This window comes from Abramis brama (assembly GCF_963993115.1).
Source record: "Abramis brama genome assembly, chromosome: 25".
Lineage (NCBI taxonomy): Eukaryota > Metazoa > Chordata > Actinopteri > Cypriniformes > Leuciscidae > Abramis > Abramis brama.
Window position 1 is genome coordinate 10,445,128 of NC_139987.1, and position 72,089 is coordinate 10,517,216.

The 72,089-nt window shown below is 36.5% G+C and overlaps 4 protein-coding genes across 4 annotated transcripts; 2 read left to right on the forward strand and 2 right to left on the reverse strand.

The window, feature by feature from the left end:
• Nucleotides 1–2,513: 2,513 nt before the first annotated feature.
• LOC311076487 (STE20-like serine/threonine-protein kinase) lies at nucleotides 2,514–18,340 on the forward strand. The gene is made up of 17 exons (XM_084104755.1): nucleotides 2,514–2,865; nucleotides 4,270–4,434; nucleotides 5,301–5,349; nucleotides 5,443–5,592; nucleotides 5,675–5,747; nucleotides 6,708–6,902; nucleotides 6,977–7,151; nucleotides 8,493–10,502; nucleotides 10,595–10,725; nucleotides 10,805–10,928; nucleotides 11,904–12,083; nucleotides 12,160–12,289; nucleotides 13,712–13,836; nucleotides 13,944–14,129; nucleotides 15,331–15,456; nucleotides 15,548–15,661; nucleotides 15,750–18,340. Exons 1-17 carry the CDS (start codon nucleotides 2,716–2,718, stop codon nucleotides 15,873–15,875), a joined length of 4,209 nt encoding a protein of 1,402 aa, XP_083960881.1. The 5' UTR covers nucleotides 2,514–2,715; the 3' UTR covers nucleotides 15,876–18,340.
• Nucleotides 18,341–18,475: 135 nt separating this feature from the next.
• Nucleotides 18,476–20,444, forward strand: prnpb (prion protein b; the record flags this gene model as incomplete). The annotated part of the gene is made up of 1 exon (XM_084105385.1): nucleotides 18,476–20,444. Exon 1 carries the CDS (start codon nucleotides 18,564–18,566, stop codon nucleotides 20,442–20,444), a length of 1,881 nt encoding a protein of 626 aa, XP_083961511.1. The 5' UTR covers nucleotides 18,476–18,563.
• A 6,070-nt stretch (nucleotides 20,445–26,514) lies between these two features.
• rassf2b (Ras association domain family member 2b) lies at nucleotides 26,515–32,843 on the reverse strand. The gene is made up of 10 exons (XM_084104756.1): nucleotides 32,643–32,843; nucleotides 31,768–31,853; nucleotides 31,610–31,685; nucleotides 31,384–31,535; nucleotides 29,389–29,480; nucleotides 29,136–29,284; nucleotides 28,902–29,055; nucleotides 28,703–28,824; nucleotides 27,192–27,289; nucleotides 26,515–27,075 (listed from the first exon to the last, which is right to left on the reverse strand). Exons 2-10 carry the CDS (start codon nucleotides 31,821–31,823, stop codon nucleotides 27,012–27,014), a joined length of 963 nt encoding a protein of 320 aa, XP_083960882.1. The 5' UTR covers nucleotides 31,824–31,853; nucleotides 32,643–32,843; the 3' UTR covers nucleotides 26,515–27,011.
• A 3,475-nt stretch (nucleotides 32,844–36,318) lies between these two features.
• kcnip3b (Kv channel interacting protein 3b, calsenilin) lies at nucleotides 36,319–59,210 on the reverse strand. Its single transcript, XM_084105146.1, has 9 exons — nucleotides 59,072–59,210; nucleotides 53,041–53,221; nucleotides 40,237–40,361; nucleotides 39,722–39,791; nucleotides 39,012–39,082; nucleotides 38,513–38,620; nucleotides 38,325–38,429; nucleotides 38,171–38,233; nucleotides 36,319–36,719 (listed from the first exon to the last, which is right to left on the reverse strand). Exons 1-9 carry the CDS (start codon nucleotides 59,075–59,077, stop codon nucleotides 36,672–36,674), a joined length of 777 nt encoding a protein of 258 aa, XP_083961272.1. The 5' UTR covers nucleotides 59,078–59,210; the 3' UTR covers nucleotides 36,319–36,671.
• Between the last annotated feature and the right edge of the window lie 12,879 nt (nucleotides 59,211–72,089).

Below are 72,089 nucleotides of genomic sequence, written 5' to 3' on the forward strand. Positions count from 1 at the left end.
CATTTTTAAAAAGTTGATATCAGTAATGCAGCAGGATTAAGCATGGTAGAAACAAGATGTTTACTAGCCAAAGTGTCTGTATTTAGGCCTATTTGTACTGCAATAAGTTACATTTATGCCATTTAAAATTATTTTTGAAGTCACTGCATAGAATGTGATTGCTTACTGTGGCTGGTTGCATAAAGTGCTTAGACCAAGCAAGTTTAACAAGTTAGTCATCAATTTTGTTTATTTATTTGACATAAGTTACATAAAAACGGATTACCACTTGGCCTATACTGCTAGTTGGTCAGATTTGATCATAAGAGTTTTAATAGTGGCTGTGTTTATGCAACTGGCCCTGCTTTAACCCTTAACCCGTAATATTTGATACCTAAATTCTAAAGCCTATAAATTATTAACACAATTAAAACTTTGCTGTAAATGCTGTTGCAACCTGTTTGCTGATTGATAGCTTATAGCCACTTTGTTTAACAAGTGAAGGGGCTTGTAGGCTTTTACTCTAAAAATGTAGGAGAGACCGGGGACAGTTGCAACAGGGGATGGTTGCAACATGTCATTTTTCTCCAATCAGAAACAAGCTAGAATGATTCACTCATACTGCACATGCACAGTTAGACCCTCCCCCCACCAAAAATACAGTAGACATATTCAACATCTTCTGCTGCATTTATTGAACAAAACTTGTTTTGGAGGTATGAAAGTAATTTTTTTCATGAGATATATTTTTGTCATACTGTCCTGACATTTTGTATGAATTAATCAAAACTTACTTTGTTTGAATTATTGTTTTGTTGACTTCTAAGTGACATGGCTAGCATGTGTCAAAGTCAGTGTGTCTAGCAGGCACATGATGTTCTTTCATGGCTGATAGGTTCGAGGACATTTGCAACAAGTTATAAATTGCATGTTTAATAAAAGTTTGTTGCATTGCAAATTGTTCAATTCTTCATGTCTGACACTGAAATATGGAGAGATTGCATAGCATCTGTAACACCTGCACGCTGAATCTATGTAGGCCTATGTTCTACACATAAACAAACAAAACTCAATAACTGTTATTTGATAATCACTAAATAAATAAATAAAAGGCTACAATAATATTATTGTATAAATAAATAATACTATAATATTATAGTAGGCCTAAAACAGTTAATATTTTCAGAATTCTTTGCTCATTGAGACAAAAAGCTAAAGTTAATTAGTGAGATTTAAGGTTAAGTGTTGCAACCGTCCCTGGGTTGTGTTGCAACTTTCCCCTGGGTTGAGGTCAGTTGCAACATCTGGCTTCTTCCATTCAAATTAATACTGTGAACGATATGTCTTCGTCACCTTCCTAAAATAATTGCCTAAGTCATTTTTTCAGGTTTCTCAGAAAACACAAAAACAGAACCAATAATTGAATATCGTCACCTTCCTAAAATAATTGCTTAAGTCATTTTTCAGGTTTCTCAGAAAACACACACACACACACAAAAAAAAAAAAACTTCAGAGGTTCGTTCTTCTTGATGCAGCTCCCATCTTGAAAAGCTTGTAAAATTGCCTTTTAAAATTTTAAAATTGCTTGTAAAATCTTTTGACTTAGGCCAAATAAAATGGCCTAAGTCACACTCTTGACATAGGCCATTACACTACAGGGGTAGAACTGCATGATCTGTTCAACTGAGGATGCGGGGATTTTACCAGAGGTGGCCAGCATCATGAGGAGATGACTTATGCAAAAAAATCATTTTTGTCAAAAAATGACTTAGGCAATTATTTTAGGAATGTAATCATCTTTAAATGGTATGGGTAATTAGCAGACAGATGCAAGTTTAATATATACAAATTTTGGTCTCTGAGTAACTGAGAGAAATGCAAAAAGTGCAGCAACCGTCCCCGGTCTCCCCTACACCTTCAGGTCAAATCTTTACAGATTTTTATAAAGTAAACTTTTATTGTTGGTAATATTGTACAAGATGAACACTTACCGGACTGGGTTTCAGTTTTTACAGGGTTAATTATGTGGAGGTGGGACCATCTAGTGGTTAAAGTGTAGGACTACATCTCTCAGATCATCCTACATATGTCAGTAAACGGAGCGAACAGTGGAAAATGATCTTACTGGTGACGTTTCTAGTCTCATCTTGGATTTTTTTTATATAAAATAATTTACTTTTTTTTTCTATTATAAAAAAAAAAGTGATTTTAAGCTAGCACGTGTATATACAATTTGGGGACCCACTTTTACCACTGTTACAGGTTTTAGGCTATTAGGTTTTGAAACCATTATTATGAATGAAACCATGTGCGTTTACAGCGTACAGCACAGAGCAATCTGCCTTTCTTCAAAACTGAGCACAATATACTCACTCTGAACCCAGTCATTCATATCTGTATCTAAATCATTATGTTTTCTAACAATGGCTGCTGAAAAACACACTACAATAGACAGCACAGACATCTCTAAAGATGAGGTGCACATCCTACACAACATTGAGGCCTATATTTTTGAAGGATGTGGTTGCTACTTGCAGTTTCCTGTCGTGTTCTGAGGTGCGCATGAGGGAAGACAGCCAAAACATCTTTGACATAGAGAGACTCGGACGGTTTTCTTGACTTGTTTTTAGTTTGGGCCGGGGTTTTTATCTCTGAATGAGACATTGAGGACCACCGATAGACCGAAGGAACTGGGATTTCTTAAGGAGTTGGGGTGAATTTAAAGGGAGGGAGCCATGGCCTCCCTCCTGATGCGTATCTTTCGGATGGGTGTGGAGAAAAAGCGAGTTAGGCACTATGAAAACCTGAAGAGGGATGTTGATCCTCACCAGATGTGGGAGACTCTGGGAGAACTGGGGGATGGAGCTTTTGGGAAGGTGTATAAGGTAAGGGATTCAAATGATGATGATAATGAGATTCAATTCTCTGTTAAATACAAAATAACAGAACACACTTGCAATATCTTTCTCTCAGGTAATTTACTGCAAACTATATTGGATTTAATGTTAGCAAGAAAAGCACTAAATGTTTTAAAAAATAATAATAATTATAAAACTTGGCCTTTACTGACATGGTCTGATCTAATCTGTCACTTCAAGGAAATCCCTCCCACTTTAGATTGGCATGCCAGCTAAACTGACAAATACTTTTGCTAGTGGTTGTTTCTTGTTTAAAAAGTCAATTAAAAAGTTAAAATGATGACATTAAAAAGTCAAAATTGTGACGTACGGTAAAAGTCATAATTATGGCATGTTAAGTCATTTATGAGATGGAAAAATCAAAAGTATGTCATGCTTAATTGAAATTTTGACTTACAAAGTATATTATGACATTAAAAAAGTTGAAATTACTTACTAAGTAACAATTATGACATACTAACACGTAATTAGATAAAAGTCGAAATGTTGACTTTCTATGTCATAATAATGACTAATTACTTTGACTTTTCATAATAATTATGACTTGGTATGTCATAATTTTGATTTTCTATCTTATAATTATGACTTAGTATGTAATAATTAAGATTTACTAAAGCATGATTGTTTTTTCTTATGTGGGGGTTCCAAAGAAAGTCAAAGCAGAATTGCTTTTGACCAGAGTAGTGATGTTTTAAATTTTGTTCCTATACGAATCAGTTTGTTCGAATCGGTTGAGTGAATGATTCAATGATTCACTCATTAGTGCACTCACCTGTCGCCACCTACAGGTGTAATGATGTAACCTGCAAAAAGAGCCACTAAAATACACTTAAACAAGTCGTACTGTTTTATGCAGTATTCAAGTAAATTCATTTTGTTTTAATAATGTTTATATATTTTATTTTATAAAAAAGAACAAGACAAAATAGCCTGAAAATCTGAATTTCAGATCAATATTTACTGTATAGACTTAGAAAACACTTTATTTAATCTGAATTCATTAGATTTCATTTTAGTTTATTTCAAATGTATTTGTAACCATGTAGTCACCAGAAAGAATTGCTTTGAGATGAAAAACTTCTAGGTTTCCAAGGTAACAGAGAATGAGGGGTTAGGGCTAGACTGCGGTTTTGCAACTTCCTGTTAAACCATAATGTGAAAGATCAAAGATGGCTTCCTGTTAGTGATTTCAACCCCATATAAATCAACCTCTTTTCTGCATCTTTCTCGGCAATGAATCGCACTTTGCAGTACCGCTTTCAGCAGTTTTCAATTTCTATAAATGCATGTGTTGCACCATGGCCTGCAAGAGTATTTCCCTGCTTTAGAAGTGACAAAGACGAGTGTTACAGTATGTAATGTTGATCTCAGGCTCAGAATCAGACTACAGGGGTCCTGGGAGCTGTTAAAGTGATTGAAGTGCGCAGTGAAGAGCAGCTGGACGACTACATGACTGAGATAGACATCCTAGCAGCCTGTCGCCATGCAAACATCCTCACCTTGCTGGACGCCATCTTCTTTGAGGGCTGGCTGTGGGTAAGCCACATCTGTTTATGGCTGTTTTTTTTTCAGCTGGATGCTTTTTTTGTTACAGAATAGCATCTTTTGTTATATGGATTAACTATGCTATAACTATAAATGCTGTATAAAACTCTTCCTTTATGTATAGATTGAATTGTGTTACCCTTGACCAAGACCCAGACCTTTAATGTTAAAATATGAAAATACATCATAACAATATTGGAGAAAATGGTAATAGAATGAAATAAGCTTCAAAGTATTGTGTGAAATCATAATATAATATTTTTGTATTATATTTGAGTCCCTCAGTTGTGGAATCATCATGCAGTTCCATCATAACCAACAATTTTTCAAAAGATATATGTATAGCAGTTAGCCAATATGTGCCGTTTCCATCATTGTCGTTTTCACCACAGAATGCTGCTAATCACAATTGATCTTTTTTGAGTGTATCATCATGCTTTTTTATTATGTCCACAATTTTTTAAAAGTTAGTTTACTTATACCAAGGAGAAAACGGTGTCAGTGAAGAGCTATATTAAAATATTAAGCAGCGCAACTGATTCTATTTATTTGAGATATTTGAGTAATGATGCTGAAAATTCAGCTTTGCCATCACAGGAATAAATTACATTTTAAAGTATATTATAATAGAAAACCATTATTTCAAATTGTAATAATATTTCACCATTTTACTGTTTTTTCTGTATTTTTGATCAAATAAATGCAGGCATGATGAGCATAAAAATAGTAAAAATAGGCCGGTACTGTATTATATATATATATATAGGTTTTAAAAGAGTTTCCATAGTCTCCATAGTTGAAGGCTTGATGTCCTTAGTTGAACTATAAGTGTTTATTTGAATGCTTTCTCTTTTTAGATCCTGATTGAGTATTGCCCTGGAGGAGCTCTGGATGATATCATGTTGGGTGAGTCTGGAACATACTTGACACTATTATCATTTATAATCATGTATGGTTGTATCTGTGTTGCATTATCATACTTTATACTGTGTGTTTCAGAGCTGGAGCGTGGCCTTACGGAGCAGCAGATCAGTGAGGTGTGCTGTCAGACTCTACAGGCTCTGTCTTATCTTCATCAGCATCACATTATACACAGAGACCTGAAGGCAGGCAACATTCTGCTCACAACGGATGGGCAGGTCAAACTAGGTACAGTTCCCCTCTCACATTTTTAGGCCTAAGGATTCAATACAGTCAGTGCTGTATTTATTTATGTTCTCTTTTCATGCAGCTGACTTTGGTGTGTCTGCAAAAAATGACAATACCCTTCAAAAACGATCAACTTTCATTGGAACTCCATACTGGTGAGACTCCTAAATGCTATTTCTGTCATCATTTACTCACCCTTGTATTATTTCATTTAAGACAAAAAGACATACAGATCAACATTAGGGTGAGTAAAAGGGAATTATACATTTTGGGTACACTATCCCTTTAAAGTGCCCCTATTATGCTTTTTCGGATATTATCTTTCATGTATAGCTGTTTGTGAATATAAAAGGAATGTAAAAGGTCTTTTAAAGATCAAAGTGCACAATGAATGGAGTTATTGTCTCCCAAATGAAAGAAACTTGACTGAAACGAGTCGTCAGTAATTCCAGTCTTACTTCCTGCACAAACCTACATAGGTTTGAAAAAATGTACATAATGCCAGCCTATGGTCTTCATTGGCTGCCTGCGAACGTTTACCTTGACCTGCCCACGAACACTGTAGTTGTAGCTGAGACCTGGGGGTTGGTTCACATTCTCGACATGTTCGAGAAGATGCTGTTTTCTGCCCTGTGAAAGCAGAACCACTCCTCATGCACTTCCAAAGGTTGAGGACTCGTGCTCGAATTGATACGGTAAAACCGACTCCATCATTGCTGTTCGTATCTCTGTGTATCAAGCGCTGAGGAAGCCTCCAGAGCTGAAATTCAGATATTGTAATGGGCGTTTTGTTTCTGTAAGTGGTTTTGGAGAGAATTAATCTGACTCTGAGTGTGAGACCGAATCCTTTATCAAACCGTTTCAGACACTGTGGAAAAAGAGGTGATGCTGCAATGTATAATATGAGAAAAGTTTTATTTTGACCTTGGATGCATGTAAACCTATTGTAGGAGACCCTGAAAACAAAATGAGGAACCTTTAAAATAGCATAATAGGGGCACTTTAAATGATTTAACTTCATAAAAAGTAACACGATAAATTATTCCTCTACTGAAAACAAAACTGCCACTAAAAACAAATTTAAAAATATAAAAAAATATATTTTGTCTTTTAAGGATGGCACCTGAGGTGATTATGTGTGAAACGTCGAAGGACAATCCCTACTCATCTAAAGCCGACATCTGGTCATTGGGCATCACTTTAATTGAGGCTGCTGAGATGGAGCCCCCTCATCACTCTCTCAACCCCATGAGGGTCCTGCTGAAGATCACCAAGTCTCCACCACCCACACTCTCCAATCCTCGCCACTGGTGGGTCTTCACTTCGTCGTCCCCGCTCTAGATCTGCTAAGAGTTTTAGGCTTATCCTGATTTTTTGTCGACAGGTCATCACATTTCCAAGATTTTCTACGGAGGACCTTGCAGAAGAACCCTGAGGCTCGTTGGGGTGCCCAACAGCTCATGGCCCACCCTTTCTCTTATGCGGGACGAGACGGACGAGCCCTTAAAGAACTCGTCGCTGAGGCCAAAGCAGAGGTCACTGAGGTCATAGAAGCTGAGGTAAACACATGATGAAATGTTCATTAAAAAATGTATTATTAATAAATTATGAATTAAATAATATATAATATGAATATATATATATATATATAATATTAATATATATATATATATAATATATATAATATTAATATATATACAGTGCACATCAGTATATATGCAGTACATCATCACATAGCCTTCACCATACCTAGAGATTGGCAAGGAGTACTTTCCATAAGATCAATGCAAATCAAAGCAGCTATTAGGCTAACTGAAATAAAACCATGCCAATCTCTAGGTATGGTGAAGGCTATGTGATGATGTGGGGCTATTTTAATTCCAAAAGCCAAGGGAACTTTATCAGGATGCATAGTATCCTGGATCCATGAAGTAACTGGCCTTTAAAAATAAAAATCTGCCTGCCTCTATGGGAATTTAACATAGGGGTGTCCAAACTTATGCACCCTGTATTTTAAGGAAGAACATTTATTTATTTACGATACATTATTCACTCACAAAGAAAACTTGGTGTCCTTAAAGGTTGGATTTTTCCTATTTTTTAAAATAAAGGCATTAAGTTCAATTTCCAAAAGATGATTTTTTATTCCTCTTTTTAGTCAACTTTAGTATGGGTGTCTAAACTTATGCATAGCACTGTATATATAATATAGGAGGAGGAGGGTTGCCGGAAGAAATTGTCAATGGGTTGACGTGGTGTCTGCTGCTTATTTAGTACAATGATTATTGACAGTTTAGGCTCCTCCCAAACCTACGTTTTGAACTTAATTTATAATGATACAATGATTTCTATTTCAAGGAAATGCTTGTATTTCATACATATGTTAAGCAGGACTGTTTTCAACATTGATAATAATAATAAATGTTTCAGCATATTAGAATGATTTCTGAAGGATCATGTGGCACTAAAGACTGGAGTAATGATGCTGAATAAATAACATTTTAAAAAAATTAAAAAAGAATAATATTTGTAATAATAATATTTCAGAATATTCCTGTTTTTAATATATTTCTGATCAAATAAATACAGCCTTGGTGAGCATAAGAGACTTCTTTCAAAAACAAATAAATAAAAAATATGAAATGCTCACATGGTTTCATGGTGTAATGAAAATATTGTATTACTTTTTTTATGGTTACACCATATGACATTTTTCTGAGTCATTAAATTGAAACTTTCCTTGAAAAAATGTATGTATGTTTTTCTAACTTTTCTGACTTATTTGTTGACTTATTTGATGTGTTTGACTCATCTGTTGTTGGACCTGTGAAACAAACATAATCCAAGGGTGTAGCAGTACATATCTTAATACAGCATTTTCTGCATTTTTTCAACTGCAGTCTTTGTTGGATTTCCAATGTTCTGTGAAAGAGACGATCGCCACCGAGTCAGAGCAAACAGCGGCACAACCAGGACAAGCCATTGAAGAACAAGGACCACAAGAACCTGAGACCCCTCAGAAGACCTCTGTTCCAGATGCTGTTCCTCAGTCTCCCTCCAACTCAGAGCCAAAACCTGAGTTTAAAGTAACACGCAGGGCTTCCCACGCCACAGATAAAGCTCAGAAGAGGGCAAGACGCCTCTCCGTTCCAGGAAATCTGCTCTCGTTTCTGACAGGGAGCTCCCGTCGTTGCAAATCTGGATTCTGGGGTGACAATCCACCCGTTCAAGCAGCTAAAGACTCAGAAGATTCAAGCACAGCAAAAACTGTGGGAACTTGCCCTTCAGATGGCAATGAAAGTGAAAACACTGAGAAACCGATTGAGCAAATTTCTGACGTAGTTGATGCTCCAAGTAATGAGGTCACTGACACCAAAGACAAGGAAGCTATAGTAGAAACTGACAAGGAGGAAGCCCAAAACTTAAACCACTCAAACGAACCAGAACAAACACCGTTACCGACAGATTCCTCTGAAAAGGAAACACTAGAACTTGCCAAGGAGGACACTGACGCTGATGAAGAAACAACCGACAATGTGAAGTCTGTTGATTCTGGAAACAATGACCAAACATTTTGGAAATCCCTCAGAAAACCTGCTGTTATCGACAAAGACACAACACATCCACAGAGCACGCTGGTTTCAGCTTTGTGTTTGGAAACACCACCAGCCAAAAAAACTGAAAGGAATGAGGGACATTATAAATACAAGTACCTTGATTTGGCCTGTCCTTTGGAAACTTTCAATTCTCCTCTCACAGTAGATGTAAACAAAAGCTCAACTGTTGAGATTCCTTCTAATAATGTTCCTGAAGAAGTTCCTGACCTTAAGGAAGCACAACAGACAACTGAACCATCAGAAAATGAGGCTGTAGAAGAAAAAACTGAGGCAGAAATAGAAAAACCAGCAGAACTGGAGACAGATGGAGGAACAGGGGATGAAACGAAAGAGGAAAGCTGTGAAAACGACAAGGATGTTAGTGCAGGGACAGAAGAACATATAACCACTAGCACCAGAGAAGATCACATTACCATGAAGGCAGAGTTTGAGGATATCAAAGAAGCTGTCAGCGAAGAACATATTACCACTGAGGAAGATGTCAACTCAAGAAATGAAAAATCAGAGGAAGAGGAAAGCTGTGAAAAAGACAAGGATCCCCTTCCAGAAACAGAGGAAGAGGAAAGCTGTGAAAAAGACAAGGATCCCCTTCCAGAAACAGAGGAAGAGGAAAGCTGTGAAAAAGACAAGGATCCCCTTCCAGAAACAGAGGAAGAGGAAAGCTGTGAAAAAGACAAGGATCCCCTTCCAGAAACAGAGGAAGAGGAACGTTCAACCAGCAAGGAAGAAGTTGCCATGGAGGTTGACCATGAGGATGCAGACAAAAACAATGAGAACACGAGAGAACCTGAGGAGATGGAAACACCAACCCAAAATGAGACGACAAAGATCATTGATTTACAGACGCCAGAGTTGTCATGTCATAATGAAGAAGTGATCAATTCCGATGGAGAAAAGAACATCATTGGTAATGAAGGAGATGCTGTTGGAGATCAAGAGAGAGCAAGTCTAACAGAAATCTGTTCTAAACAAAAAGAAGATAGGACGGATTCAGAGGAACCTCAGCAAGAGCTTCAAATGAATGCAAATAGTACAAAGAATGTTACAGGAGAGCAATCAAAACGTCTTTCTGAAGATACAACAGATGTTCCTGGACCAAAGTTGAAAAAGCAAGTGATGTTTACTTTTCAAGAGGACCAAAACGAGCAAGAAATGCAACATGCAAATGGCTTGAAAGATTCAGACTTACCACCACCACATGAATCTAATGGATCCGCACCTAAGGAATCAAATGAAGACGCATTTCCACCTCTTTCTCCCACCGAGTCTCTGCTGTCTCCTGGGTTTGAAGGGGTGAGTGTGAAACAAACAACTAGCTAAAAACATTAACAACCAGACAAATTCAACATATACGAAATATCGTTCTCTGTTTCATGTTCATTCAGGAAACGCACCCAAGCAGGCGAACCGTTAAAAGGACACGTAAATTTATGGTGGATGGTCATGAGGTCAGTGTCACCACTTCCAAAGTGCTTGGTGAAGGAGACAGCAAGGAACAACAAATGCGCCACAACAGGTAACAATTATTTGTGCTTTAGAGTGGACATAGGAAAACGGAAGCATCACATTCTGAATGTATGTGTGTGGGTTTGCAGACGACAGGAGCTGCACGCGTTGAAGCTCTTGCAGAGAGAAGAGCAGAGAGAACATGCGCAGCTGGAGCAGAAACTACAGCAGCAGCGAGAGCAGATGTTCCGCCACATAGAACAAGAGATGACTGTGAGTCACATGCACCAAACCCCGCTGGTCTCAGTTAGCAACTTAAGACATGCTATTAAATAGAAATGTTTCCAGTCGGTTTTTTGTCTAAAGTACACAACTGGCAGATCATTAGATGTAGTTAAAGATAAGAAAAATAATGGCATTGGCAGCCATTTGTTTGTTCTACTATTTTTTAGTTTGTTGAGACCAGTCAATGTTGGAAATTATTTTTTCTGCCTATTTTAAGATTTAGATCATCATCTATCAATAAATTAAAAGTGTAGCCATAGATTTGGGCAAATATTTAACCATTACTTTTACTAAACCATATCACTTTCCTTAAGTGCATGTTGGCACAATCTGTGTTTGTGCATAATAGTTGCATTAATTTCTTTATATTAAAAAAGTACTTATGCAAGGACAATATAAATGCCTAAATTCACCTGTAACATACAAACTATTTATTGTTTTTGTTAAATGTTTTATTATTATAATTTTATTTTTTTATGTTTAAATTTTGTCAGTATAATACAAATGGAAAAATGTCAAATGAAAAAAAAAAACTTATTTTTTTTCCCTTTTATTGTTCAATGGGCAATTTTTTTTACATTATTAACTAAAACTATTAAAAACTGTTTTCTCTAATTGAAATAAAGCTGAAATAAAATATAAATATTAGATGAAAACTTAAAACACATAAAGGAAAATTACAAATGTTACCTTGTTTTATTTGAAGTAAAAAGATTACTAAACCTGAAATAACTAAAATGAAAAATAAAAATAAGCTAATTCAAAATGTTAAAAAAAGACTATAATAGTATATACTGTGTATAATAACACTGAATTGTATGATCACTTAAAAAAGTATTAGCACAGTCTCCTCAATAAGCATGATGTGAGGTAATTATACATAACAATCATTATGAGCACTAGAAATTAAGATGCCTGCCCATTAATAACCTCCGTCTCAGCCGTATGTTTATCCTGTTGCAGAGCAAGAAGCAGTACTATGACGGTGAGCTTGAGAGACTAGAGAAACAGTACCAGCAGCAAAGCGGTCAGATGGAGGCTGAGCACACCTCCCGGCTCAGGGAGGACGCACGGAGACTCAAGGCCCAGCAGGAGAAAGAGCTGAGCCGCAAGAGCAGCGCACTGAAAGCAGACCCTAAAGAGGTACAGACTGGTGCATTTACCCACACTGACACAGAACTAGGCCCAAACGCATGAAAACAGTGTATTTCTGCTTTAGGAGCAGCGGTTCCTGCAGAAGCAGCAGCAGGAGCTGAATGATGCTCTGCAGAAAGGCGTTCAGGAACATAAGAGGAAGGTGGCGTCCATGGAGTGGGAGATCACAGCCAAATCTCAGCAGCTCAAGCGTGGTAAGTATGTCACTGCTCAAACACTTATTTGTTATGTAATTTGCACAAGAATCACTATTTATGACTGTACTTGGTCTTTCTTAGTAAAATATTAAATATTGCTCACAGGAGATGTTTACAGGACCAACCATAATTAGGGGATGACTCAGTGAATCTATTTAAAAATGGAATAGATAATTAAGCGATAAAATTAAATAAAATAAAGTGACAAAATGAAGGAATTAATAATCACATTTTTTATTGCAAAATAAAAATGTCAGTAAGTAACTTTTCAAATGAACAAATCATTTATTTAAAACCATATATGTATGCATGTCTGAAAATGTAGTTGAACATATATTTTTTAATTATTACACTTTTAAGGCACTTTCACACCCAACCAATTGCTATAAATATAACTATGGGGCCGTCTACACAACACCTGTGACAAGTGCATAAACACTTTTTATGCAGTTTGGCTTTTCATTTACACAACGTTTTGGGGGCCTGAAAACGCAAACTTTTGAAAATGGGTTTCAAAGTGCAAGTTTTTGAAAACGATAGCGTTCTCATCTCTGTGTTAACTATAAAAACACAAATTTGTGAAAACGGTGACATCATGCACGTGTATTACGTGTTCAGTCTATAGGTGCGTAGTGTTTCTTTACAAAGTGACATCGCCATCTACTGGTCTGGTATGAATAATACAGCTTTTTTTCACGTTTTTGTGAATCCGTGTGAACGGGATCATTTTGACACGTTGTCGTCTGTACATGGAAAACGCAAAGGGAAAACTTTTCCATTTTTAGTACATCGTTGTTGTGTAAACGTACCCTATAATGATAACTATATGTTGTCCTCTGTTTATTATAAGCACGCGCTGCAGTTACGTCATCTGCCGCTTTAAATGCCCATGCTTTTTAAGCAGGATGAACTCTGATTGGCTGTCAATGTTTTTAATCTTTCATCAGCTGAAAAAATTATAATTCTGAAAGTGATTCCAACAATATTGTTCCTCTGTGTCGCTATCGTTATAGTGGTGTGGACTTTCCCTATTCTCATAAAATTAGAATGATTATTAAAACTTTATATTCATAGATATCGCTATAGTTATCATCCTTAGTGTGAACATTATTTTCATTCAACTACATTATTAAACATTAACTAAAAAGTTTTTGAATTTAGTTTGCTGTCATGACTTGAAAATTGAATTGTTTAATTTTTTTTTTACCATTAAAAAGATGTCTATTGATTTATTTACATTTTTAAATGAAAAAAGTCATAATTGATTAATTATTTTATGGTTAATGTGGTCCTCCAAGTCTTCCGTAAGTATGCTGCTCGTCATTCAGGTGTGCAGGAAGTTTGCATGTACTGTGCACATTAATATTAAGTAGTGTGTATTGTTTACAGTACATACACACTGTTTCCTTCTTTCTTAAGCTCGTGAGGCAGTAATTTGGGAGTTAGAACAGCGCCATCTACAGGAGAAGTACCACCTATTCAAACAGCAGGTGAAGGAGCAGTACTCCCTACAGAGACAGCAGCTGACCAAGAGACACAACAAGGTAAATTATGTGGTAACCTCCAAAAGCATTCTGCAGCCTGTTCTGTATTTATCTTCTGTTTTTCCTGTGCTTTATCCTGACCAGTCTTTTTTTGGCTCTTATGGCAGGATAAGGAGAGAGCGTCTCGGTTCCAACAGTCTTTAATAGAAGAGCAGAAGTCATTGCAGGCCCAGGAGAGAGCGTCCTTACATAAGGCCCAAAAAGCTGAAGCAAAGTCCCGTTTGAATCCGTTCAAAATGGAGCTCAGGAAGCAAGGTCTGAGCGGCCCTGAGCAGCGGCAACGTCTCACACAGGTTTGAATTCATAAGCCTTTGAATGTAGTAAAATATACGTACACTTTGAATAAGGCCGTTTTCAAACCTGGCTTGGTTGGAGCGTTTGTTTTGGAACTTGGCGCATTTTCTCCTTTAGTTTGGTTTGCTTAGGCATATATGAACATGGCAAAGCATTTGGAATCATAACAAAACAATCAGTCTGAGATCAACTGAAAAATGCTCTGCCCACTTGAAAACTCAAGAGTGGTTCGCTTGTAAAAGCAAAGCAATCCGACCCAAAGGACCGACAAACCAGACTGTATCACAGAGTATGATGGGGTAATTATTCACGTTGTGTGAAAAGCAGCAGTGTTTGTTTTGCTAATGCCTCTCAAAATGAATCGTGTCTCAGCCTAGTTTTAGAGCAAAGACAAAGTTTGAAGTTCCCGGTTCGAATCCCGCTCGGAGTGGGTCGAGTAGGATCGGTTACATTTGGTGCCATGACCCGGATGGGATTAGGTTTACGGGGGTGAGTGTAAACCTCACTCCCCTGGTCTCAAGAGGCGCTAGAGGCTGTTGTCTTTAGCGTCCTTGTTAGCGTGCCCGCCTCCCACGCCGGATACCTCGGTTCGAATCCCGCTCGGAGTGGGTCGAGTAGGATCGGTTACATTTGGTGCCGTGACCCGGATGGGATTAGGTTTAGGGGGGTGAGTGTAAACCTCACTCCCCTGGTCTCAAGAGGCGCTAGAGGCTGTTGTCTTTTGCGTCTTTGTTAGCTCGCCCGCCTCCCACACCGGATACCCCGGTTTGAATCCCGCTTGGAGTGGGTCGAGTAGGATGGGTTACACATGGTAAGAATGTTGTTCCGACAAAGCCTTGATTCCTGCTCAAAATGAAAAAGTAATATAACAACAGCTTCAAAGAAAGCCACAGTAAGCCGAGGAGCTGTTGACTCTCCATCCTGATGGATGACCGCTTTGAGCAGAATCCTGAAACATAAACAGGTGCACTCTGACCAGTGAGAGGACAGTTTACTTGCACATGACTTGTAATACCAAATTTTGGGTTGTTTAGAAATGTTGCCTTGTGAAAGGGAACCGAACCAAGAAGAAATGGCCACATCATGACCATTTTAATCCATGTTTCTGAACTAAGCAAACTATCTACAGGTCTGAAAAACGCTCTAAAACAGAACAGTTGCAGTTGATACAGTTTGTCCTCTCTGCTTTTGCCTCCTCAGTTTTTGTCAGAGGAGGAAGCCAGACAGAAGCAAGAGAGACAGAGTCTTCAAGAAAGTCATGAGAACCAGTTAAAAGCGGTGCAGGAACAATGTGATGCCAGTACAGCTGAATTACAGCAGCTTCAGGTACATCAACAACAGTTTGTCTATTTAAAGCCTTACAGTGTTTTCATATTGAGGGAAGGTGATTCTCAGTGTCTGTGTGTTTGGATTTTAGAATGAGAAGCTTCAAGTTCTTGTGGACATGGAGAAGAAAAAGATCAAAGCTCTAGAGGACGAGCACACTCTGGAGCTCAACGAATGGAGAGATAAGCTTGCATGCAGAAAAGAGGTATCGGATAGAAGAGTAAAATTTGAGGGGTTTTTTTATGCATCTTGATTGGGCAGAAACGTAACGACTGTTGTATGCGTATGTTCAGGTGTTAGAGGAGGATCTGGCTCGCAGACGTAGAGAAAAAGAAGGAACCAGGAGACGAGGCAGTGAGCCAGAAAACCGACATGCAGCTCGTCGTCCAAAGTTCTTCCATAACCTAAGCTTCTCCTGACAAAGTGAAGGAATGCACTAAACCATAATGTCTTTATATACAATATAAAGCATGTACACTAACGTTCAAAAGTTTGGAATCAGTAAGATTTTTTTTCTTAAAAGAAATTAATGCTTTAGCAAGGATGCATTAATTTGATCAAAAGTGACAGTAAAGACATGTATAATATTACAAAAGAGTTCTATTTCAAATAAATGCTGTTCTATTCATCAAAGAACGCTGAAAAAAAGTCACATTTTCCACCAAAATATTAAGTAGCACAACTATTTTTAACATTGATAATAATAATAAATGTTTCTTGAGCAGCAAATCATCATATTAGAATGATTTCTGAAGGATCATGTGTCACTGAAGACTGGAGTAATGATGCTGAAAATTCAGCTTTGACATCACCGGAATAAATTACATATTAAAATGTATTAAAATTTGATGTACATCAGAGTAATGGATTATCGAAAAAGAAAAACAATGCAGTCTGGCATACATCACCAATGAGAAATCTATTGTTTCACTTGAAGATTGATTTATGACATTTTGATTAAGAATTACAAGGTCATTTATTTATTTTTTTTTATAAAATTAAACACATGCAGTGAATTGTTCACAATAAAATAAATAACATGCATTTAGAAAATAGATTTCAATTTCATGCTGACTTTAAATTGTAATAATATTTTAACTGTATTTTTATCAAATAAATGCAGCCTTGGTGAGCATAAGAGACTTTTTTTTTTCTGAAGTATTAAAACATTTTACTGACCCCAAACTTTTGAACTGTAGTGTAAGTATTTGTGTTTGTCTGGGGCGTTTTCAAAGTTGTCCCTTTGCCCCATTTAGTGTGACAACACGATCCACTGTCACAGTTTGTTAAATGAATTATTTTTAATAAATAGGGATTTTTGTCAAACAAAAATTTTGACAGAAACTTACCCTAAGGAAAAAAACAAACAAAACAAACAGAAAACACTGTATAAACAATATATACAGTATAGATGGACATTTGGGTTTCGGTGCAGACTATTTTTGTCTGGGGTTTATGTATTTTTGTAAATATGTTTAAAATCTGCTTAGGCATAATTCCTCTATAAGTGTATGTTATAGCCTGAAGATGAACATTCATATGTAAATAAACTTTAAAACTATTTTAGATAAAGAGTCTATTCAGATGCTATCTCTTCTGGTGGATGTGTTTGAAGCTTAAGAATAGTCATCTGCATGCACACAAAAACAGCTCACAAGCCTGGGTATTCGAGAACATTATTACATTAAGTTACACCCCACAACAATATCTGTCTAGAGTAGACTGTCAACATAACTTTTATTGAGCAGAGACAGGGCTGCTGGATAGACGATTTCAACCTCTTTATGGTAAGAGAAATGCTTTTATATTACTAAATGTCTGGACATATGAAAACTTGTAATGTGACATTTGAATTTAATGCAACAAATGGGCACATAGTATAAAAGGTAATTTATACATTTTATTTTAATGTATAAAAATGTAGTATTCTAGTAAACCTTGATTTATAAATATGTAAGACATATTGCCTTATCCTAAATACTAACAAAAATGACTAAATACAATTGAACAATAAAGTACTTTGTTAAAATTTTAATGATTTGTCATGTGTTGCCAGTGACTTGAAGCACAGCGCTCATACAGTATAACTATTATGAATACAGTTTTATGGCCTTTAAAAAAGGCTACTTGAAATAGACAAAAATTGTTTGTCATACTGCAGGAACATTTAGCCTGTTAAATGTTACTCATCCATCTAAATCTTTACCTAAAGTCTTGATGTTAAAAAAAATGCTTTAAGAAAACATTGTTTGAAAAAGGTTTAAGATGTATGTTAGGAACAGAAGGAGGTAAAACCAGAGTTTTGCAAACATTAAATGCTAATTAATTTAACAATATTGCTTAGTTATTGTTGCCCATTAAAACAGATTATAGCTGTGTGCCCTATGAGGAATCTTGAGTTCAGCACAAACATTTTGTTCTCAAACTAGAATCTCAAACTGAATCAGTCATTTGTATGGCAAGTTAATAAGAAACTTTTCAATTAGCTTTTCGGTTGTGGCATAAATTAACACTTGCTTTATTTTCAAGATGTTTTATCTAACTATTGTTGATTTTGTTCTCAGTGGAGTGCTCAATTGGAAGTAAAAAAAGCATTGATAATATCTTAAGGAGAATGCTTGTTTAGGCAATTTTACATTTCAATATCATTTTTTGTATGTTACAATCTCCCTAAAGTGCATTATGGACGTCAGTTGAAACTGCTGTATAACAATATTGCTCTAGTATGCTTTCCTGTCCATTAATCTCTGATGTTTCATATCTGTGCAATTCCTGTACACTAAAAGAGTCCTCCATTAGAACTGTGGTAAACACTGACTGCATTTTAATGACTGTTTCTTTTCCAAACAATACGATGGATCCCTAATAAATCCAGCTAAACTTGTCTAAAGTGCATCTCTTTTTTTAGCAAACACTTCCATGAGTATTTCTAACATTATAAAATACCATTCTTTCTCTCTTGTATATAACTTCCATTAGGCTCTTGTCTTGTAATATGTAAAATTGCTGCATTCCAGTAAGCTTATTTCTTTTGTCTTAAACTCTGAATTGCCTGCTGTTTACCAAGTTTATGCTAACTCAATGTGTCTCGATTTGTTAGGGCCAAAATGGGGCAGTTATGTAAGCTTGTACTGTTCATTTTGGTTCTGATGGCAGTGCTACACAATTCATCAGGAGGAACTAAAGGATTTCAGAAAGGAAAGAACACCCCTTCCAATAAGCCATCCAATAAGCCGTCACAAGGGACCAAGACCCAACCTAACTATCCCAGACAACCCTCCTATCCTGGTGCAGGAGGTCACCCAGGCTACCCTAACCAGCAGTGCCCTGGTAGAGGCGGCTCCAAACCAGGAGGATATCCCAACCAGAATCCTGGAGCAGGTAGCTATCCAGCTGGAGGAAGCTATCCTTCGGCTGGTGGCAGCCCCAATCAGTATCCGGGAAGAGGCAGCTCCAATCCAGGAGGCTATCCCAACCAGAATCCTGGAGCAGGTACCTATCCAGCTGGGGGCAACCCCAATCAGTATCCGGGAAGAGGCAGCTCCAATCCAGGAGGCTATCCCAACCAGAATCCTGGAGCAGGTACCTATCCAGCTGGGGGCAACCCCAATCAGTATCCGGGAAGAGGCAGCTCCAAACCAGGAGGATATCCCAACCAGAATCCTGGAGCAGGTAGCTATCCAGCTGGAGGAAGCTATCCTTCGGCTGGTGGCAGCCCCAATCAGTATCCGGGAAGAGGCAGCTCCAATCCAGGAGGCTATCCCAACCAGAATCCTGGAGCAGGTACCTATCCAGCTGGTGGCAGCCCCAATCAGTATCCGGGAAGAGGCAGCTCCAATCCAGGAGGCTATCCCAACCAGAATCCTGGAGCAGGTACCTATCCAGCTGGGGGCAACCCCAATCAATATCCTGGAAGAGGAGGTGTTAATCCTGGAGGGTATCCCAACCAGAATCCTGGAACAGGGGGTTTCTCTAATCAGTATCCAGGTAGAAGTGGGTACAGCCCTGCTGGGTATCCAGCAGCTGGATCTTATCCAGTGAGAACTGCAGGGCAAACTGGAGGATACCCAGGAGGACACCCTTCCGTTGGAGGGGTATATCCCAACTGGAACCCCAACAATAAGATTCTCAGTCCACGTTATGGAGGTTCATTTGGAGGTGGTGGATTTGGCATGGGTGGTTCTCCTTTCTCCCAAACTGTGAAAGGAATGGGCTATGGTCCTTCTGTACAATCCAAAGGCTTCGCAAAAAAGGCAATGCTAGCTGCAGGTGTTGGTGCAATGGCAGGAATGGCTGTAGGCTATGGAATCGGAAACTTTCCACGCCCTGACTTCCAATTTCGTAGCCCCCAGGAGGAACGCCACTACAACAACTATATGTACAAACGTCAGGGCACTCATTCTAAAGGCGGAAACAACAAAGGAGGACCCAGCTACACATCAAAGCTGCCACCCCAGGCTCAGTCATATGACCAATTCATGAACACATGCATGAAGAGAAGTGATCTTTTAAAAGAGCAAAACATGGAAGATTCAGCAGTTCGCAGCAACATTCAAAGAGATGAGCCACTGATTGATTATCTAGGTATGAATGAAGACTACTTAGAGAAAGTTGAGCCAAAGAATAATACCAAATCCCCTACAACTGATTATCCAAAGGATGCAGGGATTCATAAGGATGAGGACGATGACACAGTGAGTATCGTACAGATTGGCTATCCAGCACTTATTGAGCAGATGAAAGCTCGAAAGTGTGTCGAGCTGTACTTGGTTTACTCTGAGAGCTTCCAGGAGAAGCAGAAAGAAAGTTGGAAGGAAAAAAAGCAAGAAAAAAAAGCTCTCCAAAGTTCCATTAACCATAATGGTAACAGTAACCGTGTCTCTGGAGTCTGTTTCTCACGACTTCCTTTATGCTTCTTAGAGGCACTCTCTACATTGATTCTGTATAATGGAATGCAGTTGCCCTTCTTTTCTACCCTGCAAATCTAGGAACCCCCCCCCCCCGGCTATTTAAATGTATAGTACCAGACAAATATAATGTATATTGGCCATATTGCTTTTAAATGTCAACGGATGCATTTATTCATAGGAATTGAATGTTAAAGATCTATTTATTTATAGTAACTATTTATATTATTTCCAAAAGAATCATCAATAATAATAATAGTAATAGTAAAAACACATTTCCTCTATTTTTTTTTAATAAAATGTAAACTGATTCATTTGTCTTGATTATTTAATAGTAGTAGTGTTTATTAGGATATGCTCTGATATGAAAATTTTGTCCGATACCAATAATTCTTTATATTTGAATGCCGATAACCGATATATTGTCCGATAAATCTAAATCCAACTTTTTATATAATTTTTAAGAGCCTGATTATTACAAAAAACAACAAAAGTCTCACCATTAAAAGCCATGTCCCAAACACACAATTATAATGTCATTATAATTTTATGTAGCCTATATGACAGACTTGCGCTGCACGTGTTGCACTGAATTTTCTATATTTGAAGTGATTTTAATCATATTTCAAACAATTTAGAACCATCATGGTGAACAGTACGCATCTGAAGTGTCTCAGCTGAAGGAAATAATCCATTATCTATCGTTTTTTATATATATCGGTCAAATTTTCTTAACGGGCCGATACGATAACATTAAAAATGAACATATATCAGCAGCTACCGATATGGTGGCCGATATATCATGCATCCCTGGTATTTAGAGTTCACATCTTTTAATAATTCACTCTAAATGTTATTTCCCCCAAGAACGTGCAGTGTAAACCAAAATTTACAGTAACTTTTTTCAGTGTTTTATAGATCAAACAATGGCTGATCTGTTTAAAAGCCCCCTAGCAAAATGAAGACCGTTAATTATTACATTTGGAATAACAGGTGTATTCAGTATAAAAACAGATCTTTGTACAACAAAAACTGGGTTAGTAATGGTGTTGTTTTGGTTTCACAACTTATGAATTCTGATGGTCAATTGTTATTGTTTGAAGAATTTATTTCTAAATTTGATATTGCAGTTACACCAAAAGAATATGGCATTGTTTTTGTTGCTATCCCAAGGAATGTTTTGCAGCTTATGATTGGATCCAGAACAGAGCTATTTGTGACAGCTCCTATTAACAATATTTTTCTGGGAAGTGTAGATGTTACAAAAAACAAATGTTCAAGTAATTACATTAGAAATCTTTTGGTAAATGTTACGGTTCCTCCTGCTAAAATTTTTTGGACATCTCTTTATAAGGATATTGATTGGAAAAAAATGTGGTTGATGAGTAATAAATTCTGTCTTAACAATAAAATAAAAGAAGTATCTTTCAAAATTATACACAGAATATATCCGGCAAAAAAGACGTTAGAAAAATTTAAGATTGATATTGAGTATTCATGTAATTTCTGTGGCTTAAATGAAGAAACTATTGAACATTTGTTTTATCACTGTGTGTTTACTAAAATGTTCTGGATGAATGTACAAAACTTTACTGAAAGGAAAACAGGACAGTCATTATGTTTGCAGGAGAAGGACGTTCTTCTTTACTTTGAGGACATTAATTTGGAAAAGGACTTGATTTTCTTTGTACAACTTGTTTTATTTTTAGGAAAATTTCACATTCATAAAAGAAAGTGGACTGACAGCAAGCCATTATTTAACCTATTTCTACAAGAGCTATCTCATTACAGCACCACTATCAATGATCTTAAACAGTCAAAGGCTTTAAAAACAAATTCTATTCTGAAAAAATTCCTATGCAACTAATGTGTTTTTTGTATTTGTAATCTTATTTCTTTTAATGTTTGTACCTCTGGCAAACAGTTTTGTTCTGTACATTTTTGTTAATAAAATTCATTAAAAAAAAAAAAAAAAAAAAAAAAAATGAAGACCGTTGCCATGGTAACATCACAGAGCAGACTGTGGCCATCAACATGATACATGCTGCACGTTGCTATGAGACCAGGCTATTTGGAGAACCAACATCATGATTAGGTGAAAGCAAACAAAGTGGGAATAAGTAGAGTTTATTATTTATTAATTTAACATCAGAAAACAGTACAAGGACCAAAGAGTGACATGGTTTAAAAGACCTGCCAAAATACAAACCCTGAAACTGACAGAAGAGTAACTGACATCACTGGAATGAAAGGAACAGCAAAGCTTGTTATTTTTTCTTATGTCCACAAAGTTTGCATTAAACGATTTCAGACGTATGAGAGAATGCACTTAAATATTAGCCCTTAAATTAAAGCGATTTCATGCTTGAAACAAAGCACTCGTGTCGCTTCATAAAACTGAGGTTAAACCACTAGAGTCACATGGATTGCTTTATGATGTCTTTACTACCTTTCTGGGGCTTGAAAGGGGTAGTTGCGTAACTTTCAATGGAGGGACAGTCACAGAAATCTTAATTTGTCTTCCGAAGATGAAGACAATCTTACGCGTTTGGAGCAACATGAATTTTTATTTTTGGGTGAACTAACCCTTTAACAACGATGTTAGCACCAAAATAAATAAAATCATTAGTTAAAATCCCTATTTGATTGCAGTACTTTCAGGCAATAGCAGCACAACATCAATTAAATATAATTTAATATTCATCACACCAACCAACGGCCAAAACATTTGGATATATGTTTAACAGTAAAAATTTTAATTAACTCAACCTTCTTGCCTTGACATACACACACACACACACACACACACACACACACACACACACACACACACATATATATATATATATATATATATATATATATATATATATATATATATCAATCATATCATATGTCATCACTGTCTCACATTTCATATTTCATCCTCGTAATAAATAAGTTTCACTTCATCAAAGAAAATGATCGCATCCTGTTTAAAATTAAACCTTTCTGCACTATGAAATTGTCTCTCAGCGAGACTTGCCTCAAACCCTGTAATTCATCCCCACATAAAGATGTGTGCCACTGTTCCCAGTGTTATGAGGATGCTGGCCTGCTCTGAGCAGCCAGTGTTCCTGTACTTCTGCCAGTCTGAGCGACTGTGGTTTCCAGGTCCATCGGGATAGCGCCTGCTGCCCTCTTCGTACCCGTACCTCGGTCTGCCCATAGAGCCCAGCCCGTATCCGATGGCTGCTCCTCCGACAGCCCCCGCGGCTGCAGCACCTGCCAGTTTCAGGCCCGTGTTCTTTGAAGAAGGGGATTTGGCCGGCTGACCCCATCCGCCTCTGCCACCTCTGCCACCTTTGCCACCTTTGCAATGGGCCAAAGGATACATCGACACCACCAGTAACATCCACACCCACATCATTACCAGGAGCTTCTGATTGCCCATCGTGATTAGAGGTCCCTATAAAAGACAATGGAAGCTAATTTATATCTTGTTACACATTTGAATAAAGTTTCCTATAATAATATTACATACATTTAAAAGGTAGGACATGCTATTTCAATAATTGTTTCATATGTTTTTTTATTAGCCTTTCAAGGGCAAAATGTCTGTGCACAGACACTTTTAAAATAGGCTACTTTACAAATAAATGATATTGGTAACACTTTAAATAAGGTTTCATTTGTTAAAAGTACACTAGCTTTTTTTTTTTTTTTTTTTTTTGTACACTAGCTTTTGGCCAGCTCCAGCGATTAAAAAAAACAAAACTGAATGCATTTTGCGGAAGAACGTTGTTTTGGTTGTGCTTCGGCTTTGCGTGACTGCAGTGCGGATGAATACGACCCTTCGCAATAGATAATGCTTTAGTATAATCAAGCGCTATAATAAAGCGCTGCGGAGCTTCTGGCCCTACGGTGGAAACGCAGCATGGTTTTGGGCTCGGTGCTACTGGCCCGAGGCTCTTAGCCAGTGGAACACAGTGGAAACAGTGGACAGTGGAAACGCGGCTAATATTTCCTTGCAACATATTTCCATATGCATATTGTTCCCTATTGAGTTTGTAAATTGATAACTCTGTTAGAGAGCAACATGAGGCAATTTATCTCTTCAATAACACACCTGTTGAGTAATAAAAACACAATCTCCCCATCGCCTTTACAAGACTTCAAATCCAATCTCCAAAAAGCAACTTTTCACTATTTACGGATATAACGAGACACGAAGGGTGAGTGAGGTATGCACGCAATTTCCCGCGAAAACCATCCAGTCAGGTCTAAAATATAAAACACTTTAAACAGGCGTAATTTCCATAGTAGGCTAGGCTATATCAGGGTAAGACAACAATTTTTTTTTTTTTGCAAAGATTAATGATGTTTTGACTTATTATTAAATGTTTTATTAATTTTGAACAACAAAAGGTAGTGTTACTTTAACAGTTAACTACATTAGTAACAAAGAAAAATACTCCTACAGCATTTATTAATATTGGTCAAGGTTAATCTCAACATTCTTAAGATCAAAAGTTGTATCTGTTAACATAGTTAATGAACTACATGAACATATTTAACTAACATTAACAAAGGTTAATAAATGCTGTAAGAATATATTGGTTCATGTAAGTTAACACTGTACATTAATGTTACATTTTTTAATAATAAAAACACTTTTACAAATAGTAATAGTGGCAAATACACTAGATTTACAAATTATTTCTCTAATTTCATAAGCTCGATTTATGCACACAATTTTGGGTTCTACTTACAACCAGTGTACAAACTAGTGTAGAAACAATTTTCACAAATAAATACAAAGAAAGGGCAAGTAACACATTGAATTAAACGTTACATTTTGAAGTAGAAAGAGCCTCCTTTTCAAATAATAAACATTGCTCCAGTTCATATTTATTTTTATTAATATGTGCTATGTTTAATTTAACATTTATTTTAAAATGTTGTTTTTATCATTTGCTTTTTATTAACTACATTGATTTTATTGATTTATTATTATATTATGTGTATTTTAAAATATTTAATGATTGTTTATTTTTAATATAACAGTAAAGAAACACATTTTTAAATGTTTTAAATGAAAATGTTGAACATTTTATCCAACAGAATTATTCTAAACAGAAACATTCTTGGTCAGTTTAGACAATTACAGTGCAGTGAGCGGCACAAGTCTTCTGAATCTGATTATACACACCATTGCACATATATAGACGAGCGCTGACCACTGACAACAAACAAACGTCCTGACTGGTGTATCAATTGTCAAAGCTCACCTAGAATGAGTGCTATGTACGATTTGCTGACACACAGTGACCCACTTGTTGTGCCATACAGTATATCAATTGTTATACATGTATTGCATAACATAGACAGCCATGTTGATGTCATTGATGTCACAATGGTTATTTCAAACTATTACTGTAATATGAACCAATGAAAAATCTTTAGGATACATTACATTAGTTTTGATATATTAAATGTGTTGCCTCAGTATTCATGCTATAATAACATTTATCCTCTATTTTGCAAATCTCAACAAAGTCCCATCTGTTGCAATAAACAGAAGCATCTTACCATAGTGATGATCAGTGGCTTCTCTTCACCGCTTGAACCGCCCAGTCACACTGTGAGAAGCTGCTCTGTGTTGTAAACAACCACCTTATGAAACTGTCCCTCACTACACAGGAGCGAATGAGCAATCAGGGAAGCTCAATGGCCCCGCCCACTTCAGAACAAAGGATGAATTAGTGCTTGGTACTAGACTGGCTTTTACTCATTTTAAAGCAATTTCTAATAAGATTTACATCCCATTACTCCCACACTCGATTTCCCCCTCGTGTCTATTATCTCTGACCATTAAGTTCTCAAATCTTAGTTGTAATAGTAAGAGATCAGTGCTTAGGAGTGTTAAAGAGACTAATAAAATATATTAGGAGAGATTAAGTCTTTATTCCACATGGAAAAATGATCCTTATGTTGAAGTGTCATGCCTAATGTGGAACATATTCGTGGTAAATGGACTGTTATTTTGATCTGCTTAAACAGACCCATGAGACTCATGAGAAAAATATTAATATTAGACTTCTACAGGGATCACTGAAATGTACTGAGATCTTTCACTGAGGTAAATGTGCATGCAAGTTGACACAATAAATTCTGTATTTTTATTATTTATTATTAAAAGCAAAAATCCGTGCATATACAGTACACTTGTAAAACGCCTCACAAATTAAAAATATTAAATATTAATAAGGCAAATAGATTAGATTTACAAATTATTTCTCTTTGTTTCACATTGTCTGTTTATTCACACAGTCCGGCTTTACATTAAATCAGATTTTTAATAACTAGAAAAATAAACACTCTTATGGCTCATTATAATTGTGCATACAAGTCGGACATTGACCCATTTGATTTCCTTTGTGAAAAAGAAGGCCAAGTATCTGTTTATCTGCTGTTTATCCAATAAAGCTTACTATTTAGAGAAAGCCATGGTACTTTTGTATATTGCTGTATTATGATATTATAAAATACATGAACACAATAACAGGCTCATAGAAAGCCAAACTAAAGTAAGAATATGTCCCTGTTCCTGAGAGAGCACCACTTTGGTGCTTTAAAGACGGTGTTCAGATGAATGATGTAACATCATCAAGTAGTTTTATCAGCTAAAGACTTCATGTATCTCTTGATGATACGGCGCAAATCAGCGTACCTGAATAACAGGAAATCAGAAAAAAAAAAAAACAGAAAGGAAATGAGTCACAATGATTTCAAATGACTCTAGAAATCATTATGTATTTTTTTTTTGTTATGTATGATAGAGTGTACCTCTTCTTCAGTTTCAGCATCTCTCTTTCTTCTTCCTCTTGCAGTTTAGCAATGAAGCTTTGTAAAACAGGAAGCTCAAACTTGATGTATTGTGCCACCTTGAGGACAAAATTAAGTATTACAACAATATATCCAAACTTGCACTACTGTGTAGTTTGGCTGAATTCAGAAAGCCACACATAAGATTATATTATAAAAACTGACACTTATAAATAGTAAGATTACAGTATCCAAATTTTAAGACCTGCTACATCAGCCAAAATGTGCAGTATACAACCAGACGCATTGTGTAGAATATTGAATATAACAATGCATGACCTTCAATAACCATGTAAAAAATATACTGGAAATATATCTAATTATATCTATTGTCTATCCAAAATATCTATTATATGATCAGTCTGGAAAATGTATTTTTTTACAAACAATATTTGATAAATAAATAAAACTACTCAAAATGAAAGCATTAAATTAATACATAATTCATAATGTTCATAAAAAACAATGTTAATTTAAACATTTAATAAATTATTTATTAATTAAATCACCAAACAAATTCATAAATGTGCATTGCATTTCCTTTTAGCATTGGTTTGCATTCATTGCTTCATTTTTATTATCATTTTTGGACTTTTAAGAAAAAACCTTCAATTTGCAGATAATGATCAAAAGAATGCAAAATAATGGTAAAATTAATAAATAATTTTTGGGTGATTTAATCATTATCATTATGATTTTATGTTTTATTATTAATGTAATTATGTATTTATCTATTTACATTTTTGTTTAATTATTTAATTTTAAGTAATTTGGCCAGACAGACAGACAGACAGACAGACAGACAGACAGACAGACAGACAGACAGACATACAGACAAACATACATACATACATACAGACAGACAGACAGACAGACAGACAGACAGACAGACAGACAGACAGACAGACAGACATACAGACAAACATACATACATACATACAGACAGACAGACAGACAGACAGACAGACAGACAGACATAGAGACAGACAGACAGACAGACAGACAGACAGACAGACAGACATACAGACATAGAGACAGACAGACAGACAGACAGACAGACAGACAGACAGACAGACAGACAGACAAACATACATACATACATACAGACAGACAGACAGACATACATACAGACAGACATAGAGACAGACAGACAGACATAGAGACATACAGGCAGACAGACAGACAACCAGACATACAGACAGACAGACAGACAGACAGACAGACAGACAGACAGACAGACAGACAGACAGACAGACATACATACAGACAGACAGACAGACAGACAGACATAGAGACATAGAGACAGACAGACATAGAGACATACAGGCAGACAGACAGACAGACAGACATAGAGACATACAGGCAGACAGACAGACAGACATACATAGAGACAGACAGACAGACAGACAGATATATAGATAGATAGATAGATAGATAGATAGATAGATAGATAGATAGATCTGGTCTCTTACATCATAGGTGACCTCTTCCACCTGGTCGGTCTCCATTAGGAACATTTTGCTGACCTGTTCACAAGGTCCTTTCAAAACTCTGACCGCCAAAGGATGATCATTAGGCTTCAGCTGGTGTCTCTCTGGATGCAGGAGAGGATTAGAAATATGAACTCAGGCACAAATAATAGTGACACATGTGATTTGAGTCAGGACGTACCGCCACTCGTGTGGACAAGATAGAGGCTGAACTCATCCGGGCTGTTCTCAATCTTGAACTTGCTCAGCAACACGCGCATAACCTGTGCCGTCGTCATACAGCTGTTGATGCGGACGTTGGTCACAGAGCCGAACGCTGGCGTAAACACCGCTGTCTGTTTGAAACAATCAAACGTGAGCAAAAGTGAGCAAGAATTGAATAACGTGTAACCAGTTTATGAAACATGATGCTTGCCTTGTGGTTATAAAAGTGTCCATTGAAGGAGCATCGGTGTCTCTTGACTCTCCTGATGCCAAGTCGACGTCCACTGATTCTCCTCGCGGTGACATCACTCCTGGACCTGGCAACCCGATCCGAGTGTGTCGACTTCTGCTGGCCCTCACCTGCCAGATGAGACTTTACTAAATCACACACTGCCATTCAAATATGATGAATAGGCAGTGAACACTGTTACGTTTTTTTTAGAAAAGGTCAAGAATGTATTCACCTGCCTCTTGCTTCTCCTCACCGGAGTCATTTGATTGGTCATCTGTTGCAGTGACATCAATGGAAATGCACGGCTGATTTGTTTCATGATTTCTAAAAGGCAAGAAAGCAGGAACCTTAATTAAAAGAACATTCTGGAGAAAACAATTTTGACCATCAGTTAAAAAAAAATGCTTTTACAGTAACGCATTTACAATGAAAGTCTATGGGGCAAGAGTTTTGTAGCCTACTCATCATTTTGTGCATTAAGTGAAAGTGTTTATAATTGGTATCTATAAAGTTCCTTTTTGAGGAAGTTTTGTGTATTATCTATGAAGTTTCCTTTTTGAGGTGGGCTATTTTTGGAACTTCTGCACAAGCAATGTAATACTTGGGTGGAGTCTGCACCATGTTTTACTTTGGCTCTGTCAGAAATACCCCTATACCCTTAAATAGGGCACTATTTCAGGACAGCCATTTGTAGTGGTGTCCGATACCATACTGGACGTTATACCATAATGCACCACAATAACGAGTGTACAACTGATGTACAATTCGTGTACACTCAAAGGCTACAGAATACCCATAATGCACTGTGGGGGTCGTAGGCTACCGAATTAATTCATGAGTCTCGCCAGAAGATGGCGCCCGCAGCTGAATCATCCGTCCATACATTATCCAAAACGCTGGTTCAATGTGGGTACAGCGTCATTATCATTATCATACAGGTATAGATTCCTTTTTAATTGGTTAAAATTGTTTTACTAAGGTTTATCATGCTAGTTTTCATGACAGAGTTAAAGATGAATCTTTTCTTTACTACTGGAGCTGCCAGTTATAATGATAAAGACATCGTTCTAAAAACAACGGCACAAATAAACAATATCGTTTGAATCACTTTCAGAATCAAACGATTTTATCCAGCTAATGAGCGATAAAACACTGACATCCAATCAGAATCCATCCTGCTGTAACGAGCTTGAGCATTTAAAGTGACAGACAAGCGCAAGCTTAGAATAAACAACGATTGCACTAGGAAGCTAATATACTATTATAGTTATCGTTCTTGGTGTGAAAGGGCCTTAATAGTATCTGAATTCACTGACTCGTTTTAATCATTCAATCGTTCAAGTGGACTATATCAGTGGAGTAATGTATGGAAAAGTGAATGAGGGTATAGGGGGGATTTCGAACACAGCTCTTGTTTTACCAGCTTTCCATTTATACTGTATGTAGCCTACTACTGTTCAAAAGTTTGGGTTCAGTACATTTTTAAAGAAATTAATACTTTTATTCAGAAAGCACTTTTTAATCAAAATGAATCAAAAGTGAAAATTAGGCTACTTAATGCATTAATACAACAGATTTCTAGTTCAAATAAACACTGTTCTTTCGAACTTTCTATCCATCAAAGAATTGTAGAAAAATGCATCATGATTTACACAAAAATATGAAGCAGCACAACTGATTTCAACATTGATAATAATAAGAAATGTTCCTTGAGCAGCAAATCATCATATTAGAATGATTGACACTGAAGAGTAATGATGCTGAAAATTCAGCTTTACCATTACAGGGATAAATTACATTTTATAACATTAAAATAAAATAAAAATTGTTATTTTGAATTTCACAATACTATTTTCACTGTTTTTACTGTATTTATGATCTTATGATTTAAAATCTTGCTGACCCCATACTTTTTGAAAGGTATAGGCCTATAAAAGGTTTTAATTAGGTTTGCGTAACAAAGTCAGTATGCATTTCTAGCACTCTCTGGTTAATTTTTAAGTATTTTGGTTCGAACTTCAAACATAATTATCCGTCGTGAATTGAAACATCCACTGTGAAGGCAAACCAATACATTTTTGATTGTTTTTATGAAATTAATTTCTGTTGCAATTAGGCTACATATGCTATATGTATCCCAAAACATTAACCAGAAAGCACCAAAAACAATAATATGCTAAATAATAAAAATGATTTATAATGTAAAATAAAATAAATAATATCTGACTTGACTGTGTTGATGTCTGTTTCATCACTCAGAGATGTTAGTGAAGGGCGTGGCCTGGCTGACTCCTTCTCATCTTGCATCTGCAGTCTGATTGGCCGCCGCACGCCCCAAAAAACATTGAGCAAGCCCTCTATGATCAATTCTCCTTCCTCCTGTGAAATTGGCATGTCACATTAGTCATCAGCTGTATGACAGCAATACAACAGGCTACATTTTACCTACTAACCTCTCTGTGTCTCAACTGGAGAGCTTCTCCTTCATAATAAAGGTTGTACGTTTGAAGGTGTGAGAGAATAACGCTCCTGCAAACAACAAGAAAATGAAGTTAGGTTAACGAGAACAGCGAGAGCAAGACACCTTTGCAGTAACATAAGATGGACTTACTTGCTTACGAATTTGTTTTCTCCAATCTGGATCTTGTCTGAATCCACAGTGTCCATGTCGGGTCGGTGAAGAAACTTTAGGAAGGCCTGTAAAAGAATGAAGGGATGAATTGAAAAAGGTCTCTGCGATCAGAAGAGAATCTTATGACTTTCTGCCTTATAATCGCAGAATGACTTAAGGCAAGATTCTCTCTCACTCACTCAAACACACACACACAAACACACACACACACACACACATTCTTGTACATCTATCTTTATGAGGACATTCATTGACACAATGCAATCTCTAGCCGCTTACCCTAACCTTACCCATCACAACTAAGTGCCCAACCTGACCCCTGACCCTAAACCGACCCTTAACCTCATTATAACCTTATCCCTAAAACCAAGTCTTGACCCTCAAACAGGCCTTTAAAGGCTCTCAGAAAGTGAGGACCGGCCAAAATGTCTTCACTTTACTCTCTTTGTCCTCACTCCAATGGTCTAAAACTCAAACTGGTCCTCACAAAGATAGTTGTACAAGTACACACGCACACACACACACACACACACACACACACTAAAAGACGATTTGAACTGTCTCACGCCATACTATTAAACTATAAGGATGTAAACACACATTTAGGCCTAATATTATATTTACCATGATTTACTGTGACACATTTCATCACACAAAATGGCTAGCACATCACAAGTAAGCAATAACTTCACAGAATTTGCACATGGAGAGCTAAAGTTAGTTTTAAACCAACATTTTATTCATCATAAGCTCAAATGCAGCACAAGATCTCACGCTATCTCAATTTATATTCTGATATCTTTGGTAAGGGACCTGTAAAGGTCAAGATGCCGAAGCAGGTGACAGTGACTTACTGTACAAGCAGCACGTGTGGAAATCCAGCAAAGTAAGTGAAACCAAGCCAGGCTCTGTCACTTGCATCAGAGAAAGTGATGGTAATGTGGATGGAAATGTGGAAGTCTTGGAAGTCAGCGTGAAACAGCTGTGCTGTGGGATGAAAGCGTGTCGTTGACAAGCTACATGAGCCTTTGCCCCTCCCTATAAGACTCTTCCTCATTGCAAACGCTCAGTCAGGAAGTTAGAGCTTTTTTCACTCGGGTCAGACTTCCTCCCATGAGCCACAGATATGCACACACTGCCCCCGACCACAATTCTGCATGCAGAGATAATTACTAACACAGAAACTCAACGCTCGGGCGGTTTGCTGGGCCAGACAGGAAGTACGCTTGGCCGAGAACATAAACGGGCCTGTACATTTAGGGCAGATGTTAACACACCGTCCCATGAGTACCAGTAAACACATAATGTCCTTCAACTGAAAGAAACTTTTCCAAATAAATAAAGCAGAAATATGCATGATGTAAACATGTTTGTATATTAGGATCTTTAAAAAATAGCTATTGTGAGAGTGCTGGATGTGTTATCATAAGTCATCATTTCCACATTGTTAAGAGAATTGCCTACTGTATTTCTTTCTTAAAGGCACATAATTGTTTCTCTGTGTTTGAGGAGTCCAGGTGACCCATAAAAGAGGAAACTATATAATGCAGTAGGTTGAGATGTGAATGACACATTGTATTTTATTGTATGAACACTTTTGACACTTAAACCAGAGTGAGCTAAATCAATGAGGATAAGGAGATTTTTGTTCAGACACAAGAAGGAACAATGACTTGATGCAAAGGCTGCTTTCTCTTGTGCTTGTTCCAACTTTCATCTGTTACTCTGGTAACAAGCAGGTTTGAGCACAGCATTGCCACCTTGTGGAAGCTAAACTAAATACAAATGGATTCAGGATCTCTGGATCACTGATACAGTTCATACAGTGTTGCCAAAAGTATTTGGAGACTTAAGCTACATTTAAAATCTAATTTCAATAAAATCAAACCAAGGGTCAATTATTTTGTAAAAAGTAAATAATGACAATAATAAAAAATAAATAAAAAATATTACGACTGCCACTACTAATAGCTCAGATTTGTACTTGACTGATACAAATTTCTGATGGTGTGTTTGTCTCTCTTTTTTAAAATTATATATTTATTCAGCATAACAATATACTGTGCCACACCACTGAACTGGCCATGGAAAATAAATGGAAGTCCACGTGACATCAATCAATTAATCAATAAATCAGATCAGATTGGTATAGGACAAATAAAATCTCTGATAATGTCTTTGTCTCTCTTTGTTAAAAGGTATATTTAATACATATTTATTCATAAATATATTGATTTATAACCCAATACATAAATAAATAAGAATAGTTCAGATTGGTGCTGGACTAATGCAGATCTCTGATAAAGTTTTTGTTTCTCATCGTTAAGATTTTTATTCAACATAATATACTGTGCTATTATATACCACTGGTCCTGTCATAGTAAATAAATTGAGGAATTTAAGATAATTTCTTTTAACTTATTATTACTATTATTAATCCAAACAAATGGCCAGGAACAGTATTGTCCTCAGCATTCCTACCACAACCTTGCAGTAGTCAATCATTTTATCCCTTAAAACTGTTCTTTGATCACCAAAATTACATATTTAAAGTTTTTTCCTGTTAAAAGATTCGTCATGCCTTAAAATAGCTTGAATGTATCTCTACACCCTTGCTTCATTCAATACCTGGATTCATGAATATGCTAATTAGCCCCGCCTCAACTCACGCAGCTCACGGATTCACTCAACTTTCTGAGGTAAACGCTGCTCAATGCTATCGCTCTTTACAACGTCAGACACATAAAGGTAATTAATATGATTAGCCTTTTGCTTGACTATGTTATCAAACAGCTAATAATGTGTTGCTAATGTTAACCAAACCATGTTCCCGTTCGCTATCTAAGTAACAATCATCAGAAACGCTTTGAACAACTGGAGAAAGGTATCATAACATTGTAATATACATCATAAACCCAATATTGAGAAATCTACCCGATTTTTATATCAACAGAAAAATGTACCGGGGATAACCTGGCATCTCTCAAGACTCCTCTGCTAGTTCGCTGTTAATGATATGCTAAAGCCCACTGGCAACTTGATGTGATTGGTTACAAGTAGTTTGTGAAGTCAGAAACACCAGCGATTTCAAACCTCGTCTTTTTTTCACTGCAGTTTTAAGGAGAAAATAATCAGCAATGGTGTTGACTTATGAATTTGCACGATTTGTCATAAGCACATTAAAAAAACACCACGTAGACATATAAACAACATTAAAGGGGTGGTATAATGCCCTTTTCAAAAGATGTAAAATAAGTCTTTGATATCCCCAGAGTGTGTATGTGAAGTTTTAGCTCAAAATACCCCACATATATTTTTATATAGCATGTTAAAATGGTAAATTTCTGAAGGTGAGGGTGTTGTAAATTTCTGTTCCTTTAAATGCAAATGAGCTGCTGCTCCCGGCACAGGGGGCGGAGCTTCAACGGCTTGCACTCACACAGACATGCACTGAAAATTTCAAAAACATTTAGCCTTTTATGTTCAAACCGGAGTCAGACAAAATGGAGAGACTAAAGAAGTGACAACATATAGAATGCAACAAGACGTTTCTGAATGGTTAGTTGATGAATTTATGTAGCTTATGTGTTGTTATCTTCTAGTCATTGATTCTGTCGTGCTAATCTATAAATTGTGTTCCGGGGGCGGGGTTTATGTAAATTTTAGGGTTTGTGATGTCACCAACCCGGGAGGAATGTCATGTAGTCCCTACCAGCCATTTGTTGTAGTCCTTAAAAAGCCATTTCTTTAAAAGCAAATATCTCCCTTTGCTTTGAACTTTGAGCATTGTAACTTTGCAGATGTTGTTTATGCTCAAACAGCAACATTACCCACTAACTAAAGTTAGAAAAGTGAAATCATAATCAACCACCCCTTTTAAAAGCTTGATTTTTACCACAGGGGGGCTTTAAGTTAAAGGGTTAGTTCACCCAAAAATGAAAATTCTGTCAGTAATTACTCACCCTCATGTTGTTCCAACCGCGTAAGGTTTTGCGCTGCACGTCTGTGTTACACGTCACCACGCATCACACACATGACCAGCGTCGGCCAATAGTGAGCCTACGTGGTGACGTGCAACACAGACGCGCAGTTCAAAAACACTACGTGAACCAACTAGAGGCCCAGAGAGAAGGAAATGAATAGTGGAATAAAGTCGTTATTTTTGTTTGTTTTTGCGCACAAAAAGTATTTTCGTCACTTGATATACTTAAGATTGAGCCACTGTAGTCACTTGGACTATATTAACGATCTCTTTAATATCTTTTCTGGGCCAGCAAGTTTCGGTCACCTAGCAGCCTATGGAGAGGTGATCCAGCTCTCAGATTTCATCAAAAATATCTAAATTTGTGTTCCGAAGATGAACGAAGGTCCTACGCGGTTGGAACAACATGAGGGTGAGTAATTACTGACAGAATTTTCATTTTTGGGTGAACTAACCCTTTAAGTTACGTGAAAAAAATATCAGTAGGCCTAATTCATTTTCAAAGATACAGAATTCCACATCCCACATGGACATTCGCACATCATGGAGTCATTCACTGATGCCTTTATTTCTCTGTATAAAATGACAATGGGCCAGACAAATAGGCAGGCAAACATGCAAGTTTAAGGGCACAGATATATCTACATATATACAAATGAGCATTTAAAACCTGTCTTGAATATTTCAGATTAAATTGAGACATACAGTAATGGCACACTCGCAGGCGGCCCACATCCTGTTACAGCATTTAATACAATCAATCAAAATGTTCATTCACATGCTACAGGGCCTAGGTGCAAAACAGAAGTGTTTCTAGACGAGAGTCCCCGTGGAGCGCTTGAGGACTAATGGAACAATGCTGGAAAAAGAGCAAGGATCATTCTGCACTTCATGCTGCGCTCTAGATGACATTCTCAAACAGCTGCATGGAGCTCATAATGTTCTCGTCCTAGTAAAAGAGAATAAGCGTCAGTCGCAGATTGTTGCTGACAGCTTCATGTTAGAAAGAGTTTAGAAAATGTCTAGCTGTCAGTGAGAGCCTACGTATCAACGGAAATCAGTCTAATGTTGACATTTATCTGACATTAGCTCTGACGCTTCTGTCAAAGCATGGTTAGGAACCGCAGATACTTCTAGATAGGACATGAAAACAAAGGGATTTGAAGGAGGCATATAACATAAATCTTTTTTTTTTTTTTTACCACTTACTGTATAATGTTAGTCCAGATTTTTGTGCCAGAACAACTCGAAATGTACTTTTCATGACCATTTTCCATACTCTTATTAAATTATTTAAATAATTTTTTTCTACTGGGCAAAATAATATTATATAAAATAATATAATTTAATTAATATCAATAATAAATATCAAATTAAAGTACAAGCTGTTTTTGTAGCTTGGTTTTCGATGAATTTCCTTAAGATAATAGCAAACTATCTGTCATTTTTAACCAAAATATTTAAAATTTTGTTTTTTAGAATTTTCAGAATGGTACAAAAACTGGTAAATGTTTTGGCACTTGCAATATGAACACACAAAAAAATCACGGACATGATTCGAAATGGTCGGGCCTGAAAAAAAAAAAGTCACTTGTACTCCTCGTGGTAAAAATGACCGCAACGGAAATGAACGGGAAACGGATTTCATCTAGTAATGAACAAACAAAATCTTACTGAAAGCTCATTTTTTGAGATATCAACCTCAAATTTGGAACACAAATTGTTTATATTTTTGGGTTTGATTGTCCTACTACTTCATAAATATAATTTAATACCATAAAATCCCCAACAAAATACTAAATTATTAATAAAAACACTGAACTAAAATATAGTACGCTAATTTCACTGAAATAATTAATAATTAAAATATTTGCTCATTTTTGACTGCCACGCGAGGATCAGCAGAGGGTCAAAGATGAAAAATATCAAAATATAAAACCAAGTGGCATGCTTTTGTAAAAAATATAATAACAATTATTATTATTATTACTATGCATGTCGAGGAGCCTCACTTAGAGAGAAAGGCCATGAAAATTATGATTTAAAGGGTTCATATAATATTACTAACTTGCTGTATAATGTCAGTCCAGACTTTTGTGCCAAAACAATTCAGAATGTAGTATTTCATGACTAATATCCATCCTATTATTAAATAAACACTTGGACTGCTGATTTGCAAATGTGGGCGAACCTATGTTAACTATTTCAGAAGTATTTCTGAATTTGTAGCTTGGTTTTTGATAAATGTCCTTTTTGGACTGGGGAGGAAGTTTTAAGCTCTGCAAGTTAAAGTATATTTTCAAATAAGCAAACAATAAACTCTTCCACGTCAATAGATAAAAAAAAAAAAGAAAAAAAGTTTTATTTCTTATGATATGAACCCTTTTAAACCTGGCCTACCTTCTGACAGGTCTCTATGAACTCATCAATGGTTACAACTCCGTCTCTGTTCCGGTCCATTTTCTGTGAAGCAAAGGTGTTTTGAGAGTTTGGTCAAAGAGATGACCATTGCTGGCTGAAATAACGTTCCATGGGACTGCTAAAAGTTCGGTACCTGGAAGAAATTCTCCACGTGTTCAAATGCAGCATCATCTTTGACACTAGGAGAGGTGTGCCTGCCCATCATGTCATAGATGGACTTCATGATAGCCTGCATCTCCTGTAGAAAGTGCAGTAACAATAGCAAACACATATTTGTACTAAAGAAACAATGTGCAGTCTGTTAACACGTGTCTTTCATACCTCTCTGGTGACGTAGCCGTCTTTATTAATGTCATAGAGGTTAAAGGCCCACCTCAGTTTCTCTGTCACAGAACCTCGAAGCAGAACAGACAGGCCAATTACAAAGTCCTGCCAAAACACGCGTTTAAAAATAATTAAATGAAATATTCTCAGTTGTGTTGGTCTGTCGGACTAACACTTGTGTTCTGTTGAGAACATAAGTAAAATAATATTAGTACAATAATATTAGCAATTCTGAAATTAATCTTTTTTTTCCCCTCTGGCCTAATCAAGATGTATAGTAAGTAAGTAAGACTTTATTAATCACACACTGGGGAAATTCAGGCAGATATATTATATAATTATATAATAATATAGGCAGATATTATTGTTAATCTTCTGATGTGCATGAATATAAACATTTCAGTTGAATACAGTAGTATTACAGAGCTGAAGTCTTTCAAATGACAAATAATTTTTGTTTTAATAATATTTAATAGTATTTAATAATGTTCCTAACCTCAAAACGTATAGAGCCGTTTCGGTCCATGTCAAAAGCATTGAAGAGGAAATGTGCATATGTGGTGGCATCTGAAAAAAAAAAGAAAAAAAAGAATGATTAACTATATTTCTGCATAAATACTTGGATTTTATTTTGGACTTTCGACACCTACTTATTTTTTATTATAACTTTTCCACATTTTAGAAAAATAGTAAAGTCACCAACTATTAAAAAAATGTAAAATAAATAAATAAATGAAAATGGTGATTAATACTATTAATAGTATAACTATATATACTATATAACTGTTTAAAACCTATTTTTGATAAAACACAATTGAAAAAAAATAATGAATGAATAGATTAAAATAAATAAAATGCTAATTCATTCTATTAATATTCTAACTATATATATATATATATATATATATATATATATATATATATATATATATATATATATATATATATATACTGTATATTATTTCACTCAGTCATCAAATTCTATTTAAACAATGTAAAAAATATTTTAATTTTAAAAATAAAGTTAATGAATTAATAAATACATTTTAAAAAAGGCTGATTAATACGAATACAATTTTATATTATACATTTAAAAATTTGTGTCATATTCATATTGGGTGAATTTATTTATTACTTCACTTGTTCACTTATTAAGATTACATCCACATAATCAAACCAGAGTTGAAAATGCAACAATCAGCCTACCTCCTTGAGGGAAGAACTGGGAATAGATCGATTTAAACGTCTCCTCATCCACCAATCCGCTGGGACACTCCTATTTAGAAACGTGACAAGAATTCAAGGATACTTTCACTTGCAACAAACTTAAAGGAATAGTTCACCCTGAAATGAAAATGAAGTCATCATTTACTCACCCTGGTGTTGTTCTAATGCAGTGTATGCCCTTCTTTCTTTTTTGAACCACAAAAGGAGAATTAAAAAAAAATGACATGATACATTTTTGTAGTGACGAACACAACGGATGGGACATAGATTGTATTTCGTGTTCACATCTGTCAACTGTCCTTCTGACTCTCATCAGACAAAGAGTTCCAGCCCAGAGATATTCAACTCAGGGAAGAAAGTACAGATACTTTTTTGGGATTTCTAGGTGTTGTATTTCAAGTCGCTTTTAGATTCATCTTGATTTCTTGATTTAAAGTAAATGATGATGACTTATTTTTCATTTTAGGGTGAACTATCTCTTTAAGCAGTCTTACGTTTTTGAAGCCTCTGTAGAGCGACTGCAGCTCCTTCCTAGTGAACTTGGTCTGAGCCTGAAGCTGCTCCAGGCCCTCTGGCTGATGTCGGACCATGGACAACTCCAGATCACTCTCAACGGTGTCTGTCAGAGAGAGAGCATGAGGAAGAGTGGGAAGAGGAGGGCCGTGGAGGAGGTGAGTGACTGATATCAGTTGGGTTGCACTGAGGGCAGGACAGTAAAGAACTAAACAGGTAAAGCTTGGAGTGCAGGTGAAAGGACAGCCACATATTTGGGGTTTAAAAGAAGAAGACAGAAATATGCCGCATTTACATTACACGACTCAATTCAGATTTTTTCCTCCCACGTGTCATAGGTTGGATATGACCCTTGAACGTCTAAGCATGAAAAAAAAAAGCACATGGATTCCAATAATATCAGAACATGTGGAAATAAATCTGATATGCATTTGCGTTTGCCATGTAAGCGGACAGATTGGATATTCCCCTGTCTATGCAAATCATTCATAATTGAAAAAGCGACGGTTGCGAATGATGTCAACTCTGGTGGACACTAAACGTGATCACACGACTCTTTTCAATGGCGCAATAGAGGAAGGCCTTTTTTCGTCGTTGTGTGCCTAAGCTTTTCTGGGTCAGTATGTCTACCTTGGGTTGTTTCGCCAAATGTATATTGTTAAATGCAGATATCGGATATGGGTCACTTTTAAAAGAAGATGCAAGCTGGTCATCAAAAAAATAAAAATAAAATCTGATTTAGTCAACAAATCGAAATTGGGCATCAATTCCTGCAGTTTAACACTGTAAACCATTGTGAACCACAGAAGAGGAGCTGTTGGGGAGACAGACGGGGCAGAACGGGAGACCAGGAGGGATCAATATCAGCGATTCTCTACTGGTTTCGCTTCAGGGCCCAGATTTGTAATTGGACATCGAGTGGGGAACCAGCGGCAATTACCGAAATTGTTTAGCACAAATTAAAACAAAAATCTCCTTAAAATGAAACAGAAATATATCACCCTTTAACATTACGGATTTTTTTTTAACTTTACATTCAATTTGCACTTAAGTATATTCTATGTGTACATTCATTGTATGTAATGTTTTCAACACTTAACTACATGCTAAATAAAACTAAACAAATAGTTTGAATCTATATTAAATGCATTAAAAGTTCAGCTCACTTTAGGGCACTTTTCTTGACCCAGTAAGTCTTAAGTACTTTACATCTTTATATGTGATTTCACAATTACGTTCTATTGTTTTTTTAAAATATGGTTAGCGAACTGCCAAACACTGACAAGTATTTATGGCAAACTAAAATATTATTTAATGTCATTTCTACTGAAAATCATTTGTCATGTATTTAAATATATATATTTTTAATTGATTAAGTAGCAATTTGCTTAAGTAGCAAATTTAAAATGTAATAATGAATAACACATTACTGTTAAAATGATAAACAAGTACTTTACATGTGCTTTAGTATGTTAGTCAACACGTCAAAGTAAGTGTCCTTCTTTAAAGTATGACAAATGATTATTAAAACAATTGTATTTATACTTTAATTTGACATTACAAAGTGCACTTTCTAAAAGTGTACTTAAGTGTGCTAATAAACTAATAAAAGTGTGCTCTCTTTAAGTACACTTTAGAGACCTTTTATTTCATTACTAAATTATCTGCAAGTATAGTTTAAAAAAAATACATTTAAGATTTTAAAAGTACATTTAAGTGCACATTCAATACGATTGCATGCACGCATTTTTCGCAAGGGTAATATGAACTGCAACAGTATAAAAACGATTAACATGACATAAAATTAATAGATTTTTTTTTTTAATTTGTAAATGCACAAATAACCGCAGTTGTGTGATTCACCCATCATCATTTTCTTTTCTTTAGTTTTGTTCATGGTGTCTGAGGATGAGGTCTTGTAACACAACCTGCACATGTTGGGATTTGGCTTTTATCAAGTGACAGATTATTTTTTTTGCTGAAATAAGTATGTTTTTTTGCATTTTGCATTTCAGCATTAGCATTGTTCTCCCACAACCTTTGTTAGAACAAATCTGCAACCCACCAGTTGAGAACCGTTGATCTATTTGACATTTACTCACCATCTATGAGGCATACAAGAACATAAAGAAGGTAGGGAAGAGATTTAGAGAGGAAATAAAGAGAAAGCAATGGAAAAACAACACATTAGTTGGATTGTACCAAAACTGCATGACATTAAATGAATGTATTTCCTCATACTGTGAATATAGCTGTCATGTTCTTCTCGGTTAATGTGCAATTAACCGAGTTCAATCTGTCAAAAAGGACTTTTCCAGTTTCAGAGTTCGAAGTTTCCGCATGCATAACATTTTTTAGGTTATCTGACCAAAGAATTGTTTACAGACTAAAGCTGATGCAAATAGAACATTGATAAGACTAGCAAGTTTTGTCAGTTAACAAAAAAAGTGTTATAGCATATAAATTAACATATTATTCAACCTACAACTACCATTCAAAAGTTTGGTGTAATTAAAAAAAAAATTCCTGAAAGAAATTATTCAGCAAGGTTGCATTTAATTGACCAAAAGTGACAGTAAATATATTTACAACATTAGAATCACAAAGAATATGAAGCAGCACAACTGTTCAACAATGATAATAATAAGAAATGTTTCTTGAGCAGCAAATCAGCATATTAGAACGATTTCTGAAGGATCATGTGACACTGAGACTAGAGTAATGATGCTGAAAATACAGCTTTGACGTCACAGGAATAAAATTACATTTTAAAATATATTATAATAGAAAAAAAAGTTAAACTGTAATAATATTTCACAATATTACTGCTTTTACTGTATTTTTGATCAAATAAATGCAGCCTTGGCTAGAAATAGCTCCACATTTACCCTTTTTTACAGTGAACTAGGGCCAACATCAAAACCATGCGGTGGTTCTTACCATCCAGCAGTGGATCCGTGACCCCAAACTGTTTGAGCACCATTATAAACATAAGAAGCACTACAGCAATTGCAAACAGCTCCATGCCCTGAATGACCATTGCAACTGCGATTAGCTATGCGATTCCTTTAAGAAAATGAACAGAGGTCAAGAGGTCATGCTAGATGCCAATTGAATGATTTTAGGAAAAGCAACTCATCTTGTTTGATCAATGTTTCTTCAAACTATTTTGCTGCAACAAGTTCTTAAAAGACTCCATTCCCGGAACAATTCTGAATTCCAATAGACTCGCAGGGAATCACTGATGCACTAAGCTGTAAACAAACCACAAAGGCAAACCGTACAGTCATGCCTGCACTACGGATCCTTTCAAATTACATCCTTTTAAAATAAAAGCAGATTAAAGTCACTATGTTACTTTAAAAACCTCCTGCGGCTTTGGTCTCCACGGACTAGTGTGTCATGGTCCTCCTCGGACATTATACTCCTCGTGGAGTCCTGAAAGAGTCTGATCTCTAGACTCAGACACTCCCTCTTCTCTCTCCATCTCTCTAGCAATAATGCACAATGATGAGCCAGCCATAATGCGAGTATGTTTACAAGCAGTTGAACTGGTGAATCATTCATTTACTTACATGACACAAAAATACAGAATTTAATCACAATATACCTGGACATGCAAGAGGGGTGTTTTATTTTTGTAAAATGGGTTTAAAAGGGGGGTTTGTTTTGTGATAATGACAGGATGTACAGTCTTTCTGTACTGTCCATCCTCCCACTTATTGCATGGCTACTTGCCAAGTAAATAAATGTGATAAAGCAGTATGAAATATTGATTTAAAGCTGGACTTATTTTACCATGTGAGAAGATAAGAGACCACACAGTAATATGAGATACATGATGCTAGTACGAACATATAGGGAAATTGGTTCTTTAGTGAGAAACTGACAGTTTAGTGGAATACCTGACCACAGAATGCAGTAAATGACCTTTCAAAATCAAGTATTCCAAAGCACCATTTACTGTTTGATAATTATTATGAAGTTGTAAAAGTTTGTCTAAAATGGAGGCGCCTAAAGTAAAAAGTAATTATAAAATATAGTAATTATGAAAAAACTAAAATTATGGTAAGTAAATAAATAAAAGTAAACAGACAGACAGATAAATAGAGAGATAGATAGATAAAAAGATAGATATATAGATATAGACAGACAGATAGATAGTGAGACACACTGATAGATAGACACAGAGAGACAGAAAGATAGAAAGATAGATAGATAGATAGATACGGATCGATTGATAGTCAGACTGATAAATAGATAACATCTATATAAACACACATATACATATACATATATATATATATATATATATATATATATATATATATATATATAGAGCATGACATTACTGCCTCAATCTGCGTCACTCAACATGCTCTTAAGTGTTTCTGCATTAGCGGAAGGGCATTATGACTATTTTATGGCTCTTCCGTATGTAAACGCGAAGTGAAAATCTTGACTGTGCATTTCTGTAGCGTTTGCAGCTCTCTTTCCTCATCAGCTGCACGAACGCATGAAACCGGAAGCTTCGTGCCCATTCAAACTGAGGAGCTGAGTGAACGTTGAATGTTATAAAGTCGACACAGCAGATTAAAAATGTGACATTCATACATGAGATGCTGAAGTCTATGCGAAAGTCTGTGAAATGCACTGTTGAGGACTGTAAGACAGCAATATGTTTTGATTAAATGATATGAGGAGAAAACAACACATTGAGCTCTAAAGCTACTGTTTTGTAACAATGTTTTTGTCACTTGTACTCGCACCGTAAACAACGTCACCAAGGCCTGCCCTGATCGGCCTGACGGGGGCGCTACAACGGTGAAAAGTCAGAAATCGCTCAGAACTCCTTAACCATTAGGCGTAGGCTCAAGTGTCTTATAACAAAATGCATGCCTCAGATTTGATCATCGCCCATCGGAATTTTCAGTTTATTTTTTTTGTATAACCTACTTTTGCGAACTAGTCCTAGGTTTTTGGTCCGATCCGAACCAAACAAGTGCAGCAAGATTCTCTGGATTGTCAATAATTATCCCAAAAAAGTTGAAATTTTGATTCAACGGAATGAGATATTTTCACCAAACTCGGTGCACCTATGTAAGAGTTAATTCTGTGGTCATGTGAAAAAGCATGCGGCGACTGGACACTTGGTGGCGCTATCACGGAAAAACATAAAAATGGTTATAGCTACGCAACCCTAAGTCCGATTGACTTGAAAATTGGCATGCGGTGTAGGGCTGGGACGGTTACCGCATTACCGCAATACCGCGGTCACGTGACGCCTACCGCGGGTCTGAGCTCGTCACCGTCATAACCGCAAAAAAAAAAAATTAAAAAAAAATAAACACTGGCCTTCACATGTGTTCACGCTGTGTCTAATGACATGGATTCATTGATTCTAATGACATGGATTGTGTCTTACATGGATTCAAGGTTTTCTAAACAAAACTTATCATCAAAAGATGGAGCAAATCCGACCTTTCACAAGTTGGGGAGCGCAATGTTCCATGACACATAATAACATTCCATTCGTAGGCTATTGACTATAACCCCTTATTTACACTCTGTGGCGCGAGTGGTCCTTATTTACATCCACTTTTGCGACGTGACGCCTCCCCACATTTGTACATTGATGGGTGTTTACCGCTATGGGCATGGTTTTGACCGAGCGGGAAATGTTGCGTATTAGAACAGAGAACCTGCAAGAGACTTCCCCCCCGTCTCCATATGCTCCATAAGATGGGCATCGGACAGCTTTTTGACGCGCAGCATTTTTCCAAATGAAGCGCCGCCTTCCCGGAATGCTTTGCAGGTGCGTCAAAGTCGCTTACGTCACCCATAGGAATAAAGTGGAGTGCGGCGTGACAGATGTGTCGCACGGACAAGTGGATCTGTAACGTTACCGTCAGTGCTTGTGTTTACACCAGCCACGACGCGGCGCGTTTCAGAAGCGTCTCTCCGCTTCGCTAAAGATAGGCGCCTAGTCTATTTTCGACAGACGCTGCGTTCCAAGCCGCACCGTAAATACAAAATAAAAGTACAAAAAAAAGTCAATTTCAAAATAAACACCCTGTGCAGACTCCCAATTATATTGCAAAATGTCTTATAGCCTATAATTTGAAGCCCCAAAAGCAGGACTTCAGCTTTTAATTGCACGTGCTTAAATATATTTAACACAATTCTCTCACGTGAAGACCGCGTTTGTCAACCCTCGCGGAGTCGCGACAAGTGCACAGCACCAGGGAGTACTCTTGACGGCACTTGCAAGAAAATGGATAAGTAGGCTACATAATTAAATTCACAAATATTACACCATTTAAACATTATTAAAAATACATAGGCTACTGAGTTACTAAAACAATCTTTGTCAAAGAATACACTTGTATGTCCACAGTTTAACATTAAATAAAGCACATAAACAGTACCCGTGATTATCACTGCCACACTTTGTTTGTTGTTCCAGCTGCGACGTTGCAGAAAAAAAAACTGGGGGAGGGTGGGGAGGGGGGTTGAGGTTTAAAATGGTTTACCGCAATACCGCGGTAATTTCTTGCTTTTCAACCGCGGTAAGAAAAAATCCATACCGTCCCAGCCTTAATGCGGTGTCTTCTTCCAAGGTGCCAAGACTGCCTTTGAGGACATTTGTATATCTCGAAGAACGCGGCCGGTGGCGGCCAATGAAGTTTGAGCAGCTTTCAGACAAGGTTAACGGAGGCCGATCGGAACGAAACTCGCTGGGCCTGTTTGACTCACAGCCGTAGACGCCTGTGAGAAACGCCACCGGGGGGCATCTTTTCTTTTCGCGTTTTTCATGTGCGTAAAGAATTGTATACCATGCGATTTTTTGCACATGCCCACAACATTCATACTGCATGGTAGAACTCCTCATTCTGAGCAACTTTGATTCAGGATCGCCACTGTCAATCGAATCGTTTGTTAAATATTAGAGATTATTTCAAAAGTATTTTGGCTCAACCTCAATAAAACCACTGCACAATTCGCAGGACTCTAATGATCAACATTTTTTTTTTTACTTTGGCCTTTGAATATAGCTGGGTCATTTAGAAAATAGGCATGGCCAAGTCCACCCAAAAGCCTATCATTCCTAAACGAAAACTTCACGAAAAAAGCATGCAAACTTTTATGGAAATCGGACCATAGGTGGCGCTATAACTGTTAAAAAGCTTTAGAAACCATATATTTCCTGTGGTAAATTGCCTGTATTGTCTGTAAATGGTCTTTTCCATCTATAAAGTGGTTACATGCTTGCTAAATAAAACATAATACATTTTTACACATTGGCTTAAAGGCCTTAAAGTGCTTGAACCCCGAAAATGTCTGCTCGCAGCTATATTTTTTATTTTACTTTTGAATGATAACTTTGGGGCTTTATTTCAGAGAATATTGATTAATCAGCATATAATGCATATCATGTAAGCCCTATAGTTTATACTAATATGAAAATAGTGCATCAGAATTGTAAAGGAAGATATACTAAACACTGATAACATGAAAAACGCTCTCCATCATAAATCCCGAGTGCAGGAGGGCAAAGATGATAGCTGATGAGTTTGCACTTATTAATGCATGAGTTTAAATCGGACACAGGCATCAGTGAGACGGGGGAAATCAATACATCAAGAGAGGACATGGCCTTTGGGGCCTGCCAGAAACTCCCTCTAAAATCTCAGTCTGCATGAAGTTTAAATGCAAGACTGCAAGGACTGACATAGGACAGGAGGGAGATTATAAATTGTGTGGCGCTATTTTAGATATATAAATTTTGTAACAATGTAAAAGTTTTTAATGCCATGACTTAAACTTTATACTTGTTTAATACTTGGTGATATAGCATTACTTCTTTAAAGAAATCTTACTAATGACAAATGTTTAACGGATATTGTATAATGCAACGTAGCCATGAAGGACTTATTTTGTCATTTGGAAAATGCTGTGCATGTTTTTCATAGGCAATTGCATTATAGTATGCATGAGGGTGAATATTATCTCAGGGGAGTGTCTCCATGTAAGTGATTAAAACTCAGCGCAGCTCTTAATTTAATGGCCTTGTTGCTGAAACAGCATTATGGTCTATGAGTATGATATATCAAACAGGGATTACTTATAGATGTCTTGAGTTCTTAGTTTTGTTTTGGTGGGGGGAACATTTTGCCTGCAATTATTTATGGAGCCTGAAAAGTATGTCTCCAGATTTAGGTGATATGTAAATGTGAGACATATATGCATATTAAAACGCCTTGTATAAATCCAAAGCAAAACAAAAATGGATAGTTGTTAATAACGACAAACTTCTCAACAGGAACTTCGAGATTACTTGAGAGTTTTTATCATTATCCAATAATTCTCATCAGCATTTAACTGTGGTTCTCCGGTAATATTGTATTAATAAATCACATTTCCTGCATTCAATAAGAAGTGTCAGCATATTGCATCATGGAATGGTGCACCTACACGTCTCGCTGCAGAGGAATTAATAGAAAACTGTAAATAATATAAATGAGATGTGTCTAAAGACAAGGACAGATCTAGGTGAAAAAGAGCTTCAATGACTGTATGGATTTAGTCCAATTAAGTTCTGAATGTGGCTGGAATAGAATAACTTCAATGTGTCAATATCTTCTTGTAAATATTGCTGACCGGATTCTAAAGTTGTATATTTGCATACAAATACATACACACATTCTGTATTTGTTGTCAAACTAAAAACATTGTTTTTTGGAAGTCGTCTCACTTGGGCTGCATTTATTTATTTATCAAGAATTACAGTAAAATCAGTAATATTATTTGAATATATTTTAAAATGTAGGCTAATTTATTTCTGTGATGCAAGGCTGAATTTTTTGCATCATTACTCCAGTCTTCAGTGTCACATGATCCTTCAGAAATCTTCCTAATATTCTAATTTGCTGTTACAATAAGAATCATTTCTCATTATGATCAATGTTGAAAACACTTTTTTTTTTGTGAAAACCATGAATCTTTGATAAATAAAAAGTTCAATATAACACAATTTATTTGAAATATAAATCTTTTGTAGCATTATAAATGTCGCCTATGACCAATTGAATGCATCCTTGTTAAATAGAAGTATTAATTTCTTTAAAAAAATCTTTGAATAGTAGGTTAGGGCACTTACTAACTTTGTTTAACTCCTAACCTGACACGATCATGTAAAGTTGAAGATGAATTTTCTCTAGTTATTAGTATGTGTTATACTAGTTTATATGGCATTTCAGTGCCACTCACTCACAGCCTCATGTAATCATATTCATGAAGCCACACACTGTATTCTTCAAAGGCATACTGCCATCTGTTGGGCTCACAATACAAAGTAGAGGAAAAAAACTGAGTTCAGCTGGACTTTGACAACTTAGGATTCTGTTCTGGTTTCTTGCTCTGATCTATTCTGAATTTTTTCACCTTTAAAGTTGTCCATTTATGTTCGCTATTGTGCTGCATTTACTCACAATTTGTTTTTAAATCATATATATTTATGGTAGGAAATGTACAAAATATCTTCATGGAACATAATCTTTACTTAATATCCTAATGATTTTTGGCATAAAAGAAAATTTTATAATTTTGACACATACAATGTATTGTTGGCTATTGCCACACATATACTCGTGCGACTTGTGACTGGTTTTGTGATCTAGTGCCACATATAGTACATACATACATACATACATACATATATTCAAATTATGTAATATTTGTTTCCACCCAAAATGTGAACCTAAATGGGTAACCATAGGTTCAACTTCTAATTAAATTAGGTTCATTTTAATTCTCCATGTCATAACATGTACATGGAAAATGATTGTGCTTATTTAATTCATTGGTTTTAGTGGATTATACCAAATGAGAAGTAGAGCTTCTCACAGCTCATAATCCTTTAACTTCACTAACAGTGGAAGTAAGTCCTTCCTAAATGCTGGCTCACAAAAACATTTAATGATTATAATACTCTTCTTCAGAGGCTTTAATGAGAAAGTCGTTTTAACAACCTGATTTTAACAACCTCATACTTCATTTCACTTGCACAAAGTTTGGAGGCTGTCTGGACCGGAGTCCCAAATGCCTTGTTTCAATATGTGAAGCAGAATTGCATTTCTGCACCTGATTCAGCAGTTTGAGATTTTAGTCACTGGTCCAGGGAGCCAAAAAAAAAAAAGTATACAAATGTACTTTTCCTTTATATCTTTAAATAATTTACATAACTAATAGCTTATTTTAAATGCACACAAATTGACTGCAGAAATTACATAAAGAGAGGTGAGGAGTGAATGTAGAGCCCAAAGGATTGTCTGAATATAGAAATATAAACTTGACGACACTACAGGCTGCTAAAAAATGCTGATGGGATGGATGGTTTAAAGTGAACCGAGGTCTCAGTCCTGCAGATGTAGGCACACACTCACGCTACATTGCTCACTGTCTGCACACACAAGAGATGCTCTGTCAATTATTTACACCGGACGTTGCAGCTCAGTCACATGTTGTCCTCATACCATCCCTGAGTGGTCTGACAGAAGTTACCTATTAATAACCACACAAACCCTGCATATAACACTGACTAAAACATCTCACAGTTATTAAAGATAATTAACTATAACATTAGAATATTCTTTATAGAGGGGCAGAAGGGGGAGAATCAGTGAAAGAAGATGAAAGCAAAATTAGAGGAGGATGGAGAGAGCGATGCTGTAAGAACAGGAAAATATGATATCAGATTGAGTGTCTAGTGAGGAAGAGTTGCTGAACAGTGTTGCCTTCAGCAGATAGATAGTTCACAGTACATAGAATATACAGTTGTAGGTTATATAGTACATACTACCATTCAAATGTTGTTGTTTTTAAAAAAAATTAATACTTTTATTATGTGTGTGTCTGAAATTGCCCCCTATACCCTTAAATAGGGCATTATTTGAGAGGACAGCCATTTGGAATGGTGTCAGAAACCATAGTGGACATTATCGAGTGCAGTCATTCAATCCCACAATGCACTGCAATGATGAGGGTACAACCGATGTACGCTTAACCGCTGTGGTGAAGTCCCACCGTGGTGATGAGTCCCAGCTTAGGACCCAAGCAATCTGATTGGTTCAAAGCACGTTTGAATACTAGAGAATACCCATAATGCACTGAGTCACTCAACAGATTAATTCCCGCGTCTGACCAGAAGAGGGCGCCGCAGCGGAATCATTCATCCATCCATTTTCCAAACAGCTGGTACAATGTGGGTACAGCATAATATCATTCAGGTATGTATTCCTTTTTAATTGATTATTATTATATTTTCATGACAGATATCAATATAAATCTTACTTTGCTAAGTTTCAAATAATTATTAAACAGCAAGCTCAAACTTTACAAAAGCAGCAGCCCTTCCATTGTCCGAATTCGCTCACTCGTTTTCATTCACTCCCTCATGTGAGCTATATTAGGAGTAATGTAGGGAACAGTGAATGAGGGTATATGATTGCAGACACAGCCTGTGCTTCACTCACTCCAGGATCACTCACTCAGAGCAGCATTTCTTTCACCACTGAGCAGGGAGCGTGAAATGGAAAACCTGGAGTGGAGCATAATATGCTACCTTCAAGTCATGTCTGAAATGATGATATATATATATAGACCTTATGCGCCAGAGAAACGAGGGCGCAGCCATCTTTAGAATATTGTCTTTGAATTTCGTTTTTTACGGTTGCTCTGTATATTTCTATGGCATTGCTGTCCAGGAGTAATTAGCTTTTTAAGTGGATTTACTTAATGTAAAGTTAACGAAAGTTATCATGAGGATTGTAATGTTTAAAGCAGATGTCTTAACAAATGTCAGTAAAACGAGCCGTTCATTCATAAATACGCAAGATCGCTGTGAAAATACAGACTGGAAGACAAAAGACAACGAGCGCAGCGGTGAAAAGGGGCGGGGCTACATAAGGTCTATATAAGCTAAGCGCACATACACATCATACAAAGTCATTTTAACTGTGGGAACCTAAAATGATTTTCTTAAAGCTCAGATGTGTTTAAGTTAAAGAATTATGGCAGAAGCAAGTATATACTATAGGCCTATAGTAGGCTATACCTCTAAGGGTGCTTTCCCACTTTTTTTTCTCTGGTCCGAACCAGAGTTCGTTTTCTCCTACTTCCCCCTTCTGGATTGTGTTCACATTATATTATTTGGGCCCGAACCGCAGTGCGTTTGCGTCATCAAAGCAGCAGCTGTTTACCCTGTTGCTTAGTAACGACGACACACAAGGCGGCAAAATGCATAGCGTTGTTCACCTCACTTCTATATTTTGTTTTTTTAACCTTTGGTTTTGTTTTAAAATTGCCAGCACATAAAGGCACTTGCGTCTATCTGCTGCGAATTGTACTGCAAATGTTCTGAAGAACGTGGGAGTTAATTTCTGCTGAAGGCGAGCATAAATGAAATGACACATTCTCTCTGCTTGCAGTGAGTCAGTCACACTTTTCAGGAAAGTGAATGAGACGCACACAAACACAGTTTTGTCGAATCATAGGTCATCAATAGCGGTTCACTTCCATGATTTAGTACGATTGCGTTCAGCAGCGAACCGTACTGGAGTTAACATGAACCGTACCCTAGACCACCCTTTTTAATGCAGACTCGTATACGGTTCACAGCTGCGTATAATATGTTACGAATGCTTTATTAAACATCTCCTTTGTTCCCTCCACTCCTCCATCTGGATATTGGCTAGTGTTATTTTCCGGGTTTGTAAGAGTCATACTTGAGCCTTGGGGCGTTGTACTGGCGATGATCCATTTGACCAGACAGCATTTCATGAGGGACTTGCGGGAGATGCGCGGCTTCTGCCACTTCCCGTCGCTCTCCTTCTGCCCGCTGGGGTCCCCATCCCGCCCGTTGGCGTCAGGCAGCAGACCTCCATCGACGCCCTTCTGTCCACCTGCCTGGAGGACAACGACAATGAGAAAACACATTAAAAGAGCCCAGATCTTAAAAGCATCTGAAGAAGGTTGGGGCAGGATACTATCTTTTCGAATGTGCTGTTGTTACAACCTTCAACGTCTGATAAAAAAGATACAGAGATAAAATAAGTAAAAATATAAACGAAAGAGTGAGGAAAGCGTCTAAGGAATAGCAGCTTTAATGAAAAATATCAAACACGCCTTAAAAAAAACAAAAAAACACACATCAGTGAAAATTCGCTTGCGTGTACAAACTACTGGAATCCTGTGAGGGTCCTCACTTTTTTTCTTGTTTCTTATTTGCATGAAAAGACAGTAAGCTTTGCTATGAACATTTAGAGAATCGCTAAATTATTCAAGCTCCCTAAAACAGCATCAATAAAACATCTTGGGGGACATCATTTTTGAGGGCCAGCATGTTTTAAATATTGCCAGGAAAGAAAATTCATAACACGCTGAAAGAACTATAAAGAACATTTTTAATTCTTCAAATACACACAATTTAAGCACGCACGGTAAAAGTTGTAAATACCTACAAGCACTAATTTGCTTGGCTACACATCTGCTCTGACAGGCAGCGGTGAGTGTTACATAATCACACCGGCAAATAAATTGCAGAGTGCCAGACTGTTTCCTTCCTTGACTGTATTTGTGTGTTTAAAGCTGTGATTTGGTTGTAAACAATGCTCGCTGTCGTGTGGGCATGTGTGTATTTGTGCTGGACTGTCATGTTGTCACCAAGCGACCTTGGCACCTGCTGCATTATTGACATGACTGTAGCGAGTCAGTCGAGTGTAATGTGTGAGCAATGTCAGCATAGCAGGCTCCAATTAATCTCTGGCTTGACTACTGTGACTGCTCAACCTGCTCAACCTTTCCCAAACAACCACATATGGCACCTCCAACACAAACGGTTCTTGATATCCCCACAGGAACACCAGAGTAGCAGCATTAGTGGCACTGCAATGGAACTGTACAAGAGATTAGAGAGCAGCGCGCTATACAAGTGATTTTAGTAAGGGTGATTTTTGCTTAAGGGTTGCAGACTTATTGTTGCCTTTCTAGCAACAACTTCATGACCTTTAATTATGTCAGGATCACTATCGTCAAAGATGATTGACAATTAACATGATGTTAGGTATGGTTCTGTTCTGGGCAAGAACTCCCTGTGCATCCATGCAGCCTAGCATGGATAAGAGCAGGGAGAGCAGCGATAGGTATTGCAAATAAAGCGATAGGTAGATACAAAGGTATTGCAGTGGGACAATGGGACTAATGCTATTATTAGCAAGGTAACAAGATCACCACTTTAAGACATTAAATTCGTAAGCACAGAACACTTCTCTTCAAATGCAACAAGACTTCATTGAACTATTCTAATGCACAGAAAGGAATATCTAACACATGCATTCACAAGTTGCAGAAAGAAAGAAAGTGAGGAAATAACTAGTTTTAAGAGAGTGAAATGATGAAATCCCAAGTTTCAAGCAATATATGCACTTTATAAGACCTGACCTGAATGAACCATTAATAACTGATTTAACCCTTCTATCGTTTCTTAGGTGGGGTAATTACAAAAAAAATAATTTTATACCAATGCACCAGTTTGGCTAGAATCTTGAGGTGTTACTTGCTTTTGTTTGTGTCTGATGGGGATTCCCTTCTGTGGTGTCCTTGCTGTTGTCCTTGCTGTTGAGTTGGTTCTCTGGAGGACTTTTTGCATCTAGAGTGACGTCTTGTTGGAAGATGAATGGAGTGGAGACTTGTGGCTGAAGTTTTAAGCGAGCAAAGACTATAGAGTCGTTGACTGAAGCTTTGTGCCAAAACTTAACTTTAAAAAACGAGACTCTCAGCGGAAAAGAAAAGAAACCAAGTAAAGAAAGAAAAGAAAAATATGTGAGATGAGAGTAGTTAGATGGCTTGCATGATGTTGTTTTAGGCTCTAACCATAACCCATTTTTACCAGTCTTAACCCGTAGTCTTATCCTAATGCTTTGTTCATGTCTTGAGTTTTTAAACTAAGATGTTTGTCCAACCCTTGGTGGAGTTCTGACCAATGAGACAGTGTCTTTAGTTTAGTGTTTAATTTAGTCTTTAGTTCGTCCTGCATTATCTGAACAGGATCTAGAAAAGATGTAACAGAGAAACAACTGCAGCACTAGTTGAACAACAGCTCAACTATAGGAGGAGGGTGAACCAACTCCAGGGTAAGGCTAGATGCGATTCCTCCTTAAAAACACATTTAAATAGAATGTCATGTTACATGTCGTCTATCAACAACCTACACATCCCTGTCCTGCTAATCGTTTATTTAGCCTACATAATGTCTTCACTTTTTTGTTACAAGTTAAATGTAACGAGAGGATTTCGGCAGATCTCAGCACTGGACACAAACTCTGGCGTTTTGAGCGGTGAGGGGATTCTAACTTAAACACGTCTGATTGGCCATTGCGTTCAAGAAATTATCAGATATGTTTGTGATTGGCTACATTGCTCAATGCTGCAAAAATACGTTGAAAATAGAAAAACCTATATTAGTTTCGAAGCTCTCAAGATCACAAACACCAAATCTGTTTATCGGTTTATGATGAGAGTATTCGCGAGAGTGAATGAACAAAACTCTGATGTTTCAGCGATTACTAATCTTAACGCCTCTGATTGGCCATTGCATTTCAACAGATCGTGTGTGATTGGATATAGTGGCCAACGCTGTAAAAAGTATGATGCAACATAAGCAGATCTTATGCAATCGACACTTTATTTAATTTTCATTTTCACTTTATTACTAGATTTTAAATTTTTGACCCGTGGCCCCATGGCCAGGGTAAGGCTAAAGCCCTATTCGCACGGGATAAGTATTACCCGGTGACCTCTAGTAATTTGGAATAATTGCAGAGGTTGTCTGTGATCTTAATCCTGTGCAAATCAGCCATGTCTGTAATTTGTAAAGTAAAAATTCCCCCGCAAATGACCTACCATATGTGATAATATTAGTCCCGTGCGAATCGGCATCTCTGTGATTTGGCGGGGTCGTTTATAATTTTTTTCAAGGTTTTTGTTTCCTGTGCGCTTTTTTACCCATCTTTCGCGAAGAACGGAGTTGGAGTGTTGTGATAGCATTTTGGGTGCTGGGTCATATCGCTATACACCATACAACTATCCAATTTGCAGAAAGAGAAAGCTGAAAACCATGATTAGATGGAAATGAATGACATGTATAGCATGCAAGCAACATTCTTCTGTTTATGATACATCATACAGCTAGACCTATAATAACGACAAGACATTTCCAAGCAATAGCCTATTCTTGACATCATATCCGGGAGATAAGTCAGTAAATTCGAGTAAAGTCACAGGCTTCGCTTATCCCGTACGGATGCGCCACACGAAATTCAGATGTGGATGGGCCATTTCTAAATCACACGAGGTCCCCAGATAATACTAATAGGGCTTAAGCCCTCCTCAGCCTTACACAAGCTCTGCCTATGAGATCAACACCTCTCTAGAGCATCACATATCCGAACAGTTTATTGAGCAACTATCAGCTAAGCAGAGCAGAAGATTGAAGAGCAGCTGTAGGATATTGATCAAAACTAGCTGAGATAACTATATAGCAAACTATTTGAGTTGAAAATAATTAGAGCACCAATGACACCAACTTCAGTTTAGGGTAAAAAACAAACAAATCCTACAACATAAACAACAATGAGCACATGAATTTCCAAAAAAAGAAAAACCATGGTTAGGCCCTGGGGTTCAAAATGCTCAGATTGTTCTTTCTTACACTTATAAAATGTGCATGTTCACAATCTTAATCCCAACAGTAACACATTTATCCAGTCCTCTTGTTCTCTGCCCACCCAATAATGTTGCCTTTGGGCTGTACTTTGGGTTTTTCTTGTGAAAGATTCTCAGAGGCCAGAGTAAGAAATTTTCCTGTCTAGAATTTGGCAAAATGTTCACTGAATTATTAAACACTACTTAGAGTTATGGTGTTTGAATTTTAAAACAGTCTGCCTGCCAGCATGAAGAGGCAGCATTACATCTGTTCAAACTGAGGCGGGCCCCTAGCTACATCTCATTTTTCAGGAACCTTAGAAGAAACGAATCTCCTATTATGATCAGAGAGATGAGAATGCCATGGAGTTGACCAAGGTGAGCCAAGTTTACTTTCTATGTTGAGTGTGTATGTGACACATTTTGACATTCCATCAATACAATACTTGCTTTAAATAACTGCTAATGGTCTAAACAAATCTGGCTCATTTTTAAAAACATGTTTTGTGCGTTGCAATTGCAGCTTGATTTAAAAAAACAAAAACAATAACAGTATAAAAATATTTCAAACTGTAAATATACCTAAGGTTTTTTTTATTTCAACCAACTTTCACAGTAAATATACTGAAAATATTACTGATAACTCACACCAAATACTGGTTACTGCGTGTTTTAGGAGAACAAACTCCTAAGCTCTAAACTATCACAAAGTGTCAATCGCATATGACAGTATCAAGCAACAGTCATGAACACACTGTTCCTTCGCCAGTGATTACATAAGCCATCACTGAGGTTGTCATAGGTCATCAGTGTCTTTTTTTTTTTTTTTCTTGTCTTGCACATCTATGTTTTAGTGGATAAAGTATTTCTCTGTAACTATAAATATCACCAGTGTAGTGGGGAAATGCAATGTTATAATGTAAAATATTAAAAGAAAATGTGGGTAGCATTGCACATAATTCCTTTACAGTCATTTAGAAATTTGGTATAGATACTGAAATATTTATTTTTGTCCCTTTTCCCTGTTTCATCCAAAAGCTCTTATATTACGTTAGTTAAAGGACGTGAAGGGCATGATATCAAATTCCTGACACAGGCTGTTCTAAAGTAGCCTAAAAAAGGCACAGTGTTACATAATAATCAGATTACTGGTTATAAAAGTCTCTATCCAACAAACTTTGTAGATGAAAATGGCTTAGGGCTCCTCTCAAGACAATTTAATTGTCTTCCAACACACACACACACACACACACACACACACACACACACACACACACACACACACACACACACACACACACACAAACACACGGTTTTACCATATTTTTGGGGACTCTCCATATGGTCTTTATACTGTACTCTGTATATTCTGTCCCCTAAACCTACCCATCACAGAAAATGTTCTGCCTTTTTTACATAAAAACAAAAACAAAAAAAACAAACAAACATCATTTAGTATGTTTATTAATCCATTTCCCTTGAATGTAGGTGATCTCAGGTTTTATCCTTGTGGGTACATTTGGTCCCCACAATGTAATATACAGTAAACCTGCACACACAGTCACACACACAGGCACACACTGCAGTCTCCACTGCTTGGTATGAATAACCAGCCTTTAGAAATTCTTACAAAGTCTGATTGAAGACCATTTTAGAGAGCATGGCATTGATAGAAAGTTAAATAGGAAACAACCTTCAAATTTTTTTTATCTTTATGTATCACTTACATGAGCAATAAATTAGACGTAATCTAATTGACTGTAGAAAAAATGTCATTAAAGAAGACGATGGATTATATGCACAATACCAAAAGTTCAACAATTCTATTTGGAAATATGCGGATTGAATTAAAGTTTCTAAACACTTCAAAGTGAAAGGCATAGAAAGATAAATAGATAGTAGGGTCAAGTTATTCGCGTTCAAAAACCGTTTACCAGAACACGTTTATTTCTATTTATTTGAATTAAAACAACTTTTATCAGTTGGAGACCAAATATTGTACTATTAACAGATACAAATATTTTCTTTGCCTTCGTCTCAGGTACAGCATCTTACCTGCATGTTGTTCAGGTTGTCTGTTTTGATGACTAAATGAATGAATGTGCACGGATCCTCAGATGTTCACGCGCGCTCTCATTTACTGTTTTGATGGCTATATGTGAAAACAGACGAATATCCTGCTCGACCTCTATAGTGACAGAGAGGATGGGACAGAGAGGATGGGACGCGAGAGAGAGAGAGAGAGAGAGAGAGAGAGAGAGAGAGATGAACGGTGGAAAAGCTCTTGTCACATTGTCTTTTCAGTCATTCGTTCAATTCAACCGTGAGATGATCTGGGATCCCTGCATTCACACACGGGCTATTTCTAATGATGTTGTAGTTTTAGAATTGCTTAAAATAAAAACAAGCTATTTATGTGCGGTGCTACACTTTTGCCAGACTTAAAGCCTATCAAATAGTTTTTTTTTTTTTTTTTTAAGAAAATAATTTATTCATTTATTCAATATAGGGTATTGGTTTAGTGATTAGTATATATATTTATTTATTTATTTATTTATTAATTATTATTTTTTTGATATAACGAGTTTGGCGACCATCTTGGATGTTTTCCTGATTTTCTCAGTGACCTAGCATTAGCATGTCCCAAAAAAAAGTTAATTTGAGGAAAAACAAGTCAAAAACTGCAAAAGGCAAATTTTGTTTTCATGATCATACAGGAATGACGATTTAGTCACAATATACGAGCAAGACCTTTAAAAACTTACCCGTTCACTCTTGTCCGTGTTTTGACTTTCCTGTCAGATTCGTTCAAACACAATGATTCATTCAAAACGAAACAAGTGAGCGAGTCACTGAATCATTCATTCAACCGATTCGTGCAAGCACGCAAATTCCTTTAGAAACGTTACTACTGTGTTGCTCGGACTCGGAGTCGGTTTTCCATTTCCATTTCAGCTAGTGTCTCTGCTAACAAGCCGATGAGTTGAAGCAGGTGTGTTTGATTAGGGATGGATACAAAAATTGCCAGGGCTATGGATAATTTATGCCATTGTGCTTTTAATTTAAAAGGGTTAGTATAGGCCTACATGGATTTTTTAAAAATTATTTTAATGTGTTCCTTTAGATTCACTTATAATGTTAATAAAGTTTTTTGCTCAACAAAAAACAAATTCTCTTTAATATGATCAGGGAGGATTTAGAAAGGTGGTCCCCATTGTGTTTAGCTCTACATGGAAGAATAGCTACCATAAAAATGAATGTCCTCCCTAGGGTCAATTTCTTATTTTCTATGTTGCCGTTATCACCACCTGAAAGTTTCTTCAAAGAGCTCAATGTATCTATTTTTAGATTCATATGGAATAAGAAAAGACAATGCAACGTAAGAATCTCGATGGGGGTTTGTCACTTCCGGATTTTAAATCAGATCATTTAGCATGTAAATAATACCACTTAAAACCTGGGTTAACCCTAAGTTGTTCCTTGGCAAGATCTATCATCTTAGTTGTTCGCTTACAAGATCTCCCCATTTCAAGTATTTCTAAAAACTCTAAGAAAAAATAGGGACCAATCGTTGAAAATTCCCTTGAAAAAGGTTGAGAAAAATATGGGAGGCCCTTTTTTTATATACAAAGACAACACGTTTATGGCATAATAACTGTTTGCGTACCTGGAACAAGCCTTTTGTCTGCCTGGTCTGATTCTGGTATTCACACCTTGAATTCCATTTTTCGTGAGGAGGGCCTCAAATAATTTTAAGACTTGAGAACTTATTAATAGGGCACATATTAGTTTATTGTATAAAATGTTCTTATTTGGGAATGCCCTAAGGTGGTACCTTTATGGACCTTTATATGTGCTGTCCTCTCTGATATTCTACATCTGGAAATACCTCAGGACCCCTTGCTCTTCTTACTGTTAGATGACTCTACACTTATGCTAAATATTTATCAAAAGAGGATCTTGTTATCTTACAAAAAGACTATCTTAAAGCTATTGAACCATCCACCTCTTCGGCTTCCATATGGCTTTCTTACTTCAGAGACATTGCCTTGTTAGAGGCAATGCCAGATAAAGGAAATTGCCAGCTAAATTGCTAGAGGCAATTGCCAGCTAAACTCAGTGAGGCCAAGGACAAAACTATTCAAAGCTGGTCAATAACTTCCGTGATGTTGTTAGAGAAACTAAAACATTTACAACAATTTTCATGACATCTGTTTTTATATTGTTAATTGAATCTGTGATATGTGTTTCTGATACAGCTGAAACTTTATAATAAAATATTGATCACAAAAAAAGAAAATTTCTGATCACCAAAATTAGCGTTTCCATTTTTTGCCGCCGACACCACTGGATCACAAGCACTCCAGTGACTTCACTCCTATTGGCTGTCGCTCACGAAAGTCGCTCTTCATTTGCATAAAGTTAAACTTATCTCAGCTTTGTTGTGTCGCTGGACATGCCTACTTCCTGTCGCCAATGGTCTCTGTTGCTCATGTCAATGGAAATCGCCAGTTCTTCATTGAAACAAATGGGATCATGACACTTTGTCGCTGGGTGTCCCTGATAATGTGAACAGGATTTAAGCCGCAGACCCCGCGGTCACACTAGACTTTGAGCATGCGAAATTTCGATGTCAAGCTCTGTGTTGTCTTTTTTGTAAACATGAATTCAACATATAACAAAAATATACAATCTACTCGACTTTACAGCAAAAATATCATTCTTTTAATTCAGCTAAAAGGTCACGCTGAGACGAATCGATCTTCTACTGGTCACACGTCCTCACGTGATGTGAATTTGCAGGTTTAGAGTTCACCAAACTTGAAAATTGGAACGCAGCGGAATGCTAAACTTTTCACATGAGCTTGCGTTTCCAGTCTGACACATTCGCATGCATTTGAATGGAAGTCAATGGAATGAAAAGTGCAGTTTGACCGCCCCTTTAAGCGTATGAACACAAGTGGGCGTGGCCAATGGTGCGATGATGTAAAATGATTAGTCAATGTCTTGCTGTAGAGGCGGTCATATGCAAATGTATGTGTGAAATGTGACATTAGGGCTGCGTTCAGCCCCGACAAAACGTTGCACAACGTTTTTTAAACAGAAACGGTGATGCGTTGAACACTGTTCTGATGACGCAAGAGTTGCAACTATGGCAGCTGAGAAGGCCATTCTTTGTGTTCTTTGTGAAGAATTTTCAGAGCCTGATGAAGTCGGTATAAAAATGTGTTTAATACTACAAAATATGCCCGATGTTACAGTTACTGCACTTGCCACCCAGAACAAAAGAGAACATCCCAAACGAGTGAAGGGATTGCTGAAACTGAAATAGAAGCACACATCTTACCTAATTCAGACTAAAACACATCTATTTAGCCTCACATACTGACTTTATTTGTAGTTCATACTGTTTTAATACCCTGTATTTTCTTTCTCATTTTTAGGAAAAGCACTTAATTACCATTGTTTATTTCTATACCAAATGTCATACACTTGCAATGAAGCTAAAACTATAAACAACTACATCATTATGTTGATATCCTATATTTTTACAATAAAACTTACGACAAACATGTCTTCTAATATCCTCAGTTGTTGCGTATACCGAGCTGCATCGAACACATTTGTAAATTACTTTCCTTGAACCCATTGTGCGAGTTCACTTTAATACCGCGTGCTTTATATACATGTTGCTGCTGATTGGACTGCAGTTCTGACACACCCACCAAACAAGAGAAAACGTATCTCAAACCCTGTTGCACACCAGTGCACGCCGTTTCCAGGAAACATGACGTTCAACCCGGAAACCGTAGCAAAACGTTGCGCACCGTTTTGAACTTGAACGTGCCCCAGATATCTCACAAAATCCAAACAAGCCATTTTTGGAGTTTTGGTACATTTTTTTTTTTTTTTTTTTTTTTTGCAGGAGGACATTTTAAGCTGTGATACAGGATGTTTCAATGGTAGAAACTCAGAGAGTGAAGTTGTGGTAAATTAGTGGCAACCAGGTGCTCAGTAATTCTCAGTCATTTTCATGCATGTTTAAAAAAGGGTGAAAAAGAGTATAAGAAAGTGCTAGATGGTGTCTTTATTTGATTGGATAATTAACTCAATGGAGGAGAAAGGTCCAATCTGTGTAAGGCTCCTCATTAAACTCATTCTGTTTCCGATTGTACAAAAGTGCTTTTATCTACACTGTTCCCCCGGTGCTTCACAAGCTTAATTAATCATTTCCAGATGAGTTCACCACCCTGTTCTTTAACGTAACTGCAGGAGCAACGGTCTTAAAGGGATAGTTCACCCAAAAATGAAAATTCTATCATCGTTTACTCACCCTCAAGTTGTTCCAAACCTGTATGAGTTTCTTTGTTCTGCTGAACACAAAGGAAGATATTTGGAAGAATGTTTGTAACCAAACAGATCTCGGTCCCCATTGACTACCATAGTATATTTTTTTCCTACTATGGAAATCAATGGGGACCGAGATCTGTTGATTGCAAACATTCTTCCAAATATCTTCCTTTGTGTTCAGCAGAACAAAGAAACGCATACAGGTTTGGAACAACTTGAGGGTGAGTAAATTATGACAGAATTTTCATTTTTGGGTGAACTATCCCTTTAAGTCTCGCCACAATCAACGTATGTGGAGCGTGAGAGATTTAGAAGATAAATGAGGTTTATTAGTTTATTTTTGGGTACCGGAGGTTTGCTTGAAGGTGAATTCCTTGCACAGGCAAAAATTACTCAATTTGTATGCCTGGTACAATGGGTTAGACTTGCACTGGTAATGTAATGGGGTTGAAGACTTGAGCCCCCTCAGATTTGCACCATTAACATCATTTATCACCTTTAGCTGAAATCTTTGTCCTCAGTTTTCACTCTCTAAAGCTGCTTTTGGCAATGTTTTACAGATCTTGTTGCTATTTTGTATGCGTGATCATATTTCAGGCCATTAAATAGATTTCTACTTCGGCTTAACTGGACCCAAGTGCCTTCCTCTGTCACTATCTTTAGAGCAAGGTGAAGTGATAAGTAACCCAAATTTAGTCCCGAAAGTAAAATGAGAGGATTAGGTGTTTACACCTAAATGCATCTCAAGACTTCAGTTTATAATATAAATGTTTTATAACTTTTCAATAATGGGTGTTCAATTATTGAAGATGACATTACAATTTATTTCAAGGCTGAAGACATGGGTTTGGAACAATGTTAAAGTTACACCATTGTTTTAGACCAGTACCTTCAGTCTTACACTATTGTAATCTATTATAAAATAAATAAATAATATATATATATATTGCACAGAAGGTAAGTAGTCCTCTTCATCAAACGAATGAGACCGAACAGTGGTGAGGAGTGAGTCTTTATAGAGGTGGTGATGATGGTGATGGTGGTCATGATGAGGTGCAGGTGTGTGTGATTAGGAAAGACGTGCAGGTGGGAACAAAGGAGAGTGAAGGGAAATGTAGTGCAGGAACCTGGCAGACCTGTAACAAAACAAGTTATCTTAAAGCTACGCTGTGTAACTTTTTAAGTTGATTCTTAGCAAAAAACACATTGTTCTATCAAAAGTAGCCTATATGTTAGCCTCCATCTTGAAAATACATTCGCCAAAGAGATACCTGGAAATTCAAGCTTCGCCTTTCGCATTTTACACTCAGTGACACCGCGACGAATGCGAGGGAGAGATTACTCGTGACTGCCTGCAGATTTGAAAGATTGCTGAAGATGGAGGATCACGCCTATTCGAGGACATGTAGCAGAGTCGCCAAGGAAGCGAAAGAGAGAATTAAAATGTCAACGCGACAGGCAAATCAGCAAGACCAAAGTCAATATTGGAGTGGCTTTTCCAAGATGGAAAGAGCTTATGAGGAGCAAAGATTTTAAAACGGACGCCGAAGTTGCCTGCTTTCTTCTCGACAGGTAATTCAGCCTATTTGTGTAAATTCGAAGTTTTATAGTTGCTTGCCTAACATAATGTTGTGCATAATGCTAGAACGACCTCTAGTATAACTTGTTAATCTTGGAATAATACGGCCACCGTAGGAGTTAAAACGCCCTCGGAATTGAAAGGAACAGAAACTAATATTCACTGGGTAGTCATATACAATTTCACCGCTAGATGGGGGAAAATATCACACAGTGTAGCTTTAACAAAACTGGAACAAGTCAATAAAATCCACCATGTAAAAATAACTAGAATCAAATGTGCTCATTTAACTTGAATGAATGGTTTTCTTTTAACATGAATTAGGGGTGTGCGATATGACCAAATCCTTATTTCACATATGAGACATTTTATTTCACGATAATGATATATGCACGATAGTGCTATTTTGTGTTATTTTATCTCCTTTATGTTATTAAAAAAAAAGAAGCCAATTACAGACAATAAGACAAATACAATATAACAAAAATATGAATGAAACAAATTAAGTTCTTCAGGTACAGTAGGTTTTATTTAACATGTAGTTAGAATTAGTACAGAAATTGAATAATCAAATGTAAAAATAAAATATTGCGTAGTCTTCACTGTATGAATTAAATATAAATGTATTCTTATTAAAGCTAAAAAAGTTATTCAGTCAAGAGCAGTAAGTTATTTTATCTTTTGTTTGATTCACAATAATTACATAGATCAGCAGGTCTAGGCTGCTGTCACTTTTAAGACCAAACACACACAGATCTATTACACTGACACACACCAGGGGCCTGATGGTAGTTGAACAAACTCAGGGTTACGGGATTAGTTTCGAGTTGACCAAACCAAACCAAACCAAACCAAACCAAACCAATCCAACCATGCTTTGTTGGTACCATGATGCTGATACTCAACTTTCTATCAACTCAGGCTTTGATCCTGAGTTTAGGAGTTTAGGTGTGACATCAGCAGTGAACAGCCAATCACATGCTGAGAAAGAGTTGAAACTGCGATTCATTTCTTGCAAGAGAAGCAGCGCGATTCACTTCTCTCTTCTGCAGAATATTACGAGATTGAAAAATATTAAGAATTTAAACAAATTTACACAGCAAGAAGAAAATATCTGTCTATGAAAGAGGACAACTAAAAGAAAAAGTTGTGAAGTTAGTTTATACAGTTGATAAATAGAGAGAATTGAACATTTAAGCTCATAATGTCATTTTATAGCTTTATCAATTGATTCTAAAGCGCATGTATATTACCTTTATATATTTATTCATTTAAACTGTGCGTAATAATAATTCATCAACTAAAATTGTACATGTGTGATCGATTAAGGGTATAATAATTACATAAATAATATCTAAATCATACAAAATTATTATTCTAAATAAGAATTACTAAAGGCCATTACCTTTGCTCACAGCTGATTGGCCCAAGTTAGGTTTGCAACCTCTTACCTGGAACATAAAACCTGCCCCGGACCAGGTTAACCGTGGAGCGTAAGTTACTATAGCGATGAACACTGCTAAAAGCCAAACCACTTTTATGGTGCCTAAAACCCAGGGTTGGCGCAAACTAAACTGAAACATACCTGGCTAGCCACCTAAACCGGCTTCATGGTAAAGGCCCCTGGTTTACACCCAACTGTTTACTTTCACTTGAGAAATAACCGGCTGTGTTTACATAAATATACCCTACATGATTGGCATTTTGACATAACTGCGTGTGTATTCGACTATTCAAGCGCAATAAGATGTGAAAGAGAATTGAATCTGCGATCGCATGGTGAGAGACGGGGCTCTCTGTGCACCGCACTTTGGCAGTGTGACAGTCAGCACGAGCACCGCACTGAGCTTCTTTTCAGGATATATTGCACTTATAACTCTTTTTAACATCAAGCACGTCCCACTCTTAATATTCTCACTAATGCATTTCATCACTCTGAAGTGTCAATAGTGTTATATATTTACATAGCCCACCGCGATATACACGATATAGCAAAATCTCTAACGATAGACATTTTATACCGTGGTAAGGTAACAATATGGTCATACCGTCCTATAATTAATGTGCTATCGGAAATTTCCTAATTCCCACTTCATAAGTTGTGATTAAGCTTGTCATGTGCTTTGTTGCCTGAAAGAATAATAGTTATAGGTAAATTTTATTAAAGCCAAAATATATTGCAGATTTTTAATTTGGAATAAAATTTTGCTTCCCATTCATTGAAAACCATATCAACATTCAACATGCTATCTTTGATAACGATTCTAAAATTTTGGTTCAATACATGCTATTTTTTGCTGGGTATGAAACATACAATGTTTTCAAATGGTTATTCATATAGGACTATGGAAATATGCATTACTTTAACGATAAGATGTAGATGTTGTGGAAAAAAATACCAGTCAGAGCATCATAATTCTGATATCACGCGTAAGACTTATTGTTTGGTATAAATTTTTATATACCAGCAAACATATAGGCTAACTTTTTTACACACGCTGGCAGCCCAAAAATCAAACTGATTACTTCCAAAACAGTCCCATAGGTGTTAATTTAAATTTTTTAACAACCCACCCAAACACACGCTCGACACCACAATGGTTACCCCAACAAAACACCAACATAGAAACTCTTAAATGCCAAAATAATAGAACATTAAACATCAATTTTCTCATCTTGCTAAAAAATGATAAAACTATAGAGCAATTCATTTCCACAAATACGTTAGCACGTTTTACTAATTTGTTCCCTCATTTTACTTCGATCATGCGCATTATATAATAATCTGTTCCTTCGTTTTACTAAATCGTAAACCGTTTTAGTAAATTTTGGCCCCATTGAACTAATTCATTACAATAAGGCCACAATTTACTAAAACTAGAAATAGTTCTTAATTTGTGGGAATTAATTCTTCCGGACACTGTGTATATTATATATATACTGATAAATAATGATATATATACACTGTGTATATATATATATATCTCCATATATAAAAAAAACAAACACTTTATTTACTTTCCCTATCCAGACCCTTGCAAAGCAGGATGGGAAGTGAAAAACCTGTTCCCAGTTTCTACTTTAACACAAATTAAAACATATCAATCAAGTAATCTTAACTGGAATAGATTAAGTAAACTGGGTGAACAATTAATTTGCTGGATTCACAAATTGAACAAGCAGCAAAATTATTTTCTTTTTTTTTCAAACGTTAGTGTACTTGGTTACCAAGGAGACCGTTTCAGTGAAGAGATAAATATGTGATATAAAATTACGGTAAATATCACTTGTGAAAAGAATATTAAGTGTGAAAATAATCAATTGTGTGCATATAGGATTCATAAAATGCTAGCTAACTAATTAGCCGGAAGACAAAGAAATCAGCTACTTTATTCTTAATTTTTAAAAAAAATGTCATTTCCACCTCTGGCATTTCCATCACCGAATGCAGATAAACAATACACAGTTGTGGACATGTTCATGATTTACAGAAACATTTTTAGTATAGTCTTAGACTTTTGGACTGTATTTTAACAAATTATAAAACACATAGGCTACTCTCGCTCCTTGATTTTGATTGACTGAGGCACCTTCAAAGCCATTGTGAAATACATTATAAACGCACACCTGTTACATCACTATTACTGCCCCTGTGTCTGGGTGTTGCTTGGCAACCATTCTGCTAAACATTGCTGAAGAACTACTTTGCTTGCTGGAAGAATTATTATTTGTTAACAATAAATCAATCCATTTTTGCTGCTGTGTTTATTTTACAGAATCTTTCCAGGTATACAAACTACAAACAACGGCCCTAGTTCTAATATCACTGTAAACCACACCATCATTGTGGCTTATTGCTTCATCAAGTTACTGTGGCTGTTTACAGTCATTTGTAAAAGGTAACAGGTTTGTAAATATCCATACAGATATAACATATCCATAAATATATGACAGAATGAAAGGTGAAAGATACCCCAGGATGCAGAATATTCTTCATACTTAGCCTGATAAATATGAGCTGTGTTCAGGACTCATATTTCAGATCAGTTCAGAACTGTGAATAAAACGGAATATATATAAAGTATATATATATATATATATATTATCAGAGGTGGACAAAGTACACAACTTCCTTACTTGAGTGAAAGTATAGATACTACTGGTCAAATATTACTCTGTTACAAGTAAAAGTTGTAAAGACCGATTTTTACTTAAGTAAAAGTACGGAAGTACTCGTTTTTAAAAGTACTTAAGTATCAAAAGTAAAAAGTAAATGTCAATGCATTGTTGTATTATTGTTGCATTGTTGTATGTAATACTTACAGTACCTTATGCCTCTGAATCTATGCCTGCGTGCCTACCCTCATATCAATATCACATTATTTCTAGAACACAGTTCCAGTAGTGGGATTGAATGTGAGATTGAATAAGTGCACTCAATAACGTCCACGATGGTTTCGGACAGCCAAATGGCTGTTCCCTCAAAGAGTGCCCTATTTGAAGTTTTTTGGCTTTCAGTATGAATATGTTACCCTTACTGCTTATCTATAAGCTAGTGTGCTCCAAAACAATGACAAAATTCGCATTTAGGAGACCAAACCCAACGTTGAAAATGAAAATCAGGTTGATGTCAGAATCCAAAATCAGATTGACGCTAATCTCCAGCGTCGGACAGACGTTGTATTTTGGTTGAAAATGAAAATCGGTTTGACATCAGAAACCAACATCAGTCGGGTTCTGACATCAACTCGACTTTCATTTCCAACCAAAATCCAACATCGGATGCTGATGTCGGGTTCTGACGTCAACCCGACTTTCATTTCAAACCAAAATCCAACGTCGGATGTTGACGTCAATCTGATGTCGGGTTCTGACGTCAACCCGACTTTCATTTCCAACCAAAATGCAACCCCTGCAACCAAAATCATCCCCTGACTGACATTACTACTTTCTACTCAAGGACCTTGACAGAACTGTAGTGGAGTAAAAAGTACGATATTTGTCTTTCAAATGTAGTGAAGTTAAAGTAAAAAGTATCCAGAAAAAAGTAAAGTACAGATACTCAAAAAGTGTACTTAAGTACAGTACTCAAGTAAATGTACTTTGTTACTGTCCACCTCTGTATAGTATATTGATTTAGGTCTAGCTTAAAGGGGTTTTAGAATTCAGAAACCCTTGTTAGTAGCGACACCGGTGGCCGTTAAGTGAACTGCAGCCAGCAACTTACTGCTCGTACTCGCACCATAGAGGCTCGCACCGCACTCGTGGAGATCGTGCACATGCGCAGAAGAGGCTGAACGTGATTCAAGGCCCCGATATACTCACTGCGAATATCTTTAGTTTTTCGTTTTTTTAAAAAGAAGTTGGAAATATCTTGGTATCTGTTAACGGACATCTCGACACCATCCTCTCAATCAGAACATGGATGATAGGTGGGCCTTTAAAAGTGTGGGTGGGCCTGAATAATTCACATCACCCCATGTTTTTCATCTGGAAGAAAAGAAAACAGCAGTTAATAAAGCCTCTGATCATACTAGCGATGTGGATATGTTTGCACCATCTCTACAATTCACCGGCGCATCATGTCGACAGATGAGGTAATTCAAATTCCATATTTGCACTATAGATAGACTATATTTGGCTTTGTGAGACTATTGTTTAATTTCATGTGCTGAACGGAAGAGAGGCTGTCAGTAGCGCATGTAAACGTCACATCCTTTTGATTTCCCCGCCAAAAACGTCCCGAGTCCTTCACATAAAAACCTACACAGGTTTTCATAGGCAACAAAAAAACAATTAATAGGCTACATGAAAATTCTTAGATATACAGTTACCCCTTTATTAACTACCGGTAGCCTAAGTGTATTTATTTAGTGCATGTCATATAGCCTACTACTTTCTAATTTCTTTTTTGTTGTTGTTGTTGAATGCATTACTTCATATTTCAATAATAAGCTTAATAATGAGGTACCATACTAATTAACTAACTAGAGAATTGTGGGTAACAAATGTACACATGCTGTAACACTACAGGGGATATTTTAACACATTTGCTTATATTTAATTAGAACACAATTAACTATTTTGAGACTTACAAACACTAAAGTACACAAACATGTGATCACATTTCCTGCAGACCTCTATATCACATGGGCTTCATTTCAAAAAGAACCTCAGTGTCTTCATTCAATATTGTTTTAAACAGACATAAAAGTTTCCCCTTCTGCATGCTGTTTATTTTATTATTTCTAGTCAAATACGCTTTGTCCAGTTTATTGAAAACCTTAATTACAAATAAAGTCAAAATAAAACACTTGCTTGGAAAAATAATTTCAAACAGTCCTGTAAAGCATTGGTATGTGTTTTACCAGAATTTCTTTCAAATTAAGAATATATATATATATATATAAACATATTTATTAAGGGCTATAAAGCTTTAATTCTGTGTTGAACAAAAACAGTTTGTAGTGCTGAACATAGTCTAGTTAACAAGTGACACTCTTGTTTTATATGTGCCTGTGTTCATTTTAGGGTGAAAATCAAATGGAAAGCCTTTGCCTCAGTGCAGATATAATAGAGCACTACATTTTCCAGAAGCTCTAATGATAAAGCCACTATACTAACCTTTAATTAAAAATATCTTGAACTTAATTAATCCTTCCAAGACAAAGGGTTCCCTGCAGACGTTTATAAATATCAAATTAATTCAATAAAAAATAATAAGGCCCCCCAAGTAAAATTTAGATTATTAAATAATGTTCTTTTGATTAGTTCTAATTGTTTTTTTTATGTTACTAAATAATAATAATAGTACTAATAATAATATTAATAATATATCATTACAAGAATATTCAAATAATATTTAATATATTTAAATAATTCTTTAATATTTAGGCCTGGGAGAACTACAAATGACAAAATATCTGTCTGTCTGTCTGTCTGTCTGTCTATCTATCTATCATGTCAAACAAATGCTTAGCTTATAAAAAATAAAAAATGGTGTATTTGTACATGCAGGAAAGAAATACATGTTTACACATCAAATGATCTGTGCAGCAGTGCCCTCTGCTGGACTTGAGCAATACATAATAAAGAGTTAATGACTTCAATAGGATAAACTCAAAATATATGAAATATATTATG

What these genes read in the sequence shown, in the direction of transcription:
- LOC311076487 (XM_084104755.1), top strand. Translation starts at nt 2,716, where the DNA reads ATGGCCTCCCTCCTGATGCGTATCTTTCGGATGGGTGTGGAGAAAAAG. An exon ending in CAACAAATGCGCCACAACAG is followed by an intron (nt 10,726 to 10,804) that starts GTAACAATTATT and finishes GTGGGTTTGCAG; the next exon opens with ACGACAGGAGCTGCACGCGT. An exon ending in AGCTTGCATGCAGAAAAGAG is followed by an intron (nt 15,662 to 15,749) that starts GTATCGGATAGA and finishes GCGTATGTTCAG; the next exon opens with GTGTTAGAGGAGGATCTGGC.
- rassf2b (XM_084104756.1), bottom strand. Translation starts at nt 31,823, where the DNA reads ATGGACACTGTGGATTCAGACAAGATCCAGATTGGAGAAAACAAATTC. An exon ending in GAAAACAAATTCGTAAGCAA is followed by an intron (nt 31,686 to 31,767) that starts GTAAGTCCATCT and finishes TGTTGTTTGCAG; the next exon opens with GAGCGTTATTCTCTCACACC. An exon ending in ACAGACATCAACACAGTCAA is followed by an intron (nt 29,481 to 31,383) that starts GTCAGATATTAT and finishes CTTGCCTTTTAG; the next exon opens with AAATCATGAAACAAATCAGC.
- kcnip3b (XM_084105146.1), bottom strand. An exon ending in ACGTGGAGAATTTCTTCCAG is followed by an intron (nt 38,234 to 38,324) that starts GTACCGAACTTT and finishes TTTGCTTCACAG; the next exon opens with AAAATGGACCGGAACAGAGA. An exon ending in TCATAGAGACCTGTCAGAAG is followed by an intron (nt 36,720 to 38,170) that starts GTAGGCCAGGTT and finishes CTCTTTTACTAG; the next exon opens with GACGAGAACATTATGAGCTC.